Source organism: Homalodisca vitripennis, chromosome X (genome assembly GCF_021130785.1).
Source record: "Homalodisca vitripennis isolate AUS2020 chromosome X, UT_GWSS_2.1, whole genome shotgun sequence".
Classification (NCBI taxonomy): Eukaryota; Metazoa; Arthropoda; class Insecta; order Hemiptera; family Cicadellidae; genus Homalodisca; species Homalodisca vitripennis.
In genome coordinates, this window is record NC_060215.1 from 101,553,318 (window position 1) to 101,605,019 (window position 51,702).

Sequence of the window (51,702 nt, forward strand, 5' to 3'; positions counted from 1 at the left end):
ATGATTAGATTAGTTGCTTTTAGCAATGGTTTTGTAAAGTGTTTATAGTTAATGACTTATACATTTATTAACATAGTATATATATATATATATATATAATTTCAATAAACATTGAATCGCAAAAAGTACTTGCTCCGCCGGGAGTCGAACCCGGATCTCTCACTTGCCGGGTGAATGTGCTACCATTACACCACAGAGCGCTTACTTTTTCCGATTCAATTATGTTGTATTTGGCCGTATCTGTCACATATGAGTTTAAATAAGCAAACTAACATATGATCGGAAGACCAAATACCTGTCAAACGACTTTTTTATTTACATTAAATTGTATAAATGGCAATTGCCTTATTTAATTTCAATAAACATTGAATCGCAAAAAGTACTTGCTCCGCTGGGAGTCGAACCCGGATCTCTCACTTGCCGGGTGAATGTGCTACCATTACACCACAGAGCGCTTACTTTTTCCGATTCAATTATGTTGTATTTGGCCGTATCTGTCACATATGAGTTTAAATAAGCAAACTAACATATGATCGGAAGACCAAATACCTGTCAAACGACTTTTTTATTTACATTAAATTGTATAAATGGCAATTGCCTTATTTAATTTCAATAAACATTGAATCGCAAAAAGTACTTGCTCCGCCGGGAGTCGAACCCGGATCTCTCACTTGTCGGGTGAATGTGCTACCATTACACCACAGAGCGCTTACTTTTTCCGATTCAATTATGTTGTATTTGGCCGTATCTGTCACATATGAGTTTAAATAAGCAAACTAACATATGATCGGAAGACCAAATACCTGTCAAACGACTTTTTTATTTACATTAAATTGTATAAATGGCAATTGCCTTATTTAATTTCAATAAACATTATATATATATGTACCTAGGAATAGATGTATTTACAATGCTTTAGATGCTGTATTTTTGACAATACTAATGCTTGTACACGTATGTCACAAATGCAGTGTTTAGGATTTCATATTTTAAGTACCTGTTATAAAATTATGCTTCTCATAAAACATGCATGTCGTGGTACATATACACCCCCTAACTACAATGTGGATGAAGAAGTTAGTGGCATAATTTAAAAATTAATGAAATACACCAAATTTATTAAACTCTTTATTTAAGAAAGTTGAATTTTTTACATACTTATAGCTTATCCAAGATTGTGAAGAAGGTTGTGTACAATCAGATAGTTATATTCTTCTTGAATTTACATAATCTTATCTTCTCCCACGAATTTGGATTTCATTTTTCAAAATTTGTAAAATGTCAATATTCAACCATGTTGTGACAATTAAGCAACATAGGAAAACAAAATTCAAACAAGTGGATGTTTGCGGAAAAAATTGAGGGCGAAACCAGTCGACTCACATGATATGACCATTGTTGGAAGTAACTGTCACGTATAAGTGTAAAAATGACTTGAAAATTATTCAATTGTTTCATTTCATTTCAAAACGTATCAAATTAAATAAATTAATATTTGAGTAGATTAAAATAATTAAATTATAAAAAGTACTAATGAAATTAGTATTTTATACTGAGATGTATTGGATTTTGACCATATTTGTGTGGGTTAATATTATAAGGAGAAGAGAGCTCCTTCTGTCCTTTTTGGTCAGTATTTTGAACAGTTAGGACATACTGTATCTTTTGAGCAGATGTAAATCGTGCAATTTATTTTAACCTTGATAAGTTTTTTATAAGTTAAAGTATTGAAAATATATACGTTTGTTTCAATATCTTATAAAAAATTAATTAGGCCCTAACTATTGGAATTTTAAAAACTAAATTACCAATTAATAATGAGAATTGAGCAAGCAGGTGTTGCATAAACCAAACTAGGATTATAAATGAGTTTGTAAACCATAATTCAATTGTCTTAAGTTAACCATGATCAGAATGAATGAAGTATAAATAAAGAAGTGTTTTGAATTTATAAATAGTGAGTGATTTATAAATATCCTGCAATTTTAATTTCATTTTTAAAGAAGAAATAAGTAGTGATTGAAAGTAAACAGCAATTCTCCTCAATGTGAGTAACATTCATCAAGAGGATTGAATGTTTGTGTGTAGTGAAATGACCTACCATTTCTTTAAAGGTGAGTAACGGTAGTAATATAACGGTTAATATAACTGATGAGACTTCAATAAAAAAAAGAAAACACTTTTATATGGAGTGAGGTTTGTTTACAAAAGACCATTTTAATTGAGGCAAATTCAAATTAGTGTTTTGTACTACACAAAATTTAACGACCTAGTGCCCCACATACTTGACAGTGACTTATATGTTTGCAGTTTAACAATTTAATATTATAAATTTGTACCTGAATTTTGAGTTGAATCTTATTGTTCACAATTGAACCGCATCCTTTGGTATCTATCATAAACTTGGAGTGTAAATTTATCTGCATTTCAAACAAAACATTACCATTTGGCGTCCAACAACCTAGGGCTCCATCATCCAACATTAATTGAAACTTTTTTATATGACACTACCAACGAGCATACATCAAATAAATCAAACCATTTTATGTCGATGTCACAACTTGGGACTGAGAAAATCGAACCTTTTCTTTGGCACCATCAACGCAGGGTCACATCCATTATTCACCACCAGTTGCGAACCTATTCAATGTTTCATTTAAAGGCTTTGGTAAATAAAACAAAATATATACTAACAAACATATGTGTTTTTATTTCATTTGAATAGTTACATTCGTACAAAATATCATATAATTTAAATGTAATCTTATCACAGACATTCAATACACATCTGTAAAACAAACTCTTTCATGTAAAATACAACTCAATTTGTTTGAAAAAGTTCCCAGAATTGAAGATAAAACTTGTACAAGAAAGGGGTTCAATCACTTAAAAAATACATGTGTAGTCACTTAACAAATATAAAGACAAATGAATATTACAGGATGAAAGACTTGTTGACATGTAATTATATTGTTTGTGAGATGATTCAATCTCAGTTACTTTAGAATTTAACTAATGTTACACATTACATAAAGCTATAAAAACAACATTAAGGAACAAGATTTTTGCTGCTATATTTCACACTTAAATCTTTTAATTCTAACATTATTTAAATTTAGATGTATGATTTGTATTGTACTACACTATGAACACAGTATAAAATGTATAAAATAAGGGTCCAACAAGGTTAATGTTAAGCTAATAATATTAGTTGATAAAAATATCTAATGTTTTTACATCAAGGAACTCAGTTTACTCGAGATATAACTCATTTATCACAAATCATTGACTGTTTTTTTCAAGGTAACAAAATTGACCATAATCAGTCGATATTAATATTTTTTTTAGATGTTATATATATTTATCATCTTTGTGATCTTGATATAGACTTCATCAGACATATGGTAATTAATTTTATCAAAATAGATATACAAAACAAATATACATGTGTATATAAAAATATACACGATTTTTGAAGATATAAATTTTTCTAATAGGTAAACAATCCAAGAAAACAAACTAAACACATTATAGAACAAAACCATATAAACAAAACATATATTTAAAGTGTAAATGCATCTCAAAATTGAAATAGTGCAGTCTAATTAATTAAAACACTAAAATCTAATATTTAAATGCATGTTTGTTAAAAAATACCTCAGTCATTGTATGATGGGGATTTGATATAATGAAATATTAACTCATTTTTTGTAAGTGTAAAAAGGAATCAGAATTAATGAATAGAGTCAGTACCTTTTGATACTGAATTTTTGTTACTGAAAAAACTTAGGGGTACTTGTAAACAATTTGCAATTATTTAGTTTTGTTTAGTACTATTGTAATATATGATATTTATAGTTGTCGAATAAAATGACTTTCATATTATTCAATATTATAAGTCTCTCATATACTTATATTACCCTATACAATACTTTACTATACTAAAGAACAAAACTTAATGACAAAAATTAGAGTTAAAGAAAAATCATTTGAAAATGGAACAAATAAGAAAGTAAGCTGAATCTAAATAAATAACTATGATAAGTTTACTTTGTTAAGATCTGTGGATGAAAGAGAGGGCAAAATAATATTTTCAGGTGGAGTGAACTTTCCCTTAGCTTTAACTGCCTCCCTTTTTTCTTTCAATTTCAACATTTCTGTTTTCAGTTTTTCTAAAATAGCAAAGTTGGGTTGATTCAATGAAGCTTTGCTTTGCAATCCAGTGATCTCCTGTTCTTCTTGTTTCTTCTCTTTAACATTCTTAATGGATCTGTTTCCATACATTCTCAGTAGAGAACCCCAGTATGTTATATTAGGATGCAGAGATTGAAGAATGGCTTGTGCTGCTCTCTGCTTGCCATCACGCTTGTTCTTACATGTAACTGTAGCTGTGTGGTTTCCTACAGTCATTGTAAACTCATCTTCCTTGTGTTTTTTCGAATTCATTTCATAGTTTACTTTTATGTCTCCAAGGCCCATATTCCTTGAAAGACAAGTGAGAAGAATTGCATAAGGTGGAGGCTCTGTAGTTTTTGCACAGAACTCTGCAACCCTTGGATCTTCTACTTTGATTTGGTCAAAAATAGAAATGTCATTATTTTGGGACCTTTTTGCAATTCCTGAACGCATGCCAAACTGACTATCTCGCTCAATTTTATCTTTCATTTCAGGTATAAGAACTTCTAATGCAGCCTTAGCTGCTTCAACTTTGGCTTGCTTCTTACTTGCTCCCACACCAACACTATACTGCATGTCTCCAATAAATACTGTTGCTGAATATGGAGTAGCTGGATTTTCTAATTCTTTAAACTGGTATTTGGGATGTTTTCTAAGTGCATGTTGGACATACTCATGGAGTATACAAACATAACTTTTTCCATTAGGATTGATTATCCACTCTCCTTTAGACCTTGAGTTTGTACCATCTGGGTTTTGGGTCGGAAACTTTAAAAGTTTTGTTCCACCAGGTAATGATGGCCTTTGTCGTTTCTTAAGATCTTTAGTCATTCTAACATACTTCCTTCTATCCGCCCATGACTTAAATGGTATGAGAGTTATTGTTTTAAAATTAAATATACTTTTGCAATATTCTCGAAGATCTAAAGCTTCTAAGGACTGTGAAGCCTCATTTTCTTCAGAAGTTTCTATTTTAGCTGTCATTAACTGTAGTTCAGGCTGACTTTGATTTTGCACACTTAATTTTTCCTTTTCTTCTTTATTTTTTTTCTCCACCTCCAGAGCTCGCCTGTATTGCAAACAAGGAATGGCACTAAGAGGAATTTTATGATTACGTGAGCTACCTGGTCCCAAGTAATAAGGTCTGGCCATTGTACAAACTCTGCTCTTTTGATGCAAGTAAACAGGCATGCCACTATTGTGCATAATTTGGATCCAACCTTCTGGCAATAAATCAAAATGATCATGACCGATTTCCTCTAAAACTACTTTACGTTTCAATCTGATACTGTGTTCTTTATTTTTACCTGAATCTTTGAATTTATCAGGTAATCCTTCTTCAAGCATTGCATCAAGGTCATCAAGTGGAACTTCTTCACTACCATCTGATTCATAGTCACTTGAGTTTGACTGTTGAGCTTCATTCTCTTCATGTTCATTTCCTTCCAAATCGTCTAATACATCAAACTCTCTCAAAGCTGGATTCATTTGTATGAGTCGACTTTCTTCACTGATTTCTTCTTCAACATTACTTTTCACATTCTCACCCTGAGAAATTTCATCAGTAGAAGTACAATCTGAATTGGAGGCTTGTTTCTCAGTGCACATTTGATTATTTAAAGAACTTAAAGATGAAGTAGGTCTTTCAGAATTATCTTTTCCTATTACAGCTATTATTTGGCAATCGGGTTCTTTATCTATGTTTGGGGTTTGTTGGTTTGTGTTATCACTTACTTCCACAGTTGATGGGTTATTGTCATTAATTTCATTATCACTCTCTAAATTTGTGTTACTCACAAATGTTTTACACAAATCAGATACACATTCTTTTTCTTCAAAATTACTATTAGGATGATTTTGTGGCTCCTCATTTCCAGCATCATAACATTTTGGATCTTCTATTTTCTTTTCAATGTCTTTAGGTGAAGAATGATCACTACTTATGTTTGATTTTTGAAATGGACATTTCCCTGATTGTGGGTATTTATAAGGACTTCTTCTTTGATATAGTTGTTCATGATCATTTCTTATATCTTTGGTAATGTTGGAATTGATATTTCTTTCAAGACTTGAGTCTAATACAGTTTTATTTTGGTATGGATAGTTATCTTTTTTAGTATAATGGCTTCTATAGTTGTCTTCCCTTCTTTTATAAGTATCATTACTTGGATATCTTGATTGTGGGTATCTATATTCAGTACTTCGGCTTGGAGATCTCCTTCGATAGTTAGAAAATGAATCACTAGTTCTTGGATATTTTATCTCTCTTTCATCCCGATACACATTTCTTCTTCTATCATAATATCGATCAGAGCTGTATGGAGAAAGGGGTCTTTTTCGATCTGGAGATTTATAATTGCGTGACATTTTTGCAACCTATACAGTTGAAATGAGAAATACAGATATGGAATGGGTTTATCTGTAAATACTGTAAAGATCTAATCACTTAGCTGATTGGAGATTCTGTAGTAAACTGATAAATCTTCTGAAGTGTTATGCTTCAAACTGTGTATCCGAATTCAGAACTGGCTCCTGGAAAAAAAATTGTCTCATTATTCATCCTGTAAAATCTGTTTTTATTTGAATCAGAACTCATTATCATTCTTAAGAGGAAATTGGAGTTTAACTTAATAATACGTGGGTCATTCGGAAAGTAAGTTGCTGAGACATATGATCACCAAATGGGTGGGTGTAGCAGCGTGATCTGAGTGGCGCGATGTAGTTACATTTAGTAAATATCTGGCAGTGTCATAGTGAAGGACCTCTACACTAGTGTTAAAAATGGGCAGTCAACTCTCCCGCTGGCTGTGAAGTATATACCTTCGTTAATTTCTTTTCACAATCAGTTCAACCGCTTGAAACTAATTGTGAATTGTATTTTTTTTGCATGGAGAAATCATTATAAGCTATAATGAAATTAAAATATGGTACAAATTATTTTGTGAAGGATGCACTTATGTTCACAACAAAAAGCAATGTGGACGACCCGTCCGTGACTACCAAAGACTTGAACAAATTAATGATAAGGTTAGGGTAAATCAAAGGCTCAAAATCCCAAATCTACCACAGCATTTTCTAAAGATATCAAGAAGTTTAGTTATGAAATTGTGACTGAGAAACTCGGACACCGTAAATTTTGTGTATGGATACTCAAACTCTTGACTGATACTTAAAACAAAGAGAATAGGATCAGCTCTAAAGTTTCTTACTCTGAAGAGGGTGATGAATTTCTTAATCTCATAATCACTGATGATGAAACATGGTGTCTTATGTCAATGTCAAAAAAAGACAATCTGTGGACTGGGGTCACACCTCGCCGCTACAAAAACCCATCTGTGAAAAACATTGCTATCAACGATTAGTTATTGGAAAGGTGGAAGAATTTATTTTAATAGGTACTTGAAAAGCTTGTATCTAGATATGATATGAGCTTAAAATTAAATTGCAGATAGTTAAAATAGTACACATTGCAGATGATAACATCAAGTTATAGCGTGAAGGTTTGTCATTGAAACAGTAATAATTTAGTGACCTTAGAACGTTGAAAAAATCTGTAATGTACTAATTTAAAAGTCTAATATCTATGTTTCTGTCAATAATCTTATTTATTTTACTGAAGATAAACTGTGTAATATTCTAATTCTTGGGGTAAACATTAATAAAATCTGACAGTATTAAAATGAATGGGTCCATATCAAAGTCTGGTGTATGATCAACAATGACAATAATGGTGTTACTTAAGGTGACACAGTACTCCCTATCTTCACAATGTTAAATAAGCACTTTTTAGGTACCCATAACTTTTTTTTAAGTTATCCAATGTTGCTGAAACATTTACAGCTTGTACTGTACACATTTACTAGTAATAATAAGAAGGATGTTTGTTACATAAAAAAATAAACAAATGGGAATACTTTTTAAGAAAGTCAAAATTTTACAAAAAAATGTTATACAACTTTTTTTAATAAAAACTAATTAGAATGTTTGAAAACCACTTCTTACTTTTGTTAAGAGCACTAAAAAGAACAACTGTGCGAAATTTCAGCTTGATCTGATAAGAATTTGTGTAAATAATGGTACCAAAGTGAATAAAAACTAAGTTTTCGGGAAAGCGGGTTTTATTAAAAATAAAGTTTACTAACACAACAATCAACTAAAATAGGCCTACACCAAACCTGGATTTACATCATTCATTTCTTTATCTTCCAGCCTCCTTTTGATATTTCTCTTTGCCTTTTTAGCCTTCTTTTTGAGCTCCTCAAGGGCTCTTTCCGCATCTTTTACTCACCTCGCATCTTGCTTTTTTAGGCCTAACACACAGTTAGGTCCCGCTTCTCCGCATAAGTCTTCCAAAACACCGACTTTACCCAAAGCCCCCTCATTATAACATAGCACAGCATCTAACACTCCAAGTTTTATTATCAGTCCATTCACAAATGTAGTTTTAGGTAGCCTACACTAAACCAGTTGATTAAAAGCTCCATTACAATTCTGTGTCATACTGTGTAAACAGCGATTGAGTAGGCTATTATCAGTGAGGTCTGTATAAACAGATTTGATGACTTCCATTACAGCTGATGGCAACGAGTTAGTGTGTTCAGGACATGGAAGTCCTCTTGCTGCTGCCCTGTTATATTTGCACCATGAATCCCCGCCAATGGGGCACATACCATGTTGCAGTTCAGCATCAGTCGAGGCTTTGTGAAAAAAAGTTGCCCAAATCACCTCTTTCATATCAGTAACAGTTTTCGCCTAAGGTAGATCTTATTGCATTAACATAATACTGTTGTAATTTGTCAATTTTGTCATCAGTCAACCTGCCACGTCCACCCAGAGCCTTACCATCAGACAGTGTTGTTTTTTGTAAGTTTGTCGCAAACGTCTAAGACGTGTGCCTAAACGCTTTTGAACATGTTCTACACATTTAAGCTTAGTTATAGGCACACTATCACCATATGGTTTGTGGGCCACAACAGTATCATAGGTCTTGCTGTCTCCATCCCCCAAAAATTGGGTGTACCTGACAGGTATGTTATGTTTGTCAGACCGCTAGAAGATTTGCAAAACACCGGCAGCCTCCATACTGCCACTTGTCACTTCGTAGTTTGCTGAGCAATTGTCATGATCTTTTTTTCATTTTTACAAACTAGACAGTATTTACTAAGAAACAAAACATCCAAAACTTTGCCATTTTCCACACTAGTCACTGTAATAACTCCATGTTTGGAAGTGTGTCCGCGCTTTTGCTATGTACCATCTACTGCAACGCAAATGTCACCATTTCCTACCACAGCATCATGCGTGGCAGTTGTCATGGAATCAGTTCTTGCTTTTACAACACTTTTCAAAAGTATATTGTTGTATCTGAAAAATTTACTAGGTGGTGGAGGCATATTCATGACAGAACGCAATGTTTCAGCTGACGCTTGGCCCTTTCTGATACTTTGGAGACCATATACAAGGCGTAAGTTGTTCTCATAGTGGGAAGAGCTTGTAATTTTCAATGACATAAAAGATCTCTTTTCATCACGTTCACTATAGGACAACACTAAACTGGAAACAATGCCCTTACGTCTAGTTGTATTTTCTACTAATGTTATTGGTCCTGAACAACTACGACAAACTGCAAAGTTAGCAATTTCTTTACATAATATTTCTAGGTCAACTAGGATATTACCTTTACACATTTCCTCTTGTACATACTCAGATTTGTCACCTGTCATAGTAAGATATTTCAACTTTCTTTTAGATGCACTATTTTTAGACTCAGGACTCAGGTCTGGTATCCATTTACAGAGCACCAAATAGTGATCTGGAGATATTCCTAAATTCACTGGAACAGCTCATTCTGTATCTGTCAAAACTGAAGTGGCCCATCCTGATATGTGGCGATATAAACATTAATGTTCTCATGGAAAGTGAAAATGCTACATTGGCACTCAAAAATGTCCTACGAACTGTGGATTGCTACTATGTGAACAATAAACCTACAAGAGGAACGGCGTGCCTGGACAACATTATTACAAATCTCCCAAGAAACTCTATTTCCAGTGATATAAAGGAGCCGATATCTGACCACTACGCTTTGGCAGCTAAAATTTCAAACTTCCATGAACATGGGGATAATACAACTCCCGAGAAGGTGCAAGTTCGCTGTTTTAGTAATCGTAACATTGAAAATTTTATTGGCTATCTGGAAAGTGTAAATTGGGATTGAATTTTCTCAAATGGCCAAACTGACTCATTTGATCTTTTTACCAAGCTCTTTACTACAGGCATGGATAGTTATATTCCTGTGAAAACCATTAGCAAGAGGAACTCTGATTCAATTCTTAAAAATAAAAAAAAGGAAATGGTATACAAATGAGCACCTCACAATGAAGAGAGAAGTTGAAAGTCTATACCATAAACTACAGTGGGCCTTGCGCTATAATCTGTTTGTGGCAGAAATGAGAAAAAAGTATACTGTGGCTAGAGCAAAATATAAAAAATCACTTCACCTTGCAGAAATTGAGTCAAATGGAGTCCTCATTAACTCAGCACCTAATAAAGTTAAGAAGGCGTGGGAGATCATCAACGCTCAGAAGAAGACACCAGTACCTAAAGATGACTACAACATCTCTGCTGATGACTTCAACTCCTATTTCATCTCTTCAGTGGCAGAAGTTGGAGAAGCAGTTGGTCAATCCCTTTCTACTGCCATGGATCTCCTCTCCAAAAACCAAGCTGTAGACGTCGAGTTCCGGTGGAAGCCAGTGTCTTGTGATCAAGTGTCTAAATATGTAAGTGTTATGAAAAGTAGTAAAAGTATTGATGTGTTTGATATCAATGCCATATTAGTTCAAAGGGTTCTACCCTCAATAGTTTGCCCACTAACAAGATGTATAAATCAGTGTCTACAATCTGGTGAATTCCCTCAATCCCTCAAGGAATCAAAAGTGGTTCCCATTTACAAGAAGGATGACAAGACGTCTGCTAGTAGCTATCGGCCCATCTCTGTCATATCCATATTCTCAAAAATCATGGAAAAAACTGTAAAACACCAGGTAAGTGAATTTTTTGAAAGCAATTCATTATTTTCTAAATTCCAATTTGGTTTTAGGCAAGGTAAATCAACTGTGGATGCAGTCGAGGGCCTTATTAGATCTGTACTTAAAGGTTTTGAAATACATTCAAGCACTCTTGCAGTCTTGTGCGACCTCACTAAGGCCTTCGACTGTGTACCACATGAGATCCTTCTTTCTAAACTACAATTCTATGGTTTCAAAGGTGTGGAGCTAAAATTTTTTCAAACTTATTTGGCAAACCGTACACAAAGAGTGTGTGTAAATAACACGCTTTCTGATATTGCGACTGTTACAAATGGAGTAGTACCACAGGGATCGGTCCTCGGCCCGTTTTTGTTTTTAGTTTTAATAAATGACTTACCTTCTAGTATTAGTTGTAATTCAATAATTTTTGCTGATGACACAACATTGTTTAGTAGTAAGCCTAATAGTGAGTTGTGTAATCTTAGTATAGTTATGGCTGATGCCCAAGCAGAGAGTCTAAATTGGTTTGAAGCAAATGTTCTATCTCTAAACCAAACTAAAACCCAAAGTCTGCTTTTTACCATGACCAAAGTCCCAGTAAATATTGCACACTGTAACGATGCCAAACTTTTAGGTATAATACTTGACCAAACCCTAAGTTGGAGTTTGCATATTCAAAGTGTATGTGGTAGGTTAAGTAGAGTGGTTTGTCTCTTGAGGCATTTACGGAACGTATTACCGTTGGCTATCTTGAAGAATGCCTACTTTGCTTTCTTTCACAGCATATTATTGTATGGCGTCGATATAGGCTTCAAGATGGCGGTGGGAAAAAGTAAACCTAAATGTGGCTCTTGTAAAAAAAGTGGTAGAAGATGATAGCAAATCTTTTTTATGTGAAGGAATGTGTGATATATGGTATCATGCAACTTGTGTCGATATTAGTGACGAAGAATACGACCTAATCGTAGTGCTTGGTGACAAATCAAGATGGTTCTGTGATGGGTGTATGTCGCGCATTAGAGAGTCTACGTAAGAGTGACGTATGTAACGATGACTACATTAAGTTGAAAGAAATGGTTAGTAAATTAATAACCTATGTAAAGGATATAACCACTGACAATATTGAGATAAATAAAAAAACTGGACGTATTAAATTCTAATTTTGAACAAAACCTAACCCCCAAAACAAATTGACAATGTGACAGAACCCAAGCCGGAAAACTGCAATAAGTTTTGCCAACATTACGGCAAACAAATCTACAATAACATCTGTGTCACAGCATCGACGAATCACCAGATCTGCCTCCAAACCCATCAATTCGATCAACCAACTACAAGTGTCGGACGATCTGCGGACATGTCCGATCACCATTCCAGACGCCGATCAGGCTTTGCCGTCTGCATGTGACGTAGTTAATCTGACTGGTGAAGATCTACTAACCGATCAAAAATGGCTGGAAGGAGGTGGAAGGGAAGAAGAAGAAGAAATAAGAGAAACACTGGAAAAGGACCAGCTGATCAACCTCAAAGTGATGGATGTGGGCCTTACTTCTCCTAACGTTAAAAACTGTGACACTAAAAGTATAATTAGTGCAGTGAAAAGTGCTAAACCGTGGAAAACCATAAGTCTTGATAGGTACTGCTGAAGCAAAAACAGACTGTGGACTAACAGGGGCCAAAAAAGCGTGGTTTCACATAGGTAAAGTATCAAAAAATACGGAAGTGAAAGACGTTAGAAAGTTTCGTTACCAGGACCTTTCCAAACATTGATTTTGAAATAGAAAAGTTGGATACAAAAGGACTAAATAACAGTTTTTAGGCTAGGTGTTGAGTACATCCATAAAGACCAAATAGCCCAATCCTCGCTATGGCCTAAAAACATTACTATTAAGCGTTTTTTATTCCGGAGAGCTAAACAGGATCAACTAGGTTAAGCAATTTACATGACTCCTGGAATAATAAAGACAGTTTTGTTTGTGTTTGTTTAAATGTACAGTGTTTGAGTACTAAATTAAATGCTCTTACACATTATATGAGGAAGAAGCTAGGCCTAGCATACTGTGTTTAAACTGAGCATTGGTTAAGGTCTGAACAATACCAATATTTCTCAAAAATAGACACACTTTCCCTCTCTAGTTTATATTGCAGAAAAAATTACAAAAATGGTGGTTCAGCAATCTATGCGAATGAGGGACTAACTACTCGTGTTGTAGATCTGGAACATTTTTGTTTGGAAAAAAACCATTGAACTCGCGCTGCTACTGAACTAAATTTTGTAGGTCTGCATAGGCCTATTGTTATAATTTCGGTTTACCGATCCCCGGATGGTGACTTGGAGCAATTCCTTCAGCTACTGGACAATTGTCTGGAAAGCCTATCACTGAAAAATAAAGCTATTATCCTGTGTGGTGATTTTAATATACACCTGGAAACAACTTCCAAGGAAGAGGCGGCCTTCACTAACCTACTGCGGTGTCATAATATCTTCATAGGACACCTTTGCCACAAACCTCGACCAGTGGGACTTCGATGTCAGTGTGGAAAATCCTCTCATTGCGGACCACTGCGCAGTCGTCTTCAAACTTAAGGCAAAGATCCGTTATGGTGAGTAAGGTTGTACCTCCAATTTCATGGCACAAAAATTACAACTTTTATAAAAGGCACATTTCAGATGACAAGGTTCAAACTCTTGCTTAGGGCTCTATACCAAATTGACTGGAACAGTGAACTGGTAAGAAACGGACCGGAAGTTTTGACTCCCTTTTCACATGTTTTTGTCCATAATGTTCAATGAATTTTTTCCTCTTATTCCTACTGGTGCTCCTAAACCTAAAGTAACTCTGAGGCCTGCTGCGAGGAGTTCTGGCAAGAAATGGTTCACTGATGAGTTGAAACACCTTAAATTGCAGGTGTTAATGCTGCATGACCTTTCTAAGAAGTAACTCTAGCAAAGCGTAAAAACCATTCTTGACACCCAGTACCGTAAGTATTTTAAAATTTACAGGGGTAAATTGAAGGCGGCCAAAATAGCCCAAAACGTCTCCTACATCGATTCTGCGCCAAATAGATGCAAGGCGGCTTGGCAAGTTATCAACCAAAACAAGGTAAAATCTCAACAATTTTCATATCCAGGTAGCCCTGACGATTTTAACACCTTTTTCATCAAATCAGTCGAAGATATTGTATCTAAGTTTCCGCAGGCTGCAGATGTGAGCCTGGACCTGGGTTTTTTACCAACACCTAACTGCACACTTATGGAAATGGGAAAGAGTAAGCCCCAAATTAATTACCGCTTAGTGAAGAACTTTAGGTCCTCCAAAAGTCAGGATGTTTACGGCAATGTCGGGTGAAGTCTTGAAGTCCGTCATCGACGCTATAGCTGACCCTCTATGCAAAGCCATAAATTGCTGCCTAAGATTTGGTGTTTTTCCTGACTACATGAAAATATCTAGAACGATCCCCATCTACAAGAAGGGCGACCATCAAGAAACTGGCAAATTACCGTCCGATATCGATAATCCCGGTATTGGCCAAAGTCATGGAAAGTGTCATGAAAATTCAGCTAGTGAAATACTTTGAAGAAAACAACCTGTTCATGGTGGGGCAGCATGGTTTTAGGAGATGCCACTCCACTACTACGCAATATTATCACTAGTTGAACAAATAACCAAGGCATTTGAGGAGGGTGAATCAATGGCGCTTACACTCTGCGATCTCAGCAGGGCGTTCGACTGCGTATCACACACAACTACTGCTCCAGAAGTTGTCTCACTATGGAATAGGTTCTACGGTCCACAAGACATTAGCATCGTATCTGCTAAACAGGAAACAGGCCGTCTTTCTGGAGGAGCGCAGTCGGGGATCTTGCTGGTCAAGCACGGAGTGCCTCAGGGTTCTGTTCTGGGGCCCTTACTCTTCCTCATACTGGTCAATGTACTGGAACTCGAGGGTCGCTCTCTCTCCTATTCGCAGATGACTCAAACCTTAAACAACAAGAGGGAAAGATTTAAAACAGAGTGAGGCAGGATGCAATAATGTTACTGGACAGGGCAAAACAATGGTTTTGAAGTCAAACCATTTGCAGTTAAACCCAGACAAAACCCAGCACCTGATATGCACACTCAAGAGAGACATAGGCTCCCAAACCAATGATAACGTAAAATTGCTCGGTTTTTTTATCTGGACCGAAGAATGACGTGGACGGCACATGTTTCTCAGGTCTGTGTCAAACTCTCCAGAGTGCTCTGCCTCCTCAGGAAATTAAGGAACCAGGTAACGGAACCCTATTTACAAACAGCATATCATGCACTCTTCCAAAGCCACATTATCTATGGACTGATACTATGGGGTCATTCTGGAGCCTGTGAAGACGTGCTGAAGCTGCAAAAGAAAGCTGTAAGAATTATCAACCTCTTCAGGATACTTGGAGCACTGCCGGCCAAATTTTCATCCGCCCTGAATATCCTTACAGTCTACAGCCAGTACGTCTACAACTCCATCTTGCAGGTACGGGAGCAGTCTTTCAGTATTCCCTCCAGAAGCGACATCCACGGCTATGACACTCGCAGAGCCCGGGACTTAAACATCGCACGATGCCGACTCTCCGGTACACTAAGGAGTTTCCCTAGGTATGGTCAAAAGCTGTTTAACTTGCTACCGATAAGTGTGAGACATCTTGAGTATACCCAAGTTCAAGACAGCCTTGCATGAAGAGCTCATAAGGAGGCCGCTTTATTCCTTAAAGGAGCTGGAAGAAAAGCCACTGTTTGGGTGGACCCACCGCCACAAATGTAAATATTGTAAATATTGTAAATTTTATAACTATTCGACATGAACATTTTTACTTTTGACGCAGTCTATACGGAAATCCGTCCATTGACGAAGAATACAAGTATCAAGTATCAAGTAAGTAAGTAAGTATGGTATCCATCTTTGGGGTAGTAGCTGTAATGTAAAACAGGTTCTTCTTTTACAAAAAAAGGCCAATAGAGTTATGACTAGGGCTTCCTTCAATGCACACTGCAGACCACTTTTTGTATCAGAGGGAATTTTAACTGTCGTTAATGTATATATCTATGTATGTCTTTGTAAAATTAAGGAAAGGGTAGAGCAATGTGAATTAATAGTTAGGAGTGACAACCATCAGCACAACATGAGAAATAACTGGAAACTGGAACAGCCTTTTTCTAGATTAAGTGTGTCACAAAACTGGTTTGATTGTATCAGCATAAAAATGTTCAATATGCTGCCTCATTGGGTACACCAGTTAAACTTAAATAAATTCAAAATGGTTTTGTATAGATTTTTGGTCAATAAGCCTTTTTATAGTCTTAAAGAATATCTTGAGTTGCCCTTGACTGACCTTAACCTTGCCTTTTTAAGCTTTAGACGGTGATTCAAGTTTTAGGTTTTAAGGAAATGTCAGCACTTTTGATGAAATGTTATTGTTAAATGTATTTTGTTAAATGTAATGTAGAGATAGGCTAGATTTTAAACTTGACTTGGTCTATTACTTGTAAAAGTTAAATGACTTAATAAATTCTTGATGATCTAGACCTAGGCCTAGGAGTACTTTCTGTACTTGACACGTCCGTTGACAATGAATCATTAGGCCTAACCCTTTCTTAAGTCTTGGTAAAAGAAAATCTATTTCCTACAAAACGTCTTTTTTTAATCTTTTTTATCCTAGGCATCTTGAAACACTCAAGATAAACTGTATGAGTTCACAAGAATTACTGCTCAAAGAAACAGTAATAGATTGTACAGAACAAAAACACAAACAAGATGTAAACAATAATAATATGTGTCAGATGTCAGATTACAGACTGCCGATGAATTTCTATATTGTAAACAGAGTAGCCAACCTACAACACGAAATATTACAGGCAATAAGAGGATGTATACTATAACAAAGTACATGTCATGAATCAGTAAGTTTAATGTAGCAACCATTTAATTAATGGTCAACTGATTTTCCACAGAGTGCCATGGTGCTTGAAGTACATATTCTAGGAAGGCAGCCTCATTCAAACGCCTACAATCCCTATATTTCAAAAACCATTCAGTAGGCTTTAAAGAATATAAGATTGTGTTTTGAAATTGCAGGGATTGGAAGTTGCCCTTTGTGAACAATGTCATTAAGATCGCAACTGCAATAATGTCTAAGAAGGTATGGGATTTAGTATTGTGGTGTGTAGCATCCAGTGGTACAATAGACATGTTGTAACAGTTAAACATAGTAGTAAGTTGGCTCTAATCATATTTCTGTGTTTTCATGAGTAAGTCACTATTCATGTTACCCATGATCAGTATACAGCTGTAGTTCGGCATCAGTAAGAGAAATCCTCAAAGCCAGTCAGATGTCCTATCTTAGGAGGGCGGTAAAGTCCCAGAAGTAGTAAGCTGGCGCAGGCTGCTCTGCCACCAGACCAGGGTGCTACAGATACTTATGCACACATTCATGCAATCCTTTCGTTTAAAATAATACACCAATATGAAAAAATTAAACAAATATTTCATGTTTGATATGAAGATATTGAAATACACACATCCTTGTACTCCATACAGATAATACTAATCAATAAATACAGTGGTACTAAAATAAAGGAAGAAAAATAGATAAACACATGAATGTAAATAAACCTTTTAAATAATTGATAACTAATAAAATTAAAATAGTTTTTAAGCGTGCAAAATGGATGTAAATAAAACAAAGTTAAATAAGAAACATTTCTTAAAGTTCTAAACAACATACAACTTGTTAAAAATATATAAATAAATTATTACGTATACAACATAGTTAAGACTTTAATTCCTATAAATGACATTGAATCGTTGTCCTGAAGGTTAATTATATATCGGTTTGCTTTGTAACACTCATACTCCTACAAACACAATAATTATATCACAAGGTCTGTCAGAAAAGTTCCTGTCCTGCGTTTATATCTTTGCGTCCGAGTGGCCTCTGAGGGGTATCAGTGTAACTAGTAGTGCCCCACAAACTACCTGAATACTGTAGTTTCTGGCTGAATACCTTTGGTTGTGCACAGCGTGTCTAATGTGTTTTTTTTGTTCGTCGCATTTGTGTACTGTTGAAAATGAAGTTTTGATTATAACCGTAAACTCATCCATCACCAGTAATAATTTTCTTAAGGACATTTCCTTCATATCTGACCATTTTCAAATCGTCCAGAAGGATTTCACAGTGAAGGTTTTTCTTCTTGGTTGTGACAATTCCTGAAGAAATTTCACACACACTCGAGTCAATCTCAAAATCTTATTCAAAATTTCTCAAACAGTATTTTTTGGTATTCTGAGATTATTTTCTAGCCTACAAACAGTTAATCGACAATCACCTTCAAAGGCAATTTCACCAGCATCTCATCCATGTACTTTCCTTGTTCTTCTTTCATGCCAAAAACCCGCAAGTTGTCTCACCACTGGTACTGTTCGAACCTGTCAGCCCTATGAGCCCAACCCTGATTTATAAGTGACTGCTGATGCTTAAGTCCTGCCAAGCCTTTAATATTTTTATTTCTGTCACTTATTGTGTAAGTGGCATTGAGAGTGGCAGACACCATCTCCGAGATCTGAATCGCCACAAGATGGCCAATGTGTGCATCAACACTGTCGTCTGATAAAGCAGCCTGGACAGCAGTTATAGTGGCAAGGCTGAGTCTGACACAGCTTACTGGGCAGGTTGTTTGTCCTTCGATCCTGCTCCACTGTGTCTACGCGTCCTGACAGGTGACATTTTTTTATTAATTAAAATCAATTGATAGGCAGATGTGTGCACTATGTTGTCTTATTTTAAACCAGTAAACACCCTAAGGGTGACACACATTTAGATAATTAAGCAGAGCACAAAGACTCAGGTGTGTAGGCTACTATATCATACTCTCATACTCTATAGAGCTTATTGCTTCAGTTAAGATCTATCCACAAGGAGGTATTTTGGTAGTCTGGACAAGAGTGGATCAGTTGTTTTTAGCAGTTTTTGGCAGAACTGCTGAAACTGTAGACTGGTTGGCATCATGGTTCACTTTTGGAGTGCGCAAAAGGCCCTTGAAGCTTAAGTGCATGACAATAGGCCGCCCCTTAGAAGGAGAAGAAGATAAAACATGTAATAGGCAAGTTTTGGGGACTCAAACCAAGGGTTTTACATTGGCTGTATGTTTCTGTGATCAAATCTGTCTTTACATTAGGAGCTGTAGTCTGGTTCTAAAACAAAACATAGCACAAGTTTTGGAATTATAAGGATCTGGCTATACAAGGAAATGGTAGTCCCTAAAGCTACGTTTTCCTAGACGCGCATTATACAGCGCCGCGTATTATCCTGCGCCGCGCATCTAACTGCGTCGCGTAACCAAACACTGGTTTGTACAGAATCAAGTGGAATTGTTTTCCTAGGCGCGTCACTGCGTCGGCGCGATATACGGCGCCGCGCAACGACGCCACACCACTGCTCCGAGAGCAGTCAGTCACCTTCATTGCGCCGCGCAACACCATGGAGACCATCGCGTCCAGTGTTAAATCGGCAATAATGCAATATTCTAAACGTCGCGTCGGTAATTTTCAGGGGATTGACGAACGCAGATGCTACTGATAATACAATTGCGGAGTCAATCACTGCTACTGATAATGAAGATGTAGTACCTATCAGTCACACTACATCTGGAGGGGAAAGTGATGGTGGACCAGATGAAGATTTGGAAGCTGGACAGACTTTTGAGTTGGATGAAACAGCTCTACCTCCGCCCCAACAACAGGTGAAAAAGTCTTCACAAGAAGTGGGCAAGAAGACTTAAAAACCAAACTACACTTGTGAATATGTTAAAAGAAAGAATGGATGGACAAAAGAAATTATTAAAATAGAACTAAGTAATTTGTCTTTCTGTGATCAATCGTTTACACAGACCCCTCATACTTCCCGTCCAACTTCTGCGTATTCATCTCACACATCAACAACCTGGGGAGAGGAAACTGACGATTCTTGGTTGACACAGCTATAAAGTTTAAATGTATTTTGATTTTTGTATGTATATGAGAAGTTGTATCCAGAATTTGTAATAAATACACCCTTTTGAAAAAAATGTGTGTTTGTTAACAACCTGTTTCACCTACCTCAATGTGACGGCAAGTTTCACCTCAGCAGTTGAGGGATTTTTCACACGATTAGAAGGCTACACGGTTACATCTTCACGTATGAGGTCAGTAATGTGTGAAAACTGTCCACGCGTAAGTCTAAAATATTCTTTAAATTGAACGTCATCAGTAAGCAAATGTCTTTTAACTAAAATAGTGTAAGCTCCCTCGTGATCTCTTTCTTTGAACATTTCTCTGCATGATTCTCTGCTAGGTATTAACGTATGTAAAACTGCACAGTCTACTTCCATGTCTATAGCGGCTTCTTGAAGAAGAAGTAAAGCTGCGGCACGCACATGTATATAGTCCGACATGACTTGAGGTTGGGACCAGACTGCTGCACTGCGCCCCGATGTTGCGCGTCTAGGAAGACACTTAATTCCCGCGATCACAGAATGTCGACAACGCATTTAGATGCGCGGCGCAGGAAAATACGCAGCGTTGTATAATGCGCGTCTAGGAAAACGTAGCTTTAGGGATTTTGCTTTACATTTTCCAAGTAGACATCACTGCTATTATGGTGTGTGTGCTTATGGGAATTTTCATCTGCTGTAAAGGGATAAGGCAATGGACATTTTCACTGATTGCCCAGCACCTTTAAAGGCATTGGACTTCTGCATGTTTACCTCCAAACTTATTTGGGATTGTTACTAGGGGTTTCCTCTTTTGGTAGGATCAACAAAATTACTATCTTCTGAGGTTTTCAGCTTTGTAGTAGAGTGTCAACTTCAGTAAAAAGGCGTTAAATGGAATCAGAATCAGTATTAGTTTAATCATTTTACTATGTTTTGACAAGGTATGGGCCAGAAAACCTAATTAAAGTCACAACACCGGCTATGTAAGCACAAGAACTAAAAAAAACAATGCTGTTTGCTTATTCCATGGCACAAGAAGAATCAAGGAAATGAAAGGGCTGATATTTAGCCAAAATTTGCATCTGATCTTCTTTCTATGGTATTATCTTTTTGGTGAATGGGCCTAATCACAGGATCCGGATATTCTGATAAAACATCTTTAAACAGTCAGTTTACTTAGAGATGATCGATGCTATGCGATGAACAATACAACATTGGAAAATACTTCTTTTACTGTCTTCTGTTAGCTAAAAATCGCTTAGGCATCTTTGGCACTCTGGAGACCTGAATATTTAGTGTTTTGTGGCTAATGCTTGATTTAATACTTAATTATTACAGAAAAACCGAAACCTTCGAGTCTTTAAGTATTTTACAATAGGCCACCAGTCAGTTGTACAAAACTGGTAAAATTTATGATAAAAAATCACCAAAAAATTTGTTTTAAGCTTATATAGGAGTGTTGAAAAGTCTAGAGACATAATTTATCTCCGAATGAAGGGAGATATGAGATTGGAATTTTGTTGTTATTGTTAGGTTGTTAAATACTATTTTTCATGTACTGTACATTCATACTCTGTCCAGGGAGGAGGGTCCTGTGGAGGTTAGAAGAAAAGTTTAAGTATAAGCATGGATGGAAGTTGTTTTTGAAATTAGAGGTTATTTTGTGCTTAAACTTTACTGAAAACTTTATCTCAAAAGTTGACCCATTACGGAACAGCAATTATTTTAATGTTCATATTTTCCATGTTACATCATTTGCTGTGAACATTACAGTCACAGAAATTTATATTGATATGCTACTAATAAGCAAATATTTGTATTTTGTTATTATTTTACATATTATCTTATTAATATAAATAATTAACAAATTTTACATGGTCAAAGTTGTTAGGGTTAGTTTCCTTAAGATTTCCTAGACAGACGAAGTAACCAATATCTTGTTTATAAAAGATTCACACTAGTACTTATCATTATCAGCATGCATTGAACTTAAAATATTCCTTGAAAAATAAGACGGTTTTACCTATGTAGGATCCAAATTTATACAGTAGTCCAGTTGTCATTAGAATTTAGGAGTTTATAATCCCCCATAATCACAAATCACAATTTAAATAATATCTTTAACTAAAACTCAAAATCTTTGAGATGTCATATATTTTATTATAAAATAAATATAGGTTTATCAAACATCAGTATGAGTATCTTAAGGTGGAGTACAAAGTAAATACTTACATCCAATCTCTCCTCTGATAACTTGACAATTTCAAAAAATACGCCCATTTCTGAAACAAAACAGAACTTATTAAGTACATGAATCAATTAAGAAATACAGGATAAGTTCAATGTCCATATTCTAATTCTAGCTTCTTCCATTCAAGAGATAAAAGACCTTTTCAACAGTGTCTCCTGTATAAGTACAGGATAAGTCCCTTTGTTGGTCCTCTCCTGGGAGAGATCAGATTGCAGATTACATGTATATTTGCAGATTTCAAAGGATGCTATGTATTAGTAGTATCAGTGGAGTTATAAGCTCCTATGTAACTGTCACACTCAAGGCTATCATAGGAAGTATACCACTGGGACACAAAGTGAAAAGGACAGCTGGAATAATTTCAATAAAGCTGTTAAGAAAAAAGGTGAGTCTACAGGCTCAGAAGAATATATGGCAATTATATATTAATTTTTCTGATGCTGTAATGATAACAAATGTAACTCAGAAAACAAAAAATCTAAACCTTCACAAAAATAGTAAAGTGAAAAGACCAAGGCTATTTAGTTTTGACAATGATAATGACAGTGTTGGCCCAGGCACGATGACTCAGCAAACTACTAGGACTAGAGCTACACCTCGTACTGTGGGTTGCCCACCTAACTGTAGATCGGACAATGACAATGTGAATAATGTCAGGTAATCTGATACCATTCAGTGGAATAAAGTTACTGAGGAAGATAACCCTGAAATTGTACGTACTTTAAGTTTAATGGATATGGTACAGCCAGACACTGCACACCTAAGAACTGTAGGTCCTTAACAGTTTACAAAGGTAAATAATAACAGGCTAGATACAAACAGTGTCCTGAGGAACTGGAAAAAGTTACTGTCAACGAAATGCATGCGTTCATTGCCTTTTTACTCAACATCCGTGTATAAATAAAAAACCCAGGCTATCCCATTATTGGAACGCACAGCCCAGTCAAAGTTTAACATTTATTCACATGGTTGACATACAGGACATTCCAAAACCAGGTCAACCCAACTTTAACCCCTTTACTCGATTTCAGCAATTAGTCAATCACTTTAATAGAACATCGAGGCATTTGTTCAATCAAAACAAATTTATTTTTATATAAAAGAGCATGACTGCAAAGAAAAATCACACACAGCTTCTACAATACTTAATCAAAAAGCATCATTATAGGGAGGTAAAATTGTGGTCCATTTTCGATTTCGTAACTCATTATTGTTAATGTTTTTTTTTTAATTTTTTATATAAGGGAGCTTCTACAAATGAAGTTGAAGATCCTGCAAGAAGAAACAGCCTTGGTTTTTATGTAGTTACAACATTATTAGCTATGTGTGGTTTACTAAACAAAGTCTACACCACACATAATGATGCTGGTTTTGGTAGAATGATGATAAATTGATAAATATTGTACAAAGAAAGTAGTGATAGACAGAATGGACTTTTTATCAGTAGTTGAAAATTTATCTCAGGAGTGGCTAACAGTAAGAACTGAACAAAATTTACCAAATATGACTGGTAGGGCTGCAGCGACACCTAAAACAGTGGGTGGTGGAGATACCGTAGCAAGTCAAAAATGGTATTTATAACTACCTTTGGGTAGAAAACTTAACTCTAACTCAGACCCAAAGTCCAACGACTTAGACCGCTCGGCCATCGGCACTACCTTTTCATTTTGGCACCCCTGGTCAGTTTGTTGTGCTACAAGTGCTGGAGGCAAAAGGAAAAAAAAAAAGTACATAGCGATGCATTACTGGTAAAAAAGGAGTCTGCACACTATGTTTTCTGAACCACAAGTGTTAAAACTTTGTGAACAATTCAACGTAAGGCAAATTTGTATACAGTTATCATATATGTAAATAAGCAATACCAAGGTATCACATTTTTATATTTTTTATATTATGGCTTTGAAAGAATGGTTTTCTCTATTATTTTATGGAAATCAACTGCCCAACCTCAGAAACTCCGAAAAACACACTTTTTGAGATGTTGTGGAAACATGTGTACTGAATGATTTTTATAAAAAAATAGTTAATTTATATCCGAAAATAAAGATTTTACGGGCCAATTTGTACAATGGTACATACAGGTCTAAAAATAGGCCCAGTATTATTCAGGCCTTCTTTAGGACAAATTTAAGTATTTCTCACAATGAATTGAAAAATTTTCTCCCGTACAGAAAGAGTTAATTATGTTTGAAATTGTATTACTTTTCACTAGGTAGACCACTTTCCTAATATCAGATCGCATTGAACGAACTTTGGGTATGGTCGAAACAAAAAAAAGAGCTCACATGTGCTCTGAGCACGAATTTCAGTACTATCTCGAGGATATTTTTCTTTTTTTGCCAGAAATGCAAGGTGGTGTCCAAGCCCGCACCGGTGGGCAGGGTCACTTTGATTTAGGCTTTCTCACGTGACCTGAACTTCAATTGAAGTACTATCTCAAGTATGTTTTTCTTTTTTTGCTAAAAGTGCAGGGTGGCGCCACCGAAGCCCACACTGATGGCCAGGGACAATTCCAATGTAATTTCAATTATTATTTAGGCTTTCCTCCCTTTTATATCTATTGTACTACTCCTCTAAACACTTATTTTCTTACTTTAAGTGAAATGTTGACAAATAGTATGAATTGGCTAGAAAAAGATTTAAAACATTTTTGTATACTAAGTGTAAATAGACCCACACATGTAGTTTTAGCCTCAGTTCACTTAAAACTTAGTAATATCAATTCAGTAACAGCTGGTAACATGTTACTACGGTAACAGGTTACTGGAACGTAATACCTCTACACATTATTTTGTAATAGGTTATTAACAAATAATGGTATTTCAGACCTGTTAAGTAATTATTATAAGTACTAGATGCTGCTCAAATTTTATACAAACAAAGTTGTATTATTTTCTATAATCTAAAATGTATATATTTCTTTAACATATAGAAATATAGCTTCAATATAACATAATCTTTAAAGTCTATAACGTAACTCAGTTTGACATTATTGTTCCAAATCAATTGAAACCAAGTTAAATCATGTGTATGGTATTTGAGTAATGGACTCTACAGACGGGAAATACGGTTGTTTGTCAATAACTATTACAAAATAAAGTGTTATTATGTTCCTATAACATCTTAGTATTCAAAATTTTTTTAAATCACTACAATTTAACATAGACTGATAAACTAATATATTTATAAACGGATTAATTCCAATGTTTACTATACATGGGTACTACAAAGTACCCAATCTACTATTTGTTATTAGACTATACATACATACGTAATATAAAAATAAAAATTTAAAGATAACCTTAATAAGCGCTCACATGATCTTTGCTTGAATGTGGGTACTATCTTGAGGGATATTTTTCTTATTTCAACAGAAGTGTGGATTCAGCGCCACCAAGGCTCATACTGATGCCAGGGGCATTTCTGATTGGTATTTTCTCAACCTTAGACCACATCCCAGATCGTCCAACATCTCAACGTCAGATCATGTTGTAAGATTTTGGACATGATCAAAAATCGGGAAAGTACAGATCGGAATGCTTCTAACCATCAGTGTGGGCTTCGGTGTTGCACTGCTTTCGGAAAAGAAAAACATCTCTCGAGATAGTACCAAATTCAAGCTCAGATTAAGTAAGAGCTTGTAAAGGTTATTTTTAACTTTGGTACTACTAGTAACATATTAAGGGTAACCTAATCTAAACCTAATTATATTGCATAGTGTAATATTTCCATTCCTAGGTCTCATTGCTTGCACGAGATGGCCTTGGCTGTTACTGATTACTGTGTAACCCAAAACCAAAAAATCATTATGACAACAAATCATTCAGCCTAACTGTGACTGTAACAGTATCTCGGTAATAGGTTACCACTGAATTATATTTTACTCACACTAATACTGCAGATCTGTAATGCCAACAATTACAGTGGTTACGCACATGTTTTATTTGTGTTCAACACGTTTATCATTCAAAACAGTAAAAAGTAAGTAAATGTTATACTGTTTTGTTTGTTATATTTTATAAATACACATATCCTAGATTGTTTTTTTTTTTGTATCTATTAGGTTAAAGGCTGACCCGGCAAATCACGAATTTGACGTTATCAACGTATTTTGCTCATCTTCCTGAAAAAAAAGGAGGAACAAGAGGAGCACCATCTTGTTGGATGATTGCTTGATCCATTTCTGGAACCGTAAAATGGGGCAAGACTTGTTCATTTAAAACCTATTCCTACCTATTCCCAGTCATTGTACTGTCTGAAATGTAGTAAGATAGCATCCCATTACAACTGACAGCTGCCCAAACATTAATTCTTTTTGATTTGAGAAGAGTCTGTTCAAGAATGTGTGGATTAATGGTGTTGTTATAATTACAATTATGCCCTTTTACAGCACCATTAGGGTAAAAAGTGGACTCTAAAAAAACAATTTGAGTATGTTAATTAGAATCTAGGTCATGAAACTCAATGATACAAGAACAAAATTCCAGTCTCCTGTCCAGATCATCTTCAAGAAGATTACGGACTAGGTGACTTTTGTAAAATTTAATTTTGTTTTTCTCAATTATTCTCTGTACTGAAGAGTTTGGAACACCAGTTTAAGTTCAACCTTCCTTAGTGATTTCGGTTTACCTGTAGAGCGGAGCACTGATGTGCATACTAGTACTTCTCTTTCCTCGTTTGATCCTCTAGAGTACTTTTTTTACGACACTTCCAGTTTCTAACAAAATATTTTTACACTTAGTTATTGTTGGATTGCTAGGTGGTTCAACTCCTGGATAGGCAATCTGAAATTGTCTAATTGCTTCTGTAATGTTGTCAAAAGCAATAGCTCATGCACAATACTTCACTTTTTGTTCAACATTAAAAGCCATTTCTCAAACTTCAATATGTAAAACTGTAATGGAGGAGGTTAGGTTATGTTTTTATAGCACAAGTAATATTCTTCAATCAAACAGCTGTTTTCAACAATGAGCATTATTAAACATCTGTTCCTTAAAACTGCAACGCAGTAATTAAATCAGGTAATTCAAGAAATTAATTAAAAGCAAAATAGTAAAAGTTTTGATATGTCACCATTTTGTTTCATCAATTGCTAGAGATCTGAAATTTTTACAGAATATTTTAAAAACTTATTTAATGAATTGTGTAGAGTTTGAAAATGTTTAGTGCATAAAAGGGAAAGTAATATAAAATCAAACATTTAAACCTCTTCGTGGGACACTCTGTATATACATACTGTATACAGTAACTAATTGACGAAAATCCGAAAAGTACAGACATGCTTAACAATATCGCCTGCTATCGGAAACAAGTAGAAGGTCAGACTTTAGGTTGGTTATCCTGATGAATAACTTATGCCAAGGTGAGATAGGAGGGGTTCTACTATATTTTATTTCTCTTCTTTAACGTCAGTAATTGAATTCACTTTCCTTGTTTCATGTGCCCCAGGAGGAAATAGTTTGTGTTCACAACATGATTCAGACTGTTAGTTTTTCATGTGGTATTTTCTTTTAGTGTACCCTTTAAGTTGTTTTTAAAACAGGAGACTTTTATCTTTCGTTGCAACAGAAAAAATTCGTAAACGTAGTAAAAAAAAAAGTTATAAATGTTGTAATTTTACAAAATCGGCCCGGGAGTGTTCATTTTTTTAAAGAAAGCAAAAAGACATAGAGACAAATTTTGGTTTGGTGACCATGTTGTTGCATTTGAAGCCACTGAGACAACGCTATATTTTGTTGGAGTTTGGTGTTTCTGCACATTCTGTGGTGGACTGGTATTCTTTCTGCCGCGAAGTGTATTTCCAACACATTTCAATTACGTTGAAGAAAAATGGCGATCCTCTGACAATCGTTGAAATTGATGAGGCCAAATCTGGAAGGAGAAATTACAAACGCGGCAGAAGATTTCACGGACAGTGGGGTTTTGGGGGAATCAAAAGGCAGGGCAGAGATTCCTTCCTTGTTCCTGTTGAACAACGTGACAGGGACATCCTGCTTGATGTAATTAAAGAATGGATTCTGCCAGGTATGAAATTTGTTAGCAACTGTTGGAAGGCCTAAAACTGTCTCAGTGATGAGGGATTCAGACACTTCTCCGATCATTCTAATAATTTTTTACCCTGATACCGGTGCACATACAAACAACATTGAAAGACACTGGCGAGAAGTCAGGGCAAACATCCCTCATTATGTTGTCTGGGGTGACCATTTTGTAGGGTACCTGGCAGAATTTCTTTTCAAGGCCAAATACACCACCCACATTACAGGCTCCATCACTTTTTTGTTGCTGCCGCTCAGCTCTTATCACCAACACACTAATGGTAAGTGTTCTCTATTAATGTTTTATATATTAATATTATGGTTTTTCACGATTTATTACGTTTATTCAATTCAATTCTTTTTATTGCATAAGGTACACAGAAGTACATCGCAATTGTCAATATAGTATAAATCTAAACTTAAGTATAAAAGTGCTATCAACAAAATCAAATTGAATAGTAGTCAAAAGAAAGAAATAAGCACACAAAAACAATTATTAAAATTAAAATTTAAAACTCACTGTCAGAGAGGAATTCATTTACACTAAAATTCCTTTACTATTAACCCTTTGAGTGCCACAGCATATTTCCCAAGTCATACGCATAAATTGCCGGAGCATTGCCTTCTGTTTTGCAAGCGTGTGGGGAAAAAACTATATTAAAAAAACTATTCAACCGATTTGAATAATTTTTTTTTTGGTTTGTGTGTTATAAATATAAAACAAGGTATTTTTTTCCATATAATATTATAATTTTATTTTTATTTACACAAAAAGAATATAGGTTATAACAAAAAACTAAAAAATGAAAAAAAATAAATTTCAAGTTTGAACTAAAATTTTATTTATACAATATTTTTTTAAATTTTTTTTAGCTATACCATATGAAAGAGCATGAAAAACTGAACAAAAATCATGCATAATATGGTGTGTTACAGTAATATTTAACCAGATACTGCAATATATACAAAATACAACAAAAAGCAATTTTTGTTCAAGTTTGTTAAAAGTTTAGAAACAATATTATAACTACCCTATTTCACTCAATGACGACTGTAAAATACTAATTATATAAAAAGTATATAAAAAATATACACAGGCCTACAATATAACCTTACTTCTATAACCTTACTTCACCTAAAATCAATAGTTTGATTGGAACTTGCGTTTTAGTTCATCACCAATCCAACAATAAAATATATGTCACTAAACACGGAAAAAGAAGTTTGTAAATGCATTGTAAGTTTTACTGAACACAATTGCAGAATAGTAATAACAACAGTTTTCAGCATAAACACACGAAACTAGCACAATGTAAACACACAATGAACGAAACTGTGTAGTTAATGGCAACAAGTAGCAGCTGACCAACTATTGCGTCATCTGTTTTTTTCTGATGACAAAATAACTACAAGGGGGGGCGGTGAACAATAAAAATCAATCACAATTGATAGTTCGAAACTTGTAGATTGCCGTGAAATAAGTTATTTGTCAAAACAAAAATGAATTATATGTGATATTAATTAAATAAAAATCGTCTACTGGGTAGATGCCGGCAATTTATCCACATTTCACAACATCTACTATGTAGACGCTGCGGCACTCAAAGGGTTAAATATCTCCTCAGGTTCCTTTTAAAAATTGTCAGTTCACAAACCTCCTTCAAATTTTGAGAGAGAGCATTATAAAAAATTACACCAGCGTGCATCACTCTAGTCTCGTGCAGGGACAATCGATGTGAGGGAGTACGAAGCAAAGTGCCGTGCCTCTTCGGGTAGGCATGAGTGCTTCCCACTGACACAGATGCTTCCTCACATACATGACAACTCTAAAAGTGTAAAGGGATGTCATTGTTAGAATGTTGAGACTCCTAAATAAACCACAGCATGAAAGAAGATTTGTGACTCTGCATATGATCCGTACAGCTCTCTTTTGGACCAAAAATGCATGTTCTGCAGGAGAGGCTCTACCCCAGACCTCAATCCCATACGCCAACAACGAAGCGAAACACCCGTGGTAAGCAGTTACCAACCCATCTCTGTCCATAAAAGTACTCAGAGTTCGTAATGCAAAACACACTTGACTCAGTTTACCACACAACCCAGATACATGAGTAGACCACTGCAATCTACTATCGATGGTTACACCCAGGAAACACATAGATTTAGATGGTTCTAATGAAGTTTCATTTATGTTAATCAATAAATCAGAGTGTGTTGCTTATTTTTTGTTAGAAACTGAATAAATGTGGTTTTCTTAGAATTCAACATTAGGTTATTTTTCAAGAGCCAACTGTCAATATTTACGAGGGAAGAAGATGCTCGTAGATCCACGTCACTATCCGAGCCACCGAGAAGAACCGTAGCATCATCCGCGTAAAGTACCAAATTGGCGTCCCCCCTGCACACATGAATATCGTTAATGTAGAGGATAAAAAGTAATGGGCCTAGAATGGAACCCTGCGGCACCCCATACTTGTTCTCAATCAAACCTGATTTCGAAAACCCAACTTGAACAAACTGCTGCCTGTGAGACAAATACGATTGTAGCCATGAAAGAGCTACGCCTCTAACTCCATAACCTTCCAGCTTAGAACACAATATGCTATGGTCTACACGATCGAACACCTTTGAAAGGTCGCAAAAGATTCCTAAGGCTGCCTGGCGTTTTTCTAGGTGGTCAATAATTTGGTCAACAAGAGAAATCACTGCGTCAGCTGTTGAATGATTCTGTCTAAATCCAAACTGATTTGGGACCAGTACATTGTGGCGCTGTAAAAAGGCAGTCAAACGAGAACAAACAAATCTCTCCAGCACCTTAGATAAAGTAGGCAAGAGAGACACCGGTCTGTAGTTGTCCGCACATTCCCGATCACCTTTCTTAAAAACTGGCACAACTTTAGCTATTTTGAAACAATTTGGGAAAACACCACCTGCAATTGATTCATTGAACAGAATACACATTTGATTTATAAAACAACCGTAACATTGCTTCAACAACCAAGCGGACATTTCATCAACCCCCGAAAACTTTTTGGTTTTCATTGATATGATGCTTTTTTCTATCTCATCCGGTGTGATTGGCGTAAAAAAGCAAGATTGAGGGATTACTCTTCCTCGTGAACAGGCTCCACTATCCAAACGCAAGCCATCAATTGGTTGTACATCACAGAAGACTGAATTAAATATGCTAGCAACTTCCCCAGGTGAATCAACCACAACTCCTCCATTCAACAAAGCAATATTTTCATGCGGTTTCGTGTCTCTAGTTTCACGTTTGATAATTTCCCAAACTGTCTTTTGTTTGTTGTCGCTATCGGAAATTGCTCTAGATGTTAGTAAACGTTTACGGCAGTTTATAAGATTCCTCAGAATAGTACGACGTCGATTGAGCAGGCGTTTCAAATCCGGATCACCAAAATCCCTAACCAAAATTGATAGATCTCTGTTTTTGGACGCCATCTCCTTAATTTTGTAATACACTTTGTAATTACACTTTACATAAATTTCTTTGCATTATATTTCAATTTATATTATGCCACTCTAGAATTTGATATTTTACTGATACGTACTATCTCGAAGGATGTTTTTCTTTCATTGACATCAGCACGGGGCAGGTGGCGCAGCCCGCGCTGATGGCCGGACGCACTCGTCTCAACCTGATAACAACTAATTAATTTGTCACTCGAAATTAAGAAAAACATCGTTCATTTGGGTAAAAATTCTGCTCATTTCAGTATTATTTTTCATTTACGTTTCTAAAGATGGCGCCACATCCAATAATGTCATCACGAGGTTGAATCACGGTTACACGTCGCCAAACGTGGATGTACACCATGGAAATATTGCTCGGCGTGTGGTGAACAGTTGTTCCATTTTTTATGTTCTACAACTTCTTTATTTCTCATTTCCACCCCGTCAAACCTTATATATTGTTTTGTTTACTAGAACGATTTCAATAACTTAATAACGCAAAACTTGTATTTTACCGCTCCAACCGTTACTTTCACAATTACCGGTTTTTTATTTACCATAACATTATAACATCACGTGACCTTTTGTGACCATGATTCAACCTCGAGGCAAGTCAGAGATAACGTGTACTGTAGGTTGGATCGAGTGAGTGCGTGACAATCATGGATCAACCATCACCTAGTTCGACCAATTGTAGTGAACTGGTGTGTCGTAAATATTATCTGCGGCTGGGACTGATGACGTATTGTTATCTGAACGCTTCGGGGCAGAAGTCAGTGCTTCAATAGATATCGTGTACTGTAGTTTGGATCGAGTGAGTGCGTGACAATCATGGATCAACCATCCACTAATTCAACCAATCGTAGTGAATTGGTGTGTCGGAGTGTTTTGTCGGGCATGTTACGAGGTTACGTTTCGACCGAAACGAGATTATTTAGTTTCTGTACATTCTGTGGAACACACTAATGGTAAGTGTTCTCTATTAACCCTAGAAGTGTGTCCATGTTACCAAAGATAAAACGTCAGTCCATTTTTGACGTGTTGCAAGGTTTTTTTAAAAAATTCGTAAAAAATACTTAATATCAAGAAAACATATAGTGTTATATATCTTTTTTCTTCTCAGAAGTTGTACTATTTGAAATAGGAATAAATGTTTTGATATTCTTTGGTTTAGTATATACTTTTATGAAAATAATGAGAAATTGCAAAAAGTTTTATATGAAAATTTCAAGTTTGGACCTCTGTAAGGTATTGAAATATTACAGTAAGGTCAAAATGTTAAATGTATAAAATGTAGAGAATTTTATGCCAAATTAAAAAATATATTAAAAAATTCTATTAAACAAAAATTGTAATTTTGCCATTTTTCTTTTTACAAAAGCGAAAATGTACAAAAATGTACAAGGGTTTGGGCTTTTCATTTTTTTACCTCCAAATGTGACTATATATTTATATGAAAAACAGTTTTCTATTGTAAATTATACATGCTATTTGAAAACACTAAAAGTAAACAACAACAAAATAAACTGTTATTTTATTATAAGCTTACAAAAAAAAATCTGTTGAAAAATGAAAATATTTCGTAACAAAATTCAGAAACAAGCTACAAATTTTCACTTATACTTTATGTTTATGTAATTTTTGAATATACCCTTAGTAAGTATGTTTGTTTGGCTAAAATAAAATATAATATATGTTCAAATACTTTGAGAAGGAACTGAGTTATGACATTTTTTGTTAACAGTCGCACGTTGAAGAATTTACTCATAAAAAATAATCTGGTTTGCAATGTAAAAAAAAATATGAAAACATTTTTTTTACTTGTTATATTATGTTAGCACATAATGTTTGAAAGAAATACACTCAATAATTTTTGAAATTGAGTAAAAAATAAATGTTGTGCGTCAAATATTGTAAAACCTTGCATTGTAAAATTGTTGAGAATAGCCTATATAAACAATAGATAGTATAGTTCAAAATAACATTGTTTTATAATGTTTTTGTCATTTCATATGCATTTATGCAGTAGAGTATTTTAACCTGAAAAAATAGAGACCTAAATTATGAAAATCGGTAAAAAAATAAGCTCGTGGTGAAATAAAATGTTCAACAATGGCCGACAGGGATGGGTTGGGTTGGTCTTGATGCGACGCCGTGATTCATCTTTTTCGTTTCGCACTGCCGGAAACCTACTGAACTAAATTTACCGCTGAAAGATTGTACCGGTAGATCGTTTCTTTCACTTTACACTGTTTTTTTTTATTTTCTTTATTGACAATAAATAACTGTGTGAATGTTATTGTACTAACCAGCATAAAATATGCTGGTTTACAACTTTAAAATTGTCCCTTTTTAGAATATTCATAGTAAATCAACTATTCATTATAATGACTTTCTGTTTGCACTGGAGAAAGAATATTTCATTCCGCGTCTATTGACATATGACAGCACCGTTTGCAGGCAATACGTAACTTGCTGTGATTGGTTGAAAATGACGTATTTCTTTGACCCGGCCACCCGCGAAATTCCACTCAAATGATGACGTCTTCAGAAAACATTTCACCACGACCGTAATATTGATGTTAGAAAAAAAAACGTTTATATGAAAATTGTAGAGTGGAATCTCACAATTTCAATGATACCAAAAACATGGTGATTGTTTAAAGATAAATAATTATTTTTAATGAAAAACTGAACCGACATACAATATGCTGGTTCCGCACAACACACATAAATTACAACCGACATAAAATATGCTGGTTCCACACTTCTAGGGTTAATGTCCACTTATATACGTATACATATATTAGGGGTATTCATGATTTATTAAGTTTTTTACACGGTACATAATTGCCTTTCCATTACAATTCAATTTATATTTCTGATCAGCCCTCTAGAATTTGATATTTTACTGATAGGTACTATCTCGAGGGATGTTTTTTCTTTCGTTAACATCAGCGCGGGCTTCGGCAGCACCCTCGGTGTTCAGCCGGAGACACTCGTCTCAACTCGATAACAACTCATTAATTTGTAGCTCGAAATTTAAGAAAAACATTGTTCATTTGGTTCAAAATTCTGCTCATTTCAGTATTATTTTTCATTTACGTTTGCAAAGATGGCGCTGCATCCGATGACGTCATCACTAGATTGAACCATGGTCACAAAAGGTCACGTGATGCCCGATGTGGATGTAGAACATGGAAATATTGCTCCGCGCTTGAACAGTTGTTCCATTTTTGACGTTCTAAAACTTCACTATTTCTCATTTCCACCCCCGTCAAACCTTATATTGTTTTGTTCTGTAGAACGATTCCAATAAGTTAATCAACTCTAAACTCGTATTTTGCCGCTCCGGTCGTTAATGTGACAATTACCAATATTTACAGATATCCAGACACAGCACACAAACAGAACATTAAAACATTAAGAACTTAACTATTTATGTATAGCCTATACCCTCTAAAATCATGTTAGATTTGTCATTTGCACCCATATATATTTTTTGTTCAGGAGGATTAGCAGAATACGTTGATAACCGTCAAATTCATGATTTGCCAGGTCGACCTTTTATCTTATAATTTCCCAATTATGTCATGGTAACTTCACTATTACCATATATGGCCACTTAGCCTATAACAAGATAGCAAAGACAGAAACAATAATTAGGTAATTAGAGTTCACCTACCTTCAAATACCATAATTCTTTTTTTTAAATAATGTACTGTTTGTTTTGGAGATTAATATTTGTAGGAATGTGTACAAGAATTACACCACACAAAACACACTACAGCTGCACAACTTAGGCCTACAGAAACTACTGATATTTTTACAACACAAAGAAATTAAGAGTCAATTTATTAAAGTAATAAAAAGGAGATGAATATCATTCATAAGAAAAAAAAGGAACACGAATTGTCTTATGTATAATATTATAGTTGTAAACTTCAAAAGAATAATTCGTCGTTAGCACCACCTCAGTCTATGTGTCTCTCGACGTCCACATACCACATACCACTGTATGACTCAGAATCAAATCAGGTGGTGCCGGTGTTTGTGACAATGGTGGATGCTGAAGAATTTGAACTAATATTTTTTCCCTCTATTTGCGTAGATGCAAACTTTGGTTATCTATCATGATGCCTCGCTATTTATACTATGTATGTGTTAAGTAATTACAATATTAACTCTTCAATATGGATAGATCGACAAATAAATTTAAGTTTAATTCTTTCTTAATTTAAATTTGAATAAGTCTAGTTAAATGTGTAAGTTACTATATACTGGTGACTTTAAGTCAATAATCTAGTAACTCAGTTGTTAATAGATTATTAGATTTTAATAGATGTTAATAGTGTAGTCAGATGTTAATAGATTAAGAGAATTCTTAATTTTGGTTTCTTTTTCTATAAAAGAATATACTTTCCGCCATAAAATTAAGCTGTACTTAATAATTTATAAAAAAAGGTCAATATAATGCACACCCTACTGTTGGTTAATCTTTACATTGTATATTTTGTAATTTTATATAATGGTGTCAATTACATGTCTTAAATGTAACTGTTCAATCTTATGCGATATTTTTGACAGGACTGAAATACTAGTATAGAATCTTGTAGCAATCTACGCTACCGATTCCTGTAGTGTCGAATCAGGAATGTTCTTTTAACCTCGAGAGAGGAATGCGAAAGTAGATTACTTTTTTAGTTGTGTCAATTTGTCGGTTGCATGAGAAGATAGGTTCATGTTTTTGTCACAAATTCAGTTATAAAAAATATCAGCACTGCCGAATCAGACAATCACCAACGTGAAGTTGAAATTTAGTATAATATAGAGTAACTGTTACTCATGATCCATAACAGTTTATATGATTTTTAAGTATTTCAGATTAGTGCCTTTGTGAGAAGGACTGTTATTGTTTTTTCATGAATATTAGTGTTGTTATAATGTACTAGTGTTAATTATTCCTTGAATTCAAGGAAAATCTTACACGCAGACATCCTTATGCTATTGCTCTAAGTATTTATTTTGTAAATTTCAGTGCAAATATTTCAAACCTTTTAAAGTTTTTGTGTGTTGATGTCCAGATTTTGCCAGATTATTTAAAATGATATTCCATTATGTCACTCGTCACGAACAATTGGTTCAAAAAATTAAAAAAATCCCACATTCATAATGACTACACTTCAGTTGATCATCAATAAAGAGGATAGTACGTTGAAGACAAATCTACGGAAAATGGTATACTGCCCCAACTTCAAACATAAATACTTTTAAGGGAGATTTTCAACCAGCCAAAGGAAATCCATCCCTTGCTTACTATGCTTCTCTAAAAACAAAAAAATGCCAGCCACTATATCAGTTTCAGTTATAAAATCACCATACCTTGCCCAACAAGAATAAATCCAAAATACAATGCAATGTTAGTAATTTTTAATCAATATATGATGCGTGAACTTCTCATATATTGACTTCTCATATTTTGTTTTTGGGGAGCACTTGGGCTGAATTGCTAGATAATTCTCAGAGAAGTCCAACGGAATTAACCAGATAACAGTTTTACAAACGTATATATTTCTTCGGGATTTGTGACACTTCTTCCTCTACTTAACCCCTAGTTTCACACATTTTTGAAGCAATGGGAGGCTGTGGCCACAAACTCAACATTATGTCACGTATAAATGCAACCAGTCACACAAATCTCTTCTTCAGTCAAACAAAAGTTTTAGGAATTAGTCTGTCCTGTTAGGAAACAAATGGAAAAAGTGGGTTCTAATACCTACCACAAAACTAACTGCGTGTCTTCACGAGTCTGTACTAGATAATCAATTGTTATGCTAATCCTGATTATGAAAAATATATAGACCAATCAACAAAGCTGTGTACGGTAAAAAATCGCGTACTTATACATGTAAGGTGTTTTTGTAATTATAAGAATCGTTGGAACATGACATGAACTGTAGATACATTTTTTTGTCAAATGCTGTGTAAAGTTTCTACGATCTGGAATTATATCCAGCAAAGGTCAACACTTACCACCAATTGTATAAAACATTATTTCTTAATAATTTTGCCTTAATAAAGCTATACTAGGCTAACTGACACAACACAAATATCTTGTAAACAATTTTGGTCTAAATCGGATCACATTGTTCCAAGTTTTAAGTAATTTTCAAAGTCACAGTTTTTTTTTTTTTTTTTTTCCTTGGGGCGGCCTACTGCCATGCACTTAAGCCTCAAGGGCCTTTTGCGCACCCCGAAAACACCATGAGGACTACCAGTCTACAACTTCAGCAGTTCAACAAACCGCCGAAAACAACCTATCAAGTCCTCCTGGGAAAACTCGCCACCCCTGTTCAAGCTACCAAAGATGGCATACCGCTCTCTTGCTATTGCTGGGCAATCAAAGAGCAGGTGCTCAGCAGTCTCCTCCTGCTCATTACACCTTCCACAGAGCGGATCCTCCTGAAGGATACCAACTCTGTGTAGATGCTTCTTCAGGTGACCATGCCCCGTAATGAGACCAATGACCTTGGAAGACATTGATCTGTTTAATGAGAGAAGGTCCGAGGCCACCTTGGAGGAAGGTGACTGTAATACCATTCTACTCACTCTCAAACCCGGATGCAACCTCCACCTTCTCCCATGCTCCGCGCGAATCCATTTCGAGACAACCCTAGAGGATTCACACCTTGGAACACCGCAGAATGGTTGAGGGCCCGTCATAATTGTTGCTGAGCCCTGGTTGGCCAGGGTATCAGCTCTTTCGTTCCCAGAAATCCCCTCATGACCAGGACCCAACAAACGGTTACATTGTTGATTCTGGCAAGGGAGGAAACGGTCTGATAGCAATCCCAAACCAGTTTGGATTTGATTGCGCAAGAATCCAGCGCCATCAGCGCTGCCTGACTGTCCGTGAAAATGTTAATCGTCTTGCCCCTATATCGCAGACGAAGATTCTCACGAGCACATTCCATAATGGCTGCGACCTCCGCTTAAAAGACTGTCGGATACGGACCCATAGGAACCACCAGCTCCCTACATGGTCTCACTCCCAGAATTCCAGCACCTGTGCCGCTTTTTGTTTTAGAGCCGTCTGTGTACCATTCGAGCTCCGCTGGTGGAAGAGGTTGCTTCCCCTCTGACCAATCATCCCTTGAGGGCAAAATAATCCTAAAGGGTTTGTCAAAGGAAAACTTTTGTGGCATCTGATCAGAGATCATATGCAAAACATCCTCCTGTATCAGAGTGCTAATTCTGCAGTGCCCACCGCTGCAGCCCGACCAGAATCCCGTCTGCTGAAGACAGTAGGCACTCTTCCTGGCCATAGCTCGAATGACAATGTCCAGGGGGGCGAGATTAAGACAACAGTCCAGAGCCGCGCCTGGCGCACTAGGAAAGGCCCCTGTGATAGCAAGGCAGGCCATCCTTTGGATACCTGCCAGACGTGCTACCACCGTTTTGGCTTCCATTTTTGGCCACCATACGACAGCTCCGTACATTAGTGCAGGTCTGACCACGGAAACATAAAGCCAGTACAAGAGCCTCGGCTTCAGTCCCCAGGGCCCACCTATCACACGTCTGCATTGCATTAGAGACCACTTACCCCTGGCAATGACCCTTTCTAGATGAGGTCCCCAGTTTAGAACCCTATCTAGGATCACGCCCAGGTACTTGACCTCAGGCTTCAGCTCAACGGGTGAGCCTTTTAAATAGAAAAGGACCAATGCCCTCCATCTGTCGCCTCCTGGTAAAGGCAACCACGGCAGCCTTGGTGGGGTTGACGGTGAGGCCAACCTTATCACACCAGTTTCCCACCATGTTCAGAGCAGCATTGGTCAATTCCGTGATTGTTGTGTTGAACTTGCCACTCACAAGAATCACAATATCATCTGCGTACCCTTGTGCAAAGACACCGCTGCTATTCAAAGAATTCAGCAGGTCATCCACAACCAGGTTCCACAGAAGAGGAGAGAGAACGCCGCCCTGCGGACAGCCCCTCGTAGCCTTTGCACTAACACTTGCTCCCATGAGGGTTGAAACAACAACCCTGTCCGTGAGCAAGGCCCCTATCCAGTCACACACCTGACCATCAACGCCACGTCCCGAGACCGCATTGATAATCGCCTGAGTGGCTGTGTTATCAAAGGCACCTTCAATGTCTAAAAAGACTCCTATGGCTACCTCTTTTGCCGCAAGCGTCTTCTCAATCCTGCATACCAATTGATGCAGGGCCGAGTCGCATGACGTTCCTGGAGTGTAGGCATGCTGGTTAGGATGCAAAGGTCGCTCCAGAAGAGCTCCCTCCCAAACAAACCTGGCAACCATTTTCTCCATGGTTTTGAGAAGGAAGGAGGACAGGCATATCGGCCTGAAAGACTTCGGCCGATCCATGCCCGCCCTCCCCTGCTTCGATATGAACACCACTCTGGACACTCTCCAGGGTAGTGGGATGTACCTGAGAGCCACGGAGGCTCTGAACAGTCTGCACAGCTGTGGAAGGAGAATGTCCAATCCCCGCTGAAAGCAAACCGGTCTCACCCCGTCGCCCCCAGGAGCCTTGTAAGGACTGAATGAGTTAATAGCCCACTCAATCCTACTGAAGGTAACAATACGGTGCGCCAGACTCCACTGCGAATGAGTGGCGCGACCCGCATGTCTCCCCTCACTTTCGGGTGGTTGTTCACCCTCATGAACAATACAGTCCGGGAAGTGTGTTCCCATCATGACTTTCAGAACTCCTTCCGGCTCAGTAATGTAAACACCTTGATCGTCCTTGAGACTACCAAGCGGCGAGATGGGATTCTTTGCCAATAGCTTTTGCAGCCTTGCACTGCCCTGCACACTGTCAATATCGGTGCAGAGCTTCTTCCAGGCTAACCTCTTAGCCGTACGAACCTTGCGGTTGTACAGTGCAAGAGCCTCGTGGTAGGTGTCCCAAGTACCCTAAGTTTTGGCTCTCCTGAATAGAGCCCTGACCCTCTTCCTCAAAGAGGCCAATTCAGAGCTCCACCAGGCTACCTTAGATCTGTTTTTGTTTATAATCGGGCAGCTGAGATCGAAGGAGCCGACAATCGCAAAAGTTAGACCGTCAGCAGATTCGTCAAGCTGCGCCGCGCTGTGAATCCGTTTCCCATTAGTGGAATCAGAATCCAGCCGTGCCCTGAGGTTTTCCTTGTATGATACCCAGTTTGTGTTCCTCGGATTCCTATACTGAACTTTTTCCAGCATCTGTTCACCGATCTTAAAACAGATGTGAGCATGATCAGAGAGGGAAGGCTCGTCAGACACACATGCCAGCCATGCATCCGACCAGCCATACCCTCCGACATCATGGTCACATCTAGCACCTCCCTTCTTGTCCTCGTGCGAAACGTGGGCACATTTCCCACATTTGCGATCATTAGACTACGGGACATTATGTATTCTAGAAGTAACTTACCTCTGTTATTAGTGTTGGTGCTGCCCCACGCCTCGTTGTGCGAGTTGGCGTCGCATCCCACCACCAGTTCCGCTCCACTCCTCCCAACATGGTCCACCAAGGCAGCCAGTTCCCTGGAGGGCGTTTTTTTTTCCTTTGGGATATTGGGGTGGATTCATAGATCCTCACACGTCAACCTGAGCTTATTGTGTGCCCCTTTGATGTTAGAGGGGTAAGCCTATCTTCGTGCCCTTAATTAGGCTAAGAAGCATTTCCCCGATACTAGCATCTGGTTCGTCGCCTGGTTGTTTATCACCGAAAAGAGCCCTTCTCCTTGCTCCCAGTCTCTCACAGTCCAGTATTATGTGTTTTGCAGTCTCTTCAGACTTATTGCAGAGTCTACACTCCGAGTCCTCATTTCGTAAACCTAGAGTGTTTAGGTGTTTCCTGAAGTGGCCGTGTCCAGTGATCAAGGCAATCACTTGCTTAACCCGATCCCTGCCCAGCCCCATCAGCCATCTGGTGAATCCGGAGCTAGAATCGGCAAGCAGTCTTTTGCCGAGTGCTTGTCCTTGGTGACTCTGCCACCGCAAGCGGTGTGTCTTCCTGGACCATTTGTTTATACTTTGGTAATGGTAGGCGGCTGACTTGCTTATACCACAACTCGGTTCTGGACCGGTGTATGGCATGCTTGCTCCGCTTTTGGCAAGCCTGTCGGCGCATTCGTTGCCACCTATGCCTGTGTGGCCCGGTACCCAACCAAGACGCACACAGTTGCGTGATCCAAGCTTGCAGAGAGTGTTAAAGCACTCCCACACAAGCCTGGATGAAATGCTGTTGGAGTCAAGAGCTTTAAGAGCTGCCTGACTGTCTGACATTATACAGATGTTCATTCCCTGGTACCTTCTGGTGAGGCCTAGGTTGGCACAGGCTAGGATACCATAGATTTCGGCTTGAAATATGGAGCAGTTCCGACCCAAACTGCCGCAAAGGGCAGTTCTAGGGGATTGACTAAACACTCCATATCCAGTTCTACCCTTAATAAGCGAGCCATCCGTGTACCAGACAAAGCTCTTTCTTATTGTTGGGATGTTATCTTGCGATTTCCACTCATCTCTGGAGTAGAAGTCAACAGAGAATGGCTTATTGAATACGAACTCCGTTCTCATTGTGTCGGAGACCATTTCGAGAATAGCGCTTGGGTTTACAGCTTCAGTGATGGCGCCATGGCTCGCGTTAGACGCGCCATTCCTCCACAAGCCAGCAACCATCAGCCGATAAGCTGACTTACGCGCTTCAGCTTTTATATGGACATCAAGAGGTAGAAGTCCTAAAGCCACCTCGAGGGTCGCTGAGGGACTGCTCCTGAATGCTCCGGTTACAAAGATTGTGCCAAGCCTTTGTAAGCTTTCAAGCTTGGCTTTGGCAGTTACCTGATTCACCTTTGTCCACCAGACTAATGAACCATAAGTGATTTGAGGCCTTACAACTGCTTTGTAAAGCCATAGTGCTATATGGGGTTTTACGCCCCATGAGATTCCTGCAAGTCTCCTGGACGTCATGAGCGCCCACTTTGCTTTGTGCAGGATATTATTAAGATGATCATTCCACGTAAGCTTATGGTCTAGAGTCAGTCCTAAATATTTGACTGTCTTTGACCACTCCAGCTGAGTGGATGCGAGTTTCAGCCTAGAAAGAGACTCTAGGTTCTTTTTTCTAGTGAATGGAAATGGTACAACTACTGTCTTAGAGGGATTTACTTTCAGTCCCTCTCCCTGACACACCAGTTGTGTACATGTTGAAGGTTGGTATTCATGATATCAACAACAACATTTGTATATTTTCCCTGTACCATAAGGACTATGTCGTCTGCATATCCTTGGACATAGATGCGTGGACTCCGCATCATCATACGGTAGATATGATGATGCAACTAGCAGGGCTCGTCCAGTACCAGCCACCATCAACCTGACTGTGGCGAGATCCCTGCAACAAAATTCCAGAACAGGAATGCTGTCCACCTTGTTGCTTACAACAATACATGTCCTGGCATTTTCAACCTGGGCACTAAATATTTTCACCCCTGTCATTGAAAGCCCTGATATTTTTCCCTTGCTGATCCAAGGTTCCTGTATCAGAGCCACGTGAAAATCTTCCGACAGGAAGCGTCTGCAGAATACAGCCGAGGCAGCCTTATTGTGCTGCAGGTTGATCTGAAGAACCTTGATCCCCATGATCAACCGCCCCACCCCGCGCCCTCAGCTGGACCTGCTCCACACCAATGAACACCCTCCAGCCCCTCCCCTTAAGAGTGGTTGAAGACTGTTCATCTATTAAAATTACAAGAGTTCTGGAATCTCCCGTGTGGACATCTCCAACAACCCTCCAGTCCGACACAGAGATCCCAGCATTCTGTTTGTTAATGGCCTTGAGAATGGTCGCAGAGTCCTTCCCGGCCATGGGACCATCGACCCTTAGGAAGACCTTGGTAGATCTTATGAGGTCTTTGTAGTCCCCACAGATCACCCCTATTCCCCCAGGGCCACCGATCCCCAGCCCCGGAGCCAGACCCCGCAGCCAATCCCTGGTCTCGTCATTGCCACAGAGCATGACGAGAGCCCCCCTTTCGGGGAAACACCTTTTGAACTGCAGGCACACACCCTCTGCTGAGAGTACCTCGTCGAGAATGCGCCTCCGAAGTTCCATAGCCTCCTCCTCTGAGAGGCGCCTCTCAGGAAAGTTAGCAGGGACCAAGACTAGCTTATGTCCCGTCAGAACTTCCCTGAATGTTTCTCCCAACCCCTCCTCCGTTGAGGGATTGGTACTCGTCGCATGCGCTGCTTGCTCAGGAGGTGCGGTCGGGCGCCTCTTCGGCAGGGGTTTTTCCGCCGAAGAACCGCCCGAGCGCCCTCTCTTCCCAATAGGAGTAGAGACCGCACCTGCAGTTGCCTCCGGTGCTGCCTCCCTCTGTCTTTTCATCTTTCTTCTTTCATTGGCCGACCTCTTGCCCGTTTGCCTCCTCCATTGACTGTCCGGAAGCCAGGTGCCGTCGGCCTTTTTCTGCTCCATCGCCCAACGCTTGCGCAGTTTAAAGGGGAGCTTAAGGTTGTAGTCCATTACACATGCTCCAGTGTCTGTGTCCATGGACTCAACCCTTCCGCTAGCATCATCGAGTACTACATCGTCGTCGATGGTGGTAGCGCTAGAAGAACAGGCAGATACATCCAAGGCCTGGGTGCCGGATGCAACTGCCCGTTGCAGTTCTTCCAGATCTAAATCTGTTGGTGTTTTTTGGTTTTTATTAAAAGACTCCATAAAAGGTCCCACGAGTACCGAGGAAATAACGGTCCACCCAGCCAGAGCCCCGCATGACCAGGTAAGGCTATTTACGCTTGGGGGGGCGCCCAACCACAGTTAATGGTCACAGTTAATGGTTGGAGAGCAACAAGATCGGTACATTTTTTCGTTGATACTGGCGTAAATACACGTTATTTTTCCATAAAACATTGTCTTTCTATGACTAAACGCAGAAATAAACAAACCGAAATTTAACATAATTCTTGTTATTTTAACTTTACGGGTCAATTTGTAATTAACTCGGACATCTAAACTTTACGCTCAATTAATGCATACGTGTTATGTATAAACATAATGTACAGTATAAATTATTTTTTATAATATTTGTTATTTAAGTTATAACGTTTAATATTAATATAATTTAGCTCCTGATAAAAAGGTCAGAGTGTCGTTAAAAATCAGAACTTCTCTAAAAAACGTTATTTTCATTAAACTTCACAAATTGAAGTTAATGAAACATATATTTTGGCCTGACACTTAAATACATATTTACCAACCACACAAATGCATAACTAGAGTTTACATATAACAACTATTATTCATTATTATATATTATTCACAATCGATGGTTAATTCTGGTATAGAAATAAAATTGGAGTTTTTTCTTTCTACTATATTACTATTGATACTTTTTAAAAAATAGGTTATTAAGAATAACGGTACATTGATTATAACTAATAAGAAGAATAGGGCAGAATGTATGAGGCTACGACCACACTAGGCGACTAGAACGCCGCGGTCTGGTTGCAAAAAAGTCAAGGCGCGGCGTCCAGGTAGCCTAGCGTGGCCCCATCCTACGTAGTATCCTTGATTATATCAAGGTTAGTATCGATTGCCATGATTGTCAGAAAGACTCACTGTCTCGAGTTGTGTTAATTTTTGTGTCTTGTGTTTCATGGCCGAATAATGTTATTTTTTACTATTTATAGATAATGTTTTACAATAATGTTATAGAGTTATAAATATAAAGCCTACATAAGGTAGGCTATACTATATACAAGGAGATATATAGAAAATATGAATAAAATATTTTCCGGGGGTGGGATGAAATAGAGCTTGAAGAAAAGTACATTAATTATAATTATAAAAAGTAAAGGACTTTTACAATATATATTGCATATAAAAATGTCTATTAGTAAATTCATACCAAAGAGTATATCATGTATTGCTGACATTATTGTGTAAAATAATATACATTTGAAAGTTAAAATAAATCATGCGTCTGAGACGAAAGAACTAGACTGTAGTTTAAACTTATGGAGCAATATATGGTATCGTGATTTATGCTCAACATCGACATTATGCTCGTGAGAGATATCGACAGTAATACAGTAGAATACAAATGGGTTTGTGGCTATATTCAAGAGGACAAGTTCTAGCCTTTTTCAAAAGAATGTGTATGGGATAAAAAGTGCCACATCTGCAGTTAACCATAACGCAGATACTCCGACGTACAAAGTTCATCTGATGTTTTTATCGAGCAATATTTCACTTAAGTTACTTTTTCAAATTATATACGAAAATAATCTTGTGTATTCAGTGCTGTCATTTGGATCTTATTACACAGAATACCTGCAAGTTGACGAGATCACTGGCCTTCCTATCATTATAACGTAGAGGCATCGGCTGCAAAATGCGTTTATTTCAACACAGTCATGATATATTGCTTCTTCTGCCTTCACCGTTTTGCATGTACAGACGTTTGGCGGTAATCAGTAGGCTTGTTTGGGGGAAATCTCAATACTGCTTTGTTTTTTTTTTATTATTTATTCCTTAATATCGTGTTTATTACTCTTATAGAAGAAATTATTAATCGCTGCACTTACAAAATATCCGTTATGTATTGTGTGCATAATCAAGAAAACTATCTTGGGCATATACTATGGGAACCTTGTGGTAAATATTTGGAGACGTGTATTATCTATATCTTTCACGATTTTATATTGTCATTGGAGATTTATGTGGTTATTTTCACTTCGTCGGTAACAAAACACTGACCTTTCTTTTCTATCCTTACTTGCAGAAAAAGAAGTGTAGGGTAAGGGTAGGTTTCTTTAAGAAAACCTGCCATTATGCAGTATGGAGGTGTTCCTGTTTGTTTAAAGGGAAGCATTGTTATTGTGACGGATTTTGATGACAGATTTAGAAGTAACAATTTCGTTCCTAAACAATCCATTTATAGGTTCAACATATACACGGAATTTGGGTCTCCCTTATTAATTTTATACCCCTCACAACCGCGATACTCTACATGCAGACATGACTAGGTAAATTAATATTAATAATAAGAAATATTTTCTATATTGACAAAATATTGCCATTGATGCCAAGAGATTCGTACTTGGCATAGCAACAATATTTTCATACATCGTGAAGAAACAAATAACAAAAGTACGGCGTGGAGTAATATGTCGTACCAGACCATAGGAGCCGCGCCTAAATTCTAAAGCATCTTTAACAGTGCATTATAAACTTAACGTCGATAATAGTACTACTACTAACATCAAACCTTTAAAAATGTTCGTTGGTGGCCGGACTTTTCGACTTTTCGAAGTCTTTGCAACTTATAGATATACATAGACTCGAATAAAAAAATGTTTTGCTGACGATACGACCGGGGTTTTACCTCTACCTGTACAATTATACCCAATTATATTCGTCTTAACAAGAATAAGTGGAACAATACTATACCATACTATACATATTCATCTTAGTTAACGTATTTTTGTAATATTATAACCAACTAAACCAAATCTAATACAATTTACAAAATGTATTGTTTATTAATTATCATTAATGTTTTAAGGACAATATAAAAATAATTTTATAATGGAAAAAATGTTGCAGAAATTTTATTCTTGCAAACATGTTGCAACTTGTACAACATATGTTTGTATTTCAAAATCTGTATACAACTGTATACAAAATACTGTATCTAAAACTAAATTAGATTTAAAATACATTAAAGTACCATGAACGGGAAACAAATAAAATAGTCTTTTACAATGTGATTTTTTATGTTACATCACTTTCAGGGCTGGGTCCTCATAAATGGTTTGATACATTTCTAGGACTATACCGATCTCTATAAAAAGTAAAATGACATATAAGTTGTGTGACTGGTTCTCACACTGGACTTTTCAAGATCTCATATTTTCGGTAGTAATATCTTTCGGGTGTTATTGGCCTCTGGGAGGACGTATGAGGCACGGATGAGAGAGATTCTTAGCTAAAACAACAATAGGAAGAACATTATAATGGTTTGAAGAACGAAAGTATGGAGTGATTTTAACGACATAAACTACATTGAAAACTTTTATAATATAGGAGCAAAGGCTTTTTTCAATCGTTTTCATAAGTTATCAATTATTAACATGTATTTGCCCTCATTAGGGTTAGAAATAAAGTTAATTTCCCTACATATCGAGTACGTGACATCATATACAGAAATAATCTGGATTTCTAAGAATTAAGAGTTAATATTTTACTTAAACGGGAATTTAGAACCATCAAGTAATGAGAGAATGTTAGTGATTTTAAATAATAACTGGAAATTTGGCTATACCACCACATCAGACATTTAAAGTAATAAAAATCACTTTGAATGTGCATATCACGATAAATTTGAGTTTCAAGTTAACACCCTCACGATACTACCATTCGCTATCGAACAAAACATTAAAAGTAGGAATTTTACCACATTTTATGTTCCCTGCAATTACAAGGTACCTTGGGACATCAATTTTAGTCCATTTGTCCAAACAACATTGTCTTAATTTTAAATGTAAAAAATAAAAACCATATTTACTCATTTAAACTATGGAGGACGTAGCTATAAAGTGATGGAAGTGTTGAACTTCTTCGATCTAAGAGTATCCTCTGGTCTCTAAATCGTGGCCTAGTACATTGTAGCATGAATTTAAGGATACTCTGTGTATATTTCATGTTTTAAACCATCGTTTGCTTTCATTAACATAAATGTATTGAAATATGTCCCAGCATATTAATTGATTTCCACGAAAAAACCTTTAAAACGCGCTCAGTAGACATCTCAAACCATCTATGGTTGATAAGGTCATCAAACTAATCAATGCAGTAGGTGTAAGTGTTGGTAGGAAAGAACCGTATTAAAAGCTAAAGCCAGCCTTTTTATACACCACGCATTGCCATTGACCTTTGTTTAGAGTGGACAATGGTGCATTAACATAAGTGAGAATGTACATGGTCAGGTACACTTTCACCTCAAGGGATCACTTTGAGCTTACATACTGTTTCCATATTTCTGTCCAATAATGAGAGAACCCTAAGATTGCAAATGTTAATAGATACTACAATGGGGTGTTATTTACTGAATGGGGTATACTCCAAGAACTGAGTGTTATCAAACATATATTTAAAGAAATCAGTGCTTTTATAGCTTTCAATATTTTGTTTTAGACTCCCTAGATGCTTATCTACGTTTTAGACTCCCTTTTTCGTTGCTCTTTGAAAACCAAGCAGATATCTGTCGGAATTTTAAACTACCTGGCTACCATTGGCTGTTACACCCAGCTCTAGTTAACTTATGTGCTGCATCAACTACTACATGATATTCTAAGCTATTTTAACATTTTCCAGTTTAAGTATTAAACACATTTGAAAGTTTACGCAATTTCAGCAATTATGTTGCTGAGTACTTTAATAAAAATGCACACTGTTTATTTTATTGGCGATAATTGGTGATTATTGTAATTAAATTTGACTACCGTGGTTTGTATCCTGGAAGAATAACTTAGTCAATGAAGCATCAAGCTGCCAATCTTTGTTCTCGAATATGATAAACAATGAAGTTTAATTTTTAGTTCAAACAAAGGTTTTACTAAGTTTGTTTTGGGGGGAAATATACATTCATTTATTCGATGCGATTCTCCTTAAAAACCAGTTGATTATGTTTCTCATTTTTATTTGATATTACATTTGCGTTACTGACGTATGAACATGCCAGCTTTTACTAACAGAGATATCTCTAAAAGAAAAGAAAAGGCTGCAAGCAAATTTATTTGTTTGGTTTGTCATCCTTCAATGCTCAAATGTGGATGAATATAACACCCGTTATAAAGGTGATATTTGCAATACACAATACAACAAAATAAATCCTCATTGCGACAGACATTAGATATATTGTAGTATATATGTTTATTCAATTCGAATAACAAATCTATATTTACTTGTTAGTACTAAACATTTTGTTTTAACAGCATTCTTGGTACAGAAGTAAAATCAGAAATACAGCAGCAATAGGTAGTAAACAAAGGTATTACATGTAGCCTATCTTAAAGCCCTAATAACATTACTCGACGCGAAGTGGTGCTAGTAAGCCAGTCCTTGAGAGTTAGATAACAAAACCATGTTATAAAACGCATTTCAAGGCCTTAGTACCCCAAAATTTCTAAATAATTTAAAATAAATATTAGAGGATGTTGATAAAACTAAATACAAGACAAATGAGAATACCTCTTTTAAAATTAATTTTGTGCTTTGAGGTGAATAGTATAAGGTGTTAAAGTATGTGTTAAAGGTGTTTGAGGTGTTAAAGTAAAACTTAGTAGCTTACTTAAAAATGGAGACGTCACGTTGGTAGCTGGAAAAAATGTGTGTGTTCAAGTGTCCGATACTTCAAATATTCAACTATGTTTTTTAATTGCAAAGAGTTGATTTTCAATCATAAAAAAGACACAATAAAGATATTTGGTAATGTTAAAGAGAATAATAGTGTGTCCCAGAGAAAATTAGAGAATTAATCCTAAGAACATAAAGCTTAGTACTTTCGATTTACAACTGAGTAAACGATGTGTTTTTGTCATAGTGTAGCTGAGAAGTGGGGTTATAGGATCACTCTATCTGAGCCGTCAAGTTTAAAAATATTTTTTTTTTGATATAAAAGTTTTTGTATATATAATTAATTAGTTTACGCTTCAATATGAGCAAATTGTGTTAAAAAGTAAGAAATAAATGTACAAATATAAATAACATGCAAAGTAGTTTGAACAAGAGATTTCGGGTCTGTACAACTTGGACAAAAACACTTTATTTCAAAAAAGGTACAAATAAAAATAAATATTACTTCATTTTGTATAGTACAACATTTTATTTTACAAGGCACAATAACGATAAATACTAAGTACCACACTCTAGTTTAACTAAAAACTAAACTAAGTAAACATAAAGTTTTAAACATTAAAACATTATTTTTCTTTGTTAAAAGGTTTATTAGTCCGTTGATTTACTTTTTCGACAATATTATAAATTTCGTCCATGTGGGATCCTTCTTCATTTTCTGATTCTTCTGGAAGCTATTCAAGTTATATACGTTTATAGAAACTGAGTTTAATATTTTCCTCCCATCCGACTCCGAACTACAGATGAAGTAGACACTTAACAACAGTTTCTTAGAAAGATTTACAGGTATTCTAACAATAATTTGTTCTATTAGAGTATTATTTAGATTCATTGATACACACTTAACAACAGTTTCTTAGAAAGATTTACAGGTATTCTAACAATAATTTTTTCTATTAGAGTATTATTTAGATTCATTGATGGCTTGAATATATTTTTAGCAGTTCCAGCATCAAACATGTAAGCAGCGTCTTCTTGAAAAAGAACTGTTGATGCAACGTTATTATGAATTATGAATCGTTTTTAGGAGCAAAATGAAAGTGCCAGTTAGCTGGAGGTTATCACAGTTTGGGTTGGTGTCATCCAGTCTAAAACATCACAAGTCGGTAGATATTTTCAGGATAGCCCCATGCTTATGCCCTGCGACTAGAAACAGGCGTATCCCGAAGGGAATTTTCGGGGCTGTAAAAATCCCCTTCACTGATACAAATATTTAAGCCACATTTAACTTGTTTTACACTGTGATCGAAAAATTTAACACAGTTAAGTTTTATTTTTATTTGGTTTGAAATTGCAACTTTAA

The 51,702-nt window shown here is 36.6% G+C and overlaps 1 protein-coding gene across 1 annotated transcript; it reads right to left on the minus strand.

Annotated features, from left to right (window-relative positions):
* Positions 1-2,687: 2,687 nt before the first annotated feature.
* LOC124369756 (microprocessor complex subunit DGCR8) lies at positions 2,688-35,968 on the minus strand. Its single transcript, XM_046827837.1, has 3 exons — positions 35,652-35,968; positions 22,439-22,488; positions 2,688-6,708 (listed from the first exon to the last, which is right to left on the minus strand). Exon 3 carries the CDS (start codon positions 6,541-6,543, stop codon positions 4,036-4,038), a length of 2,508 nt encoding a protein of 835 aa, XP_046683793.1. The 5' UTR covers positions 6,544-6,708; positions 22,439-22,488; positions 35,652-35,968; the 3' UTR covers positions 2,688-4,035.
* Between the last annotated feature and the right edge of the window lie 15,734 nt (positions 35,969-51,702).

Bases quoted from the DNA above. Each gene is read 5' to 3' on its own strand.
- LOC124369756 (XM_046827837.1), bottom strand. From the start codon at position 6,543: ATGTCACGCAATTATAAATCTCCAGATCGAAAAAGACCCCTTTCTCCA.